This window comes from Nicotiana sylvestris, chromosome 9 (assembly GCF_000393655.2).
Source record: "Nicotiana sylvestris chromosome 9, ASM39365v2, whole genome shotgun sequence".
NCBI lineage: Eukaryota > Viridiplantae > Streptophyta > Magnoliopsida > Solanales > Solanaceae > Nicotiana > Nicotiana sylvestris.
This window is the reverse complement of record NC_091065.1, coordinates 151,288,441-151,360,529: the sequence shown is the minus strand read 5'-3', so window position 1 is coordinate 151,360,529 and position 72,089 is coordinate 151,288,441. Positions and strand designations below refer to the sequence as shown.

Here is a 72,089-nt window from a genome sequence, read left to right as displayed (position 1 = left end):
TCCGCTTTGGCCAAAACTAGTACTGGAGTATCTCTGCTAAATGAAGACCCTTAACAGAAAATGAAATGCAACGATTTTTGGAATTAAGGATAAGAAGAAACCAAAACCGGATGACTGTTTTTAGGAAGAGAAGGAAAAGAAACTTATCTGAGCGAGACAGCTGGTACCCATGGTCATGACATGCATTTTGGATTAATCGGCCTAATCTGTCCAAATAACCAACTTTCAATTGCCATACTTTGTTGCCCAGAACTTCCATCAATTGTTTAAATTACCCAGACCTTTCCCTAGTTTTCCTTCGGTACCTCGAAACATTCTTCCACCCACAAACCTTTTGCCTTTTAACTATCTTCCAACTCACTTTCGCCTCAAGGTGCCCGCGAGGGTTTTCTCCCATAAGACTCTCTCGTTTGTTTTTCTCTCAGCTCCCGTCGCCTTACGGTGCCCGTGAGGGTTTTCACCGATAAGACTCTCTCATTTTGCTTTCGTTCTTTCTTGTTTGAACCAGAGTGTTGCCACTGATACAAATTACCACTATCTATTCGACCCGACATTTCTTAGAGATTGATCAAAAGGTCTTTCTTTGGACCGTAATGTGGGCTTTTGGATGGGGTTAGAAAACGAGGTATAAAAGGCTCAAAACAATTCGAATGGGTTCAAATTACAACTTTCGGAATCCAACTTTCATAGCAATCACAATTTCTGCCCTAGTTTCTTGCTTGGGGATTTTAGGATTTTTATTTGATATGACTGAACCTCGGAGTAAGGCTGCCTACGTACCCTTTCGGGATCAAGTCAAACGTAGTTTACTGATTTTAACTTGGTCGTTGTGATTTTCTTTCTTTCCTTTTCTTTCGCTTTCTTTCTTTCTTTTCCTTTTCTTCTTTTCTTATTTTTTCTTCTTTCTTTTTTTCTTCTTCTTCTTCTTTTTTTTTATTATATATTTTTTCTTTTCCTTCTTTTCTCTCCTTTCTTTTCTTTTCTTTATTTTCCTTTTGTTTTTCTCTTCTTTCCTTTGTGTTTGGCACATGTGTTCTCTGATAGTGTCGCTGATTCCGAAAGAGGGGTATAAAAAAAATAAGTAAGGTTCGAAGGGGGATAACAAGGGATAAGAGTGTTTGGATAGCGGGACAAAATGCTTTCATCATTTCAATCTTTAAGATATGCCAAATACAGACAGACACATTCGGAAAAATAAAGAAATCATACATAATATCTTTTGACCGCGTCGGAATTGATGGCCATTTCTACACATTTTCCTTCCACATCGGTCAAATACAATGCTCCGTTAGACAATACTCTAGTTACTACAAATGGTCCCAGCCAGTTTGGGGCGAATTTTCCTTTTGCCTCAGCCCAATGAGGCAAGATCCGCCTCAGTACTAATTGCCCGACTTCAAATTTCCTTGGATGTACCTTCTTGTTGTAGGCTCTCGCCATTCTTCGCTGGTACAGTTGGCCATGACATACTGATGCCAATCTTTTCTCGTCGATCAAACTCAACTGCTCAAGATGGCTTTTCACCCATTCATCATCATCGATCTCAGCCTCTACAATGATTCGCAAAGATGGGATTTCCACTTCTGCGGGTATTACTGCCTCGGTACCGTATACCAATGAATAAGGAGTCGCCCCTACCGAGGTACGCACGGTGGTGCGATATCCTAACAATGCAAAAGGCAATTTCTCGTGCCACTATCTAGATCCTTCAACCATCTTCCGGAGTATTTTCTTTATGTTTTTATTAGCCGCTTCAACTGCACCATTTGCCTTGGGACGATACGGAGTAGAGTGCCTGTGAGCAATATTAAACTGCTCACATGTCTCCTTCATCAAATGACTATTAATATTAGCCCCATTATCTGTGATGATTACCTTCGGGATCCCAAACCGACAGATAATATTTGAATGCACGAAGTCGACTACAGCCTTCTTAGTCACAGACTTGAATGTCTTGGCTTCCACCCATTTAGTAAAGTAATCTATAGCTACCAAGATAAACCTGTGCCCATTTGATGCTGCTGGGTCAATTGGCCCAATAACATCCATGCCCCATGCAACAAAAGGCCATGGTGCGGACATCGTATGCAATTCTGATGGTGGAGAATGAATCAAATCTCCATGTACTTGGCATTGATGACACTTACGCACAAAACTGATACAGTCCCGCTCCATCGTGAGCCAATAATAACCCGCTCGGAGAATCTTTTTTGCTAGAACATACCCACTTATATGCGGTCCACAAACTCCGGAATGCACCTCAGTCATGATAGTTGTGGCCTTCCATGTATCTATACATCTCAAAGAACCGAGAACTGGCATTCTTTTGTACAGTACCCCTCCACTAAGGAAAACCCCACTTGCCAACCGTCGAATTGTTCTTTTCTGATCACCGGTGGCCTGCGTTGGATATATTCCCGCTTTGATGTACTCTTTGATGTCATGGAACCACGGCTCTCCATCGATTTCCTCTTCTATCACATTACAGTAAGCATGCTGATCGCGGACCTGAATCTGCAACGGATCAACGTAAGCCTTATCTGGATGGTGCAACATTGACGCCAAAGTAGCCAAAGCGTCAGCAACCTCATTATGAATCCTCGGGATATGCTTGAATTCTATGGCCTGAAAACGCTGGCAAAGCTCATGCAAACACTACCGATACGGTATAAGCTTCAAGTCCCGTGTTTCACACTCTCCTTGAATCTGGTGTACCAGTAGGTCCGAGTCACCCATGACCAAGACTTCCCATACACCCATATCCACAGCTAATCTCAATCCCAATATACACGCCTCAAATTCTGCCATGTTGTTTGTACAGTAGAAACGAAGCCGAGCTGTAACGGGGTAATGCTGACCTGTTTCCGAAATCAGTACTGCTCATATTCCTACACCCTTCATATTTACAGCCCCATCAAAGAAAAGTTTCCATCACGACTTCTCAGCTTGTTCCAATTCGTCAATGTGCATCACCTCTTCGTCAGGGAAATAAGTTTTCAAAGGCTCATAATCTTCATCGACGGGGTTCTCCGCCAAGTGATCGGCTAATGCCTGTGCTTTCACGGTAGTCCGTGTCACATAGACAATGTCGAACTCTGTAAGTAAGATCTGCCACTTGGCAAGCCTTCCTGTGGGCATGGGTTTCTGAAAAATATACTTCAGCGGGTCCAGGCGAGATATAAGGTAAGTGGTGTAGGATGACAAGTAATGTTTCAATTTCTGTGCTACCCAAGTTAGGGCACAACATGTCCTTTCCAGATGAGTATACTTGACCTCGTAAGATGTGAACTTCTTACTGAGGTAGTAGATAACCTGCTCCTTTTTGCCCGTAACATCATGCTGCCCCAGTACACAGCCGAATGAACTGTCCACAACTGTCAGATATAAAATCAAAGGTCTCCTTGGTTCTGGCGGAACTAACACAGGTGGGTTTGACAAATACCCCTTTATCTTATCAAAAGCCTCCTGACATTCATCCGTCCATTTGACCGTGGCATCTTTCTTCAACAACTTGAAAATTGGTTCACAAGTTGCCGTGAGTTGAGCAATGAACCTGCTGATATAGTTCAATCGTCCCAACAAACTCATCACCTCGGTTTTGTTTCTTGGAGGTGGCAACTCCTGAATAGCTTTGATCTTTGACAGGTCTAATTCAATACCCCTCCGGCTGACTATAAATTCCAACAACTTCCCAGATGGCACCCCGAAAGCACATTTCGCAGGATTGAGCTTAAGATTGTACCTGCGAAGCCTTTGAAAGAATTTTCTCAAATCTCTGACATGGTCGGATTGCTGTCTAGACTTCACGATCACATCATCCACGTATACCTCGATTTCCTTATGTATCATATCATGGAAGATGGTTGTCATGGACCTCATATAAGTTGCCCCAGCGTTTTTCAAACCAAAGGGCATGACTCGATAACAATATGTTCCCCACGACGTGATGAATGCCGTCTTTTCTGCATCTTCCTTGTCCATTAGAATCTGATGATAATCCGCATAACAATCCACAAAAGAGCCAATATTATGTTTGGCACAATTGTCGATCAGTATATGGATGTTGGGCAATGGGAAATTATCTTTTGAACTTGCCTTGTTAAGGTCTCGATAATCGACGCACACCCTGGTCTTGCCATCTTTCTTTGGCACAGGCACGACATTAACTAACCAGGTGGGGTACCGTGTCACCTGAATGACTTTTGCCTCAAACTGCTTGGTAATCTCTTCTTTGATCTTCACACTTATATCCGTTTTGAACTTTCTCAACTTCTGCTTGACAAGGAGGAGTGCTGGATCAGTGGGCAACTTATGAACCACCAAATCGGTGCTTAGACCCGGCATATCATCATATGACCATGCAAAAATATCTTTGTACTCATGCAACACTTTAATTATCTCCTCCTTGAGTTGTGGCTCCAAATGAACACTTATTTTAGTTTCTCGTACATTGTCTTGGTCCCCTAGATTAACCGCTTCTGTGTCATTTAGGTTAAGTTTGGGTTTTTCTTCAAAATGACTTAATTCTTTACTAATTTCCTCGTAAGCTTCATCATTGTTACAATCCACCCCATCATCATACTCGATCTCTTGTATTATTACTTCTGCACTAGATTGGCTTTTAAAACTGGGCCGAAGATTCCTCATGCATGTCATGTCATTGATATCATCATAAAAAGAACTGTACAAAGAAAGAAAAGAAAAGAAAATGGAAAGAGAATTAGGGACGAAGAAAATTGCATTTCATTAAACATAAAGACAACAAGGTTTTAACTCATCCAAACGGACGGAACATAGCAACTGGATTACACATCCTGGAATAATCCAAGTGACAAAAAGGAAAACAAAACCCACTACCACGACTCCCTCCGAACTGGAAGAGAAGTAGCTTCCCAATTGTTGATGTTAGCACGTGGTCCGATGTACTGTATGTCTGCTCTGCTTGACCCTTCCCCGGTCTCAACCATGTTTACTTCAGCAAAGACTTTCTCGAACGCCTTATCCAAATTCCCCTCCGCCTCGATTAACTAACTTGATATTTTTGCCAATGACTATTTCTTGATACCCGGCCTGACGAAGGACCTGGACAATCGAGGAATTGGTTTAGGGAGCACTCATGCTTTCTTCTTCAACTTACGGGCCTTTCTGACATCTGCCGCTGTTGGTCTGAACCCTAACCCGAAGGTGTCCAGATTTTTAGGCAAAGACACCGGTTGAGTAATGCCCTGAAGTTCGACCCCCAAACCCTTCCCGGGCACGAACCCGTTATTCAGCATTTCTGATACTACCATGACGGTCGCAGCTGACACCCTGGGACGTGGCACGCTCTTACCCTCAGGCACCCTGCTCACCGGAACCGTGTTGAGGATCTGATACACCCATGGACCCTTATCATCTTCGGTCTCTATAAAGGGTACAATGGCGTCATTCATGGCGCATGTGGGATCTTCCCCATGTAACACAATTTCTTGTCTGTCCCACTCAAATTTGATCATTTGGGGCAGTGTGGAGGGTACGGCTTTTGCTGCATGAATCCATGGTCGACCCAGCAACATATTATATGATACTGCAGCATCCAGCACCTGAAATTCCGTCATAAATTCGACTGGGCCAATAGTCAATTCGAGTACAATATCCCCTACCGTGTTTGTTCCTCCTCCGTCGAACCCTCGAACACAAATGCTATTTTTTCGGATTCGATCCTCATCAATCTTTAACTTGTTCAATGTGGATAACGTGCAAATATTAGCGCTTGACCCATTATCGATTAGTGCCCGAGTAACCATTGAACCTTCACATTTGACCGTCAAATAGAGAGCCTTGTTGTGTTCTGTGCCTTCCATAGGCAATTCATCGTCAGAAAATGTTACCCTATTCACTTCAAAGATCTTGTTGGCAATTGTCTCCAAATGGTTCACTGAAATTTTGTCAAGCACATGAGCCTCATTCAATATCTTCATTAAAGCTCGGCAGTGCTCCTCAGAGTGAATTAATAACGACAACAGCGAGATTTGGGCCGGTGTTTTTCTCAGTTGTTTAACAATGGAATAATCTTGCCCTTTCATCTTTTTCAGAAACTCTTCTGCCTCTTCTTCCGTTACAGCCTTTTTAACTGGCACTGGATTGTCTTTTGCGCCCTTAGCCTTTCTCAACTCCTCGGGAGCGAAACAACGTCCCGACCGGGTTAGTCCTTGTGCTTCACAACTCTCTTCCTCAATTTCCTTTCCTTTGTATGTCACCACTACCTTGTCATATTTCCACGGTATGGCTTTGCTAGCAACCACGGGTAACTGGACTACCGGTTTTATGACAACCGGTTCTACATAAGCTCCCTTCACAACTACCACGGGCACTGATACTGACCCTGGCACCACTATCTTGACTGGCTCCTGCTTTTTCTCAGACACAAACGGTCCCTTCCCCATTACTAACACTGGCTTGTCTTTTATTGCTTTTAACTGAACCTCTGGCCTTGCACTCACTGTCTTTTCTTTGGTTTCCGTAGAACGAATCATCATAACCACCTGCGAAGGTTTCTTAGACACCGCCCCCTTATGTATCAGTTCAATCATGTTGGCCTCATAATGCGCTGGTAACGGATTTTGATTGATGTTTGGGGCCTCTGGAGCCTGCACCTCAATACGGCGATTATCAATGAGCTCTTGGATTGCGTTTTTCAATTTCTAGCACTTTTCAGTGTCATGCCCCGGCATCCCTGAGCAATACTCGCAACTAACAGAGTGGTCCAGGTTTTTGGGAAGAGGATTTGGTGCTTTGGATTCAACTGGGGTCAGCATCCCCAACTGTTTCAATCTGTGGAAAAGAGAAGTGTAAGATTCTCCCAGCGGAGTAAATGTTTTTCGGCTTGGGCCTTCTCATTTCTAAAAGCTTGGTTTGGGCGGAAGTTGGTTCCTGGTCTGTTAGCCCTGGGAGGTGGATAGGTGTTTTGTGGGGGTGGATGTGTGTTTTGGGGGTTCGGTACACGCCATTGCGAGTGCACTGGGGCTGAGTGTAGGTCTGGGCGTGGTGAATAGAAAAGTGTGGTTCTGGTGGTGGATAATAGTGTTGTGGTAGGCCATATGGGGTATATTGATAGTTTGGGTGGTGGGGTCTGGGTTGGTTGTAGTAGGGTGGGTGGTTATTGTGCCTGGACCAAACATTAGCTTCAACTGCAGCAACTTCTTCTTTCTTCTTCTTCCCCAGCACATCACCAGTGCCGCTTTGGATGGCCTGGGTGCTGGCTTTCAACGCCGAGTAGCTCAAATTTTGTTAGATTTCAACCCTTCTTCAATCATGGCTCCCATCTTTACCACTTCATTAAACGACTTTCTGACAGATGTCACTAGATGACCAAAATAGGTAGGTTCCAATATTTGCAAGAAATAATCTACCATCTCACTCTCCCTCATGGGAGGGTCAACCCTTGCAGCTTGTTCCCTCCAGCGGAAACCAAATTCTCTAAAACTTTCCCCAGGCTTCTTCTCTAGTTTCAACAATGACATACGATCCGAGACTATCTCGAGGTTATATTGAAAATGGCCAATGAATGCCTGGGCCAAATCATCCCATGTATACCATCGGCCAGGATCTTTCCTTGTGTACCATTCTAGTGCTGACCCGCTCAGGCTTTGACCGAAATATGCTATCAACAACTCATCCTTTCCCCCGGCACCCCTCATTTTGCTACAGAAACCACGCAGATGGGCTACTGGGTCACCGTGCCCCTCATACAAGTCAAACTTCGGCATTTTAAACCCCACAGGCAACTGTACATCAGGAAAAGGGCACAAATCTTTGTATGCGACACTAACTTGATTTCCTAAACCATGCATGTTCCTAAAGGATTGCTCCAGGCTTTTGACTTTACGGATCACCTCTTCTTGTTCTACATTCTTAACTGGTTTCTCAACTTCTCCCGGGATTTCAAAATGGAGAGAGTAGGTATATGGTTCAGGCGCTTTGAAGGTGGATTCGGGAGGGTAATACTGGGTGTCGTGAGCTTGGAATAGCGGCTCACTAGATGATCTATGTAGTGGAGCTGGGGGAGGTGCCACAAAGACGGGAACCATGGGTGGTGGAGGGTTCTGTTTAGAGGATGGAGCTGGGGGAGCGTATGATGTAGTACCATAACCCTGGGCCTGATAAGGGAAAGCTGAAGATGCGTGGGGCGGGGTAGGCTCCTGAGCTTGAGCCAGGGGTGGGATGTAAGATGGGTTAGCAGGATATAGTGGTGCCGGATGTCCTTGAGACCATGCCCGATGCATTTCAGCCATTTGTGCCTTTAATTTCCTCATCTCTTCTTTCATAGCACCCACATCTGTTACCTCAACCTCGTTCGAAGGGTCTACAATGCTGATTTCCGAATCCTGCCCTGTCATTCTTACTTGATCTTTCGACCGGGTGTTGTATGGATGAGTTGCCAGAATTGCCAATCAACTAACCACCTGCCTGGAACTCACACATTTAGACAACCACTTTGTTAGCGATTATGTCTTAACAGATTTAGTAACCACACGTTGGCATGAATGCACTTATACAGTTAATCCTTTCTATTATGCGTTTGCTCGATTGCATGCGTCATCCTGGTCATTTTATTTCTTGTTTCGTTTTTTTCTCTTCGCCTTATCCCTCTCTCGTGCTTTTCCTTTTCTCTCTCTTGTTTTTCCGCTCTTTTCTTTCTTCCCCTTTTTGTTTTTCCGCTCTTTTCTTTCCTCCTCTTTTGTTTTTCCACTCTTTTTTTCTCTCTCTCTTTTTCGGTTTTCTTTCTATTTTCCTTTCATTCTTTTGTTTTTCTTTTGGTTATGGTTGAATCCTATGGAGATTGCCTACGTATCGTAACCCCGCACGAATCAGACCAAGCGTAGTTCGTGAAGATAAATGTAAAAACAAGGGTGGAGATAAAATGCTCAACTTTCATTAATAAACAGACTCTTACAAACTTGACATATTTTGTTTTGGAAAGAAACTAACAAATGCAATCTGTCATCAAACCAAAAACTCTAAACCTGCAAACATACTCAACTCAGAGAGGTAACGGACGTGCAAAAGACTGACTCGAAATGGTAAACACTTACAGACACGGACTATGCATATTCTAGTGCTTCAAACTTAGGTATCCGCGGGGCGTCATTCGGCCTCGCCGCGGGTCTAGGATCCAAATCCCTTTCAAGCTGCTCTAACTCATTCATGGTTCGCTTCACATAGATCATTACTGCTGAAATAAAAGTGGTACGGGTCATGTCTTCACAAACTCGGCATCTCCGGACAATAGCATGAGCAATGGCTCTAATCCTGTCTTTTGTTTGCTTCTTTTCTATGAGCAAGCGTCTTATTTGATCGCTGCATGTCTTTAAAGCTCAGGAGTCTTGTAAGTGCTGGTCTTGCAGCTGTTGCACTTCTGCCTCCATTTGGGCTAACAAGTTGTAACAATGTCCGCTTTCAGTTTCGAAGTCTCTAGCCTGCCTAACCGCTTTACCCTCAAGGGCAACCACTTTTCTCTTTAAATTGGCAACAATTTTCTCATGGTCCCTTTTCAACTGATTCAAGTATTGGTGGCGCTCCTCGGTTCTTGTCTCCCACTAGGCCTTAAGTTCTGCCATGGCCCCTTCAGATTTCCCTAACTCATCTCGCCGTTCTCTAACTTCGCTTTCCAATCTTTTTACCAATTGTTCATCGGACCGGCTCCTGGGTTGCTTATTAATGGTTATCTTCAACTGTCGGATCTGGGCCCTAAGCGCTTCATTTTCTTTGGCTAGTCTATTCTTTTCACCTTGATCCGCGGCGACCTGTACATTGTTCTCGAATTTCAGACTCTCGACTTGTTGCTTTAATTTACTAATCTCAACTCGATAGCTTTGTTCCTTTGCTAACCAATCCCACTGCTCTTGGGATGACTTAACAAAATCTTCGAGATGAGGTCTTTTAGCCGGTCTCCCATATGCCACATCACCTTTGAACCATTCGTGATACCCTGGAGCAATTTCCCCTTTGACCCTATCAGACACACAAGTGTTTGCCATCAGATATTGACACTCACTCCAAATTTGACGAACCTCTTCCTCGGGAAATCGACCTTCAGGACTAATTTCGACCACTTGGGTACTCAAATCTTCATCTCTCGGTATTACTTGATATCTACCGAGTTGCCTCAGAACCCGATATGGTGCATAAGGTTGTATGCTTTTGAGTCCCATTAACAAAAAATGCGGTCGGGCTACTGGCATATATATGACTTCCTCGACAGACAACCATCCAAGCACCCACTGTATCTGGCTAGCTTTGAGGTTCCGAAATAATAATGCCCAAGCCGTGACTCCTTCAGGTAGACTAGCCCCTTTGATTCTCGTACAAAATTCCCCTATACAAGTTTTCTCAGCCGAACCATAACTCAATATCTGAGAGCGCGGGCACAAATGCTCAATCATCCACATCTGTAACAATAAGTTACATCCCTCAAAAAAATTGCCCCCAGATTTGCACGCAGTGAGAGCTCTGAAGATATCAACCACAATCATAGGTGCTAAAGTGCTTTTCCCCATGGTTTGCAAGGTACTGACGATGCCTGCTATTTTCAAATCAATATTGCCATCTTTCCTTGAGAATATTACGAGACCCAAAAAAAGCTATCATAAATGTCACTCGTCTGTGGTCCTCCCATTTTTGTCGGCTATTTCTGCTGCACAGCTTAAAGTCTGGATTATTGAGCCCGCCCACATGGACATATCTATCATACATGAAGCGGAAGCTGCAGAAACCCTTTGCAAAATCTGGATGATGAACTGTTCGGGGTATTTTCAAGGAATCTAGGAATCGGTGTATGGTAATGGCCCTAGGAGCAATCAAGTATTTGAATCTCAATGGAGCTTGGTCACTTCCAATGTACCCCGCTATTTCTTCCAATGTCGGGGTGAGTTTGAAGTCTGAAAAATGAAACACATTATGTGCCGCATCCCAATGGGCGACTAGTGCCCTGATGATATCCCCCCGAGGCTGAATGTTTAATAAATCCGGAAGGTCTTTCAAATATTTTCTCACTTCGTCTTGCCCTTCGTTACCCAAATCATTCCACCACAATTGCAGCTCAAAAGGAATTTTGGTCATTATTGAAAAAGGTTCATTTATCATCGTGCTCATCCTGCACATTTATTAAAGCGTTTAAGCAAGAAAAGAAAAACTTTTATTTAACTCCGAAAAAACTATCTATATTATTGACTCAAAATTACCCCTATATTTCACATGAAGAACTCAACTCTCAATTCTAAAATTTTCTTTTTTTTTTAGATAGAAGACCCGATATTGCGACACGGCCTTTCAATGCCTCGAGGGCGAAAATTTTAAGGCTGTGAGGGTCAAAAATCAAAATACGACCAAAGGTGGTTGTTTATGCAAAGTCAGCCTTCCGGCGTCCCGTTTGGGAACATTTGGCTATTTTTGACCAAAACGCACCACCTGGTTTATTTGTGACAAAAATTAAAATTGATATTTTTGGTTATTTTTGCAAAGGGGAGGTTGGACCTGATGAGGGTTGCCTACGTATCTCACACCCTATGAGAATCAAACCATGCGTAGTTCGGGTAAATTATCCGAACCATTTCAAAACATGACTCTTTTGATTTTTATTCATGAATAAAAACTATTTTTAGAAACAAGACAATCACTTTTTCTTTTCAACAAATAAAACAACCCATTTTCAAGCTGACAATAACAGACTTTTTTTTTCTTTTTCATTTTTTCCCTTTCAACAACCTATTTTTCCAAACTAAGAATAAAAGATTTTTTTCGCCAGACACTTTTCAAAATAAACGACCGTCTTTTTCTTTGCTGCTTTTTTTTAGTAAAACAAAATAACACATTTTCCTTTTTTTCAAAATTTCGGCAAAGTTTCGCCAGTAATTGGTCATTGATTTTTCTAAAATAATCAATTAACTCCCTAACTGATATTTTATTTTGCTCTCTTTTCTTTTTTTTTTCTTCAATTTTCCAACATTCCCGAGATTCAGAAACCGGTCAACATGCAAGTTCGAAACAAATATATGTACAGAGCAAGTAGGATGCATCAGAATGGTCTTTTCATTTCAGGTTGCTAGTCCTAGACGGACCCAACCCCTGTGTTGAGTCCCCTAAGTCAAATGCAACGTGATGCAAATAAGCGTTCCTACTAGGGATCCGGCATGAAGTCACGTTATTCTATATTCAAAACCTGGGTCAGTGTACTAGACTGTGTACCCGAGCGGACAACTCGAGTCGAGGAGGGGGCAACTTACCGGGAACCAAAAGGCCATCCGGCTTCGTAACTTGTCCGACCTCTTTCTTATTTCAGGGTATAACACTAACAGAATAGGGAGTCTCAACCAGTAAGCACATCCCCGGAGGTGAAGAGAGAAGGGTTCGGCACAGTTTATATATACAGTCAAATAATATCAAAGCGGTAAAAGCAGCATTTAGCACATTAGGCTCAAACATGTAAAAATCAGATAAAGCCAAATATAACAATTTATCTAAGCTCGAATTTCTAACCCTGAACCAGTGGTTCTGGGTTTGATCCCCAGCAGAGTCGCTAGAGCTGTCACACCTCCTTTTTGTACCTACCTACACCCCCGGAAGGGCGTAAAGGAGTTTTTCCAATTAAAGGACAATCGGAACAGGATTTAATTATTAATTATTCAGAGTCGCCACTTGGGAGATTAATGGTGTCCCAAGTCACTGGTTTAATCCCGAACCGAGGAAAAATATGACTCTATTACAGTCCGCGAACCAGAAATTCGGGTAAGGAATTCTGTTAACCCGGGAGAAGGTGTTAGGCATTCCCGGATTCCGTGGTTCTAGCACGGTCGCTTAACTGTTGTATTTGATTTTATCTGATTTTAATACATGTTAACTTATGTGCTTTTTATTTGTAAACCGCTTCTATTGTTATTTATTTTAGCAGAATTGCGACATTGTGAAAACGTATTTCAAGCTACGTCGCAATCAATGCACCCGTAGTTATCAACACGTTTCGACTTCACCGAGATTTGGATTTGAGTCGCATCAATGCGCACCCAAATTTTAAGAGGGTTATTTAATTAAATCGTACCTAAAGATACTAACATAGAGTTACTTTGGGGAAAACCCGTGAAGTTCGCTAAACGGTCATCCCAATTCTAATCATGTCGATAATTACTTACTAAGGGCCCCACATTTATTCATTTTGTGCGGTAAGGCCCACATCAATTTGTAAAGCTCTTTTCTATCATTAATTATTTTTTATAAGAATTACGATGTCGCGAAAACATGTTTCGAACCACGTCGCAATCAATGCACCCGCGGTTGTCGACACATCTTGGCTTCATCGAGATTTGGATTTGGGTCGCATCAATGCGCACCCGAGTTTAAGAAGGTAACTTTATTAAGAGCGTGCTTAAAGATTCTAACGTATTGTTATTTTGGGAAAGGCAGTGAAATTCGCTAAACACCATTTCCTAGCCTACACAATAGAATAATTGTGTTATTAACTACTTGAGGATTCTAATTGATTAAGCCTACAATTTGTTGAATTTGAAGTTGAAAATCTGCACAAAAATACCAAACGAATGGGCCCTGAGCTCACAAAGCCCCACCAGGCCAAGGCTGCGGACACATCCCCTTAAAGCGTATCGGCGTTAGGCAAAAACAGGCCCAAAACTGGGCTTGCATTCGCATAGCCCAGGGATTGAATCCTTGGGTCTTATTTCAATTTCTTGTCTAGCCACAATCTGGGCCGACTGCAAATTAGCCAGGCCCAAAATTGGCCCAGCATGAAGCTGTGCTCAATTCATCTTAGACCCAAAATTAAGACAACCAAGCGCGTTGAACTCTAAATTAATTGCAACTTTTGCAGATTTGATTTCAGCATACCGTGAAACTTAACCAAACAGAAAATGATAATGGTATAAACATGAAATGCTTAATTTCAACGAACTCCACCCCGGACTATACACAAGAATCTGAATACCCAAATGTCCAATTAAACAGTTCTAAACCATGTAACATTCAACATGTAATCTACCCTAATGAACAAGTTTAATTATACACATTCTGCCAATTACATAACAGGTGAGTACACTACTACTATCATCAAAGACACAGGCTACTTTCAATTGTATAACAAGCCTTGGAACACTTCATTTCAACTTCAACATACATCATTGAGATTCAGGGAAATGTACCTGGAAATTGGAATATGAAATAGAGAAAAGGTGAGGATTCAAGTATTTTGAACAACATCAGCAACAACCCAGCAATGTGATACCACAGAAACACAGACAGATTACTTCGAAAATCAGAAATACAAGCCAATTTCCACAGATCAGTCTAACATACCCCTGTCCCTCAAAGCTGAAACCCAACACTAATAATGAAACTCTGAAACTGTTTCAGATTTCCATATTTGATGTTTTATTTTTTGAATAACTTAGAATTGAAATGCCAACTAAAATAAAGAAGGAATGAATGCTCAAATTAAAACTTAAGGCTCAAGGCAGAAAATCTGGGAGCCCCCTTTTCCAAGGCATCTAATGCCCTTTTATAGGCAAACCCCAAAGAATAAACTAAGTTCTGATTTTTCTAGTTAGTCCCTCTCTATTTTCACTTTGGTCCCTCCATTCTTATCTTGATAAACAAGTAACTGCAGTGTACTTATTAAAATTTACACTTGAAACCCATTCTAGAAGGTCCTAGAGCATTCCTCTACCCATACTGTCCTTCCCTATGCCTTGATATTACTATTCCTATCAGAACTACCCTTTTCCATACCCAGATTATCCCTGAAAGCCTCTCAGAATCACTGACCTTACCCTTATCCTTAATAACTAAACCCAATACCTTAACCCAGTCTGAAACTAACTAAATCAATTAACTAACAATCAGAAACCAACTAAAATTAATCACTTAACAATCAGAAACCAGCTAATCAGACTGACTAACCCAATTATGTCCAACTAACCAACTCAAATAAGCTAAACGAAAATAAACTGTGCTTAAGCTACCATGATTAACATTAAAAGAACTTAAACTAATTATTAATCTATAAAATTATAATCATTCAACCAACTAACAAACTCAGAATCAACAAAAATTAACAGAACCTAAACTAACACAGTTAAACCAAAAATTAACAGGACAATAATGAAACAATGACTACAAGTAATATTTTAATCACGCGAGTAAAAGAAGCAGTAAAAGAAAGAACAGAAAAACTCACAAATGCAGAAAAGGGCTCCGGCCAGTCATGAATATACGAATCCTTTCAGATTTTTGACGCGTAACATCCCTAACCATGTGTTCTTGCACGAGAACACATGGTTAAGGGTGCTACGGTTCGAAACCAAAAGGATTTGATTTTAGGGTTTGGGCCGTGATTCTTAGATCTAATATTTGGGTCGTTTCAGGGTGATTTGAAAGGAAACAACCACAGATTGGTGTTGAGGAAGGGTTGGGGGTTGTAGGGTGTGAATTTGGACCGAGTTGAACAAACTATCAACTGGCCGGAAAACTTCAAATCAAGATTCGAAGAGTTCCGGCCTTATTCGAGGCAAACCACCGAGTGTAGTAGCAAGAGGAGGGTGAGGGGAACCCATGGTGTTAATTTCAGGGTGAACGGTGTAGTTCACGTTCATCGCCGGCAAGGATTTTTAGGGCGGCGCGGATTAGGGTTAGGGGAGAAGGGGTAGGGTGAAGAAGACGATGGAAATGGGGGGTGGGGGGACGGTTTGGACGTTTATATACTGGGAACCTCGTTAGTTCCGGACCATTGGATTGATGAGATCCAACGGTCCTGATCCAAAGGCCTTGAAACGACACCGTTTCATTTAACAGGGGGGCGGACCGGGTTGGGGGTTTGGGCTGGACTGATTGCAACGGGTTAAGGCGTTTGGGCCTGAAATATTTCTTTGATTTGGCCCAAACTTGGCCAGCCCCTTGCTTCTCACTTTAATTTCCTTTCTTGTTTTTTTTTTTTATTTCATTTTATCTAATTATTTTCCATTTTGCAATTTTGTAATTATTTTCTGATTTTATAGAATTGCAACAATTGAAGTAAAGTCCTAATATACTTCAAAAACTAAAACTGACTAATGCCTAGAATTGTTTAAAAACTATTTCACGACAAATTCATAATAAAAATCATTAAAATGCGAAAGTGAACTAATTTTTGTGATTTTCATGTTTTATTTTAAAACAAATTAACCCTTAATTGATACTAAAACCTAAATGTAAAAATTCATATTTTCGTACTTCATAGAATTAAAATGCGCAAATAGAATGCCACAATTATCGGAAAATGACACAAAAATGCACAAAAATTGTAAAGAAAATAAAGAAAAATTATTTTGTTTGGAATTTTGGGAATAATCATATTTAGGGCAAAAATCGCATGCTCACAGATACTATTAATCTAGTGCACCTTCAATTACCTAAGATAAACATGTGGTTGAATAAATAAAAAATCAAAGGGTTCAATTGTATCCAAACGTAGCCAAGAATTTGTTCTACAAATGATTTTGTCAAATCCTAGAATAAAAAAATTAGCTAGTCATAATAGTATACGAAAGTACACTACTAAAATTCATAACCAATCATGAAAAATATGAAGAAAGAGTAAAAACTCGTTTTCGAAGTTTTCATCTTGCGTCCCTTGCCTCCGAAAGTATTGTCTAACCCTTTCAAGGATGTTTCTTTGGATTTATATATGATCTAGGCAGGTAGGATGTCATCCGAACCAATCCAACTTCGGCAGAAATTATTGGACGCGCGTTTGGCTCTCGAGCGACGCGAGACCCTTGGACGAGGCCATAATTTCCTTTTCCTCTTCTTTTCTCACACTCGTCTGTGTGACAGGCTTCAAGTTACTGTGTGCCAAAGTTGATTCCCCTGGCTCGTGCACCTCTCCCGTGACACCCGACCTCCTGATTAGCCTCAACTTCTGTTATTTTCTTGCTTCTTCACTTTTATTCGCGCCAAATTATCCTCCTTTAATCAAATTCCATTAACACATTCCTACACAATAAAAACACGTAATGACATATTTTTTATCTCATAATCATGCAAATCTTTCGCAAATTACATCAGATATGAGACGTAAATATAGTCAAAACATGCACCTTTTGCTAATTATCATATTTACAAACTAATATCACTTAGGCAACATACTCTAATTAAGATTCATCATTATAATATACATGTGAGAAATTACATATGTAAGATAGAAAGTTAATAAAAATTAGTTATATTTTGTAAATGTAACTTAATTTCACTCCATTTAGAAATCAAACTTAAATTGTTCACTTATACGCAATTTAGTATATTTTCTGATGATATTAGCTTTGGTATATTCTTTTATATCAATCATATTAAAAAAAAAATGGTAACTATCATATTTTATTACCAAGTACGAAAATTACAGCTCAAAAATAAATACTAATTCTGGACATCTTCCCAGAATTAGTTTCTCCTATACTTCTATTCTACCTACTAACTATGAATTAACAAATCAAAATTCATTATGGGTAGAAATTAACTCTTCTAATGTTCTTCTTAATCTTGACAGCATATAGCCCCTTCCACAAACCATTTGTATAATCTGCTTCATCAGTGCTCCTGTTGGCCTCAGTTGAGCTCCGAAGATTCTATGATTACTCTCCTGCCATATATAATAGACACAGCTTGCTAATACTATTCTGTAAATTTCTGCATTTGCTGATCTGCCTCGAACGTTGTTGCATGCCCATTCTATTTCTTGACTCCATTCCATCGGTTGTCTCTTAACATTCATCCACTGTAGTAGCTTCTCCCATATTGTTGTTGTATATGTACACTTGAAAAATAAGTGTTCCATGCTTTCCTCTTCTACATTGCACATAGGGCATAGTAGCTCATTTGTTATTCCCCATCTTACTAATCTATCTCTTGTAGCCAACTTGCCCAGTATAGCCACATACAGAATAAAGATCCACTTTGGCATACCTCCATTGTTACATACCAGCTTCCTCCAAGGCATCTTCTGGTGATCCTGCTTTAGCTTCTTGTATATATAGTTGATGGTTATGTGCTCCTTTTCAAGTACCTCATCCAAGTTGACCCCAACTTCTATCATGTATTGTTTAGCCTTCAAGATCTTCTGCACCAACCATGAAGCTTGCTTAGCTTCTATGTATTCTACAGTTCTTCCTTTTCCATAATAAGTATGAATCCATACCACCCAGAGTTTATCATTTTTTGAGCTAAGTTCCATAGTAGCTTACATATTACAGTTTTATTCCACAATTCAACATCTAGCAGATTCTAGCCCCCACTTGCTTTTGGTTGACATAGTTTATCCCATGCCACTAGATTTTTTTTGTCACCTCAACTCCCCCAGACCATAGAAACTTCCTGCATATAGCTTCTATGAGATGGATTACCTTCTTTGGGAATACAAATATTTGAGACCAATATATTTGGATTGATAGCAGCACACTTTTGATTAACTGTATTCTGCCAGCATATGAGAGGAATTTGGCAGCCCAATATGTTATTCTACCAAGCATCATGTCTAGCAATGGTTGAAATTGAATAACTGGCATCGTTTTTGTGCTCAATGGAACTCCCAGATACCTTATAGGCATCTCTCCTTTTGAAAACCCCAGTTCATCCATGACATTTTGCTGCACTGATAGATTTTCACCACCAAAATATATGAAACTATTACTCTTATTTGCATTCAGACCTGACACCCTTGAGAATTCCATGAAGCAGTTATATAACATGTGGATAGATACTTCATCACCCCTACAGAATAACAATAGATCATCAGCAAATCCCAACTGAATAATTTGCAACCTTTCATATCTTGGTTGGTAGTTAAAATCTGGCTGGTTCTTCAGAGTTTTGAGTAATCTACTGAGATAGTCCATCGCTAGAACAAACAAGTAAGGAGACAGTGGATCCCCTTGTCTGAATCCTTTGATATCTGGAAAAGGATAAGTAGGAGTGCCATTAATCAGAATAGAAGATAAGATAGTACACAGACAATTCATGATCCATTCCACAAATCTTGCAGGAAAGTTCATTGCTATCAATATCTACTTTAAGAAACCCCATTCTAATGAATCATAGGGCTTTTGCATATCTAATTTGATCATGCACCTTGGAGTAATACCCTTCCTTCCATAGCCCTTCACCAATTCATGGCTTAGGATGATATTATCAGAAATAACTCTGCCTGGTACAAAAGTAGCTTGACTTATACCAATGAGATTATCCATAAACTTTTGCAACCTTGTAGTGATCACCTTTGATATTATCTTGTATAGAACGGTACAACAAGATATAGGCATATACTCTTTGATTGAACTTGTATTTTTAACTTTTGGGATCAGTGCAATTTATAGGCTTATAACTCTCACCAGAATCAAAGAACTGTTTTGTTGCTTTGATTATTTCTTCTCCTACAATTGGCTATGCTTTCTTAAAGAAACAAGCATTAAAACCATCACAACCCGGGGCTTTATTATCATCTATATTTTGCACAATATTACATATCTCCTCTGTGGTGATTGGTTCTATTAACTTCAGTTGTTGTTCTTTTGTCAATATTGCTCCATTCTTCATTATTGTTGGATTAATCACTAGCATTTGTTCTGCTGCATCCCCTAATAATTTCTTGTAGAACCCCACAATTTCCTGCTGCACCTCTTGATCATTCTGCAATAGCTTACCATCCTGAGCTACAAGGAATTTGATATGATTCATAGAGGTCCTATTTTTCAAGCATGCATAGAAGCAGGCACTATTTGAGTCCCCCAGTTTCAACCATTTTGATCTTGACTTTTGCCTCATTATGCTCTCCTCTATCATTGCCCATTTCTCCGGTTTGCCTCATAGTTCCTTCTCTATATCAGCCAAACTTGTTTGATGACTTGGATCATGCATTTGCTCTTGTGTCTCCTGAAATTGTCTCCTTATTAATTGGACTGACTCTCTAACTTTTTTGAACTCTTTTGTGTGCATCTTTTTCATTTCTTGCTTTACTGCTTTAAGTTTCTGCCACACTCCTTTCATTCTTTGCCCTTTAGTAGTTGTATTCCATGTTCGTTTCACCATTATTAGAAATTTCGGCAGCTCAGCAACATAGTTATAGAATCTATATGGCTTAGGACCTTCCTTTCCTGCTTCCTCAAGATGAAGGAACAAGAGTATGTGATCAGATATAAATGGTTCCATCACAAGTACTTCCAATTACTTCATTGTTGTCATCCATTCTGCATTGACAATAGCTCTATCAATTTTACTCCACACATGATTATTTGTCCATGTGAACTTCTTTCCTGTGTATTTTAGTTCATTCATGTCATTATTAAGCATGGACTCCCTAAAATTCCTTATTTCTACTTCTTGCACTAGGTTATCATTTTTCCTATCTTCAATTCCCAGTACTGCAATATAATCCCCCATTGCTATCCAAGCCCCATCAACTCTATTTTTGACACCTTCTAGCTCCTGCCATAATGCTTTCTTATCCTCAAGTGTGAAGCCCATACACTGCTGTGAAATAGAATTGTATTTTGCCTGCACCAACAGTCACCTTCCCATGTATCAACTGACTACTTTTCCACAATTCACTGAACTGAATGTTGTTTGGATCCCACATTACTCATATCCTACCTTTTCCATTCTCATCATAGTTTGTGACATATTTTCAGCCTGCTGCAACTTTCTTCATAATCTGCTTCCCTTTTTCTTCATTTGTTCTATGTTCAAATATAGCCATAATGCTAATTTTATTTATACTAATAAATCTACATAACTCCTTTTGCTTGAAGATCTTATTAAGACCCCTTATATTCCAGGCTACTAACTTCATTGTTGTTTGAATAGATTCTGCACAATCCCTGCATTCTCGCCCCTACTAATTTGACCTCTCTCAACTACTCTACCTTGATCATATTGATGGTCAAGCTCATTCTGCTTATTAAGCACATTAAAACTATTTGTTATGCTCATCCTACTTTCATCTGACACATGTATTGACTTTGCTGCTGATTTTTCTTTAACTGCCTTCCATCCTTCATTGTTTTTTGCTACTACATGGATTTCAGCATTTGTTGAAATCTCTTGGTCTTTCACTTTTTTTCTGTTTTTGCCCTGCTGCCTCTTTTACTTGCCATACTTTCTTCTGCACATTTATCTTCATTGCTTTAACATTTTCCTGCTGACTTGTCTCATTGCAACAATGACCAATCATCAAACATTTACCACAATACTCTGGCTTCCATATATACTCCACTTTTTGACTGAATTTTCTGCCGTTTGGGCCATGCACCTTAATAGGTTTAGGTAATGGGACTGTTACATCCATTTCAATAAGAATTCTAGCATATGATATTCTTTACATTTTAGTCGTGCACTCATCATCATACAATGGAACCCCTAGTCCACTCCCAATTTTACTCAATGAATCTGCACTCCAGCAATTTAAAGGGAGATTTGGCAAAGTGACCCATATTGGAATAGTTTTCAGGATCTCATCTTTGAAATTAAATTCTGGCGTCCAAATTTTTGTGATTATAGGTTTGTTTCCAATTGTATGAGGTCCAGAATACAGAATAGCATCTCCACCCTCCATATTATTGAATTTTATCACAAAATACCCCTCATTATGGTAAAATATCATTGCTTAGCTACAAAATTCCATTGGATTGCAACGAATCTCTCCAGAGCTCCAATCATAGGTGTATTACCTACAACATACAGTATCAAAGCATTCCGCCATTTCTCTGTTTCCTTTTCCACTTCATTTTTTGCTAATTCCACAATTGTTTCCCCATTTTGAATAATTGGAGCTACAAAGCTGAGATTCATACCTCGTAGTCCAAATCGATTATTTTCCACTAGATTAGCCCATGTCGTGTTCTCCGGCCTTTTAGCTTGTGGTTCCTCCTCTATCTGTTGCACTTCCTTCTCCTTGTCATCTCCTTATTCTATCAGTTCCTTTTGAAGCTGATTTTCACATGCATGTACATGCACCATGGATTGGGGAGTTCCTTTTGTCTGGTTGTTACTTATCTACATAATTCCGCTCGTAATTGCACCGGAAAGTGGTGTGTTAGGTCCACTTCTCCGATTTGGTAAAATTGGCCATTCTGTCACCTCTTCTAAAGCTTCACCGTCGCTGCATGTTGCTCTTACTCCAATCCTTTTAGCAATGGCTTCAATGACCACCGATGCCTTGTTGTTTTGCTTCTTCGCCGGCCTTCCTCTGGCCATTCCGATGGCTGAGCACGGTAATTCACTAATGTGCTCTAGAGAGAGAAAGTAGAGAGAAGCGTTTATTAAGCTCTTTAATCATATTAAATTTTTAATTCTTATATAACTAGATTAATGATAATTATTTTTTTCAAAAAGAATAATAGCTACATTATGCTCAATGACTTGTCATATTCATTCCAACATATATTACATCATTAAGTTTTATATAGGATCAATATTTTGACTATATTTACCTATAAGTAAATAGACAAAATAAAATAGATACAATTAATACTGAAAGATACTTTTTACATATCAAGATTTTATAACTTTTAGAAAAAATATAACTTTTATATTTAAAATTACTTCATAATTATGTTGTTAGTACACGAATTTAAATTTTTAAAGTTCCTCAACCTGAAATTATAAATTTGTGTTCACTTTATTTGATAGCTATAAGGGATTATACCAGCCATTTAGTTTTAGTGTTTGAAAACAAAAGAACTTTGGAAACTATAACATCCAACTATGAAATATCCAACAATCAAGGGATGTGAATCGACGAATATGATTTCTTTTTTAACTAAATATATAGAATAACTCTTGAAAGGAAACCACTACCCTCTAATGAATCATGCTGACGTGAATCTGAACTAAAGCTATTGAGTTCCGAATATCAAATAATTATATTAGAATAAAACTAAGAAATATCCTGAGAGGGTCCTCACAATCATTTTAGACTAATACGACTGCTGATAGTGATAATAGAAACAACATGATCCATCAAATTCTCTATGAAATGCCCCAATCAAAGGTGTACTTGTACGGATCAAAATCATAATGGATCAAATTATTCTAATCAAGACTACTACACCCATTTAACGACAAAGGGATAATCATGGCAGGGACACATAACAATTTCACAAAGATGCAAAACAGACACCACTAGCCAAATGGTGGAGCATATAGAGGCTATAGAAGCCTTTTTACTAACAAATCGGGGGCGGATGCAGAATTTAAATATTATTGGATTCCAATCTAAAATGTTACACTTAGAATTCGGACTCAAAACTTAATATATTTTTTAACTCCTTCTAACACTACACTTTCACCTAAATAAATATCTAGCAAAGGGGATGCAACTGATTATCCTTAGACAAATGTGCCTCCGCCACTAAGTGTTGTATCCCTAGAGTGGTTTTGTATACTTACAGCTTGAAAATACAAATAGTCTCTTATGCTATCATTTTAAGGTTAATCTACAACAATATGTAATTATTCGTAACAAATCTTAATATGATAACGATTAACGTAGCCTACTATACCTAATTAAATTACACGAATAGTATTATTAAAATTCTCGCGCCGTGATTGCATATAAGTTAAATCCTAAAAGTAAACAACATGAATTTGATAGATTTATCTGTCATTGCCATCTTCTTAATAGCATAGGGGAAGTTTTATTGTGTGTTTCACACAACTTACATTTGTTGTGTGAGGCTTCTTTTTGTCCCACAAATTTGTGGACTCCAATCTTACACTTTTGGGTCTACAAAAATCTGGATCCATAAAACTGTGAGATAAAAAAAAAATACCGCATACAACTATTTGTATAAGAAACAAAATAAAATTGTCCATTGCAGAGGGTAATGAAGTCAAATTTGGCAGAGGTGAAGTGAGACTGAAAGGACTTTATAGATTCCTGGGCAAGCATTGTCATAGTATATTCACTATATGTATATTGTATATGCATTTTCTTAATATCTACCTGACAAACTCCACATGCATACATGAATTACTAGTAGTGAGGTGACATATATATGTCCACACCTAAGACTCTTCTCCCACTCATTATTTTTGTCCATATGGAAAGTGTATAATATATCACCCACTTGTCCTATCCCTACACATAAACAGTCTGATCTAATCCTTTCTTTTTCTTTTCCCAACACATTCTCCCAAAATTTTTTCTTAAACTCTATGGATAATGAGCTCGTCCTTAAAGTCTTCTTTGTTTAAAGTAAAATACATAATTTATCTATCAACCTTGCAGCGAAATTTTTGTTATATATTTTTTTTTTACGGAATTATTTTTATATACTTAACCTTTTAAAAGGATGTCTAAGACACACTACTTTTGACTAGATAGCACTTGCGTGTTTACACACAAAAAAAGTACGAAAAATCCGAAAAAAATCCCATTTTTGGTCTCCCATCCCTACACCAACCCCTCACCCTCCCTCTATCCTTCTTCCTCACCACGCCCCCCCCCCCTCATTTTCTTTCCCAAATAGAATTTTTGAAAGAACATATCAATTTTAGATCTAAAATTGAGCGGATATTATTGGTTTATTCTCCAAATATTGTAAAAACGATTTATTTGTGATAGATTTAAAAGCTTGAACAGTAGTATTGAAGGTTTGTTGAAAAAATCTATAATCCATCATTATTGGGGTATCGAAAAAAGCTTGAAAATTCAATTGAGTCTTGTTGATTATTGGGTTATTGAATTCAATTTGTTGCTCGATTATTTTTGGTAGTGTGGTTGAATTTTGGTGTTGTTGGAAACTTTCTTACAAACAACCATAGTGGTAGCAATAATGGTGCTTAAGATAGAAAATGAAAAGATGAAAAAGATGGGTTTTAATTTTAATTTTCTAATATATTTTTTTCCTTTTTAAAGTCAATGACACATGTCACGACCTTATTAGGGTGTGACTTTCACGTTATATGAAAAATTGGTCAAGCACAAAAGTGGTGTGTCTTAGACACACTTTTAAAAGATTGAGTGTGTAAAAGATTTCCCGTGAAAGAGAGATGTGTAACAGGGATTTCGCTTCGATGTTAATGGATAAACTATTTATTTTGCCTTGCTTAAATATCAAGTTTTGGTCCGTGCTCTTCGAACTCGTACACTTGACTCACATATTATGCGTTGTACTCTTACCATACAAACCAAAGTTAATTAAGGATACATGCCCAAAAAATCGGATAAATTATGTGCAACCAATTTATTCACTTGTAAGGCTTGTGCCTTAGGCCGCCAATTAGGGAAGGTCCTATTTTTTAGAAATAATCTATATTTTATAAGTACTCATATAGGTATTTAAAAAATAGTATTTTAATATTTTCAGTACAAAAATAGAATTTTTCATAAAAAAGAAAAGAAACCTTTTAGATATGTACATAAAGTAAAGATTTGGCTAACAAAATAACCTTACATCTCAAAAAGCTGAGAGAATATGTTTTCAATAAAAACATATATTATAACTTTCTTGTAAAAATTTAGGATTGATATTAAACTTTGGCTTTAGGTTACACATGTCCTTGAGCCGCCCCTAGTTATGTGTTTAGCTGAACCGGGTACTTTTGCTCAAAATTTGTATGTGTTAAAAAATTTACGTAAATATGAACAATATTAAGTTTTGAATCTAGGAACTCAAAGAGTCAATAAGTTCAATAGCATCCCGAACTCATAAAGTCTAAATTTACTCTGCCTCTCTTTTCTCTCATTTAAACTCATTTAATTTATTCCTCTTTTTTGTGTGTACATATATATATATATATTGCAAGTGCAAGCAAGAATTTCCCACTCCCTCTCTCTCTCTGGCTACTCTCTTCTCTAAAAACAGCTTTTCGCAGGTAGAATAAACATTCTACTCTTTTGTGGATCGGAAAAACAGTTAAAACATCTTTTCTTGGGTCAGGAGATTTGCCTCCTAACTTACAGACTGTGGCTGCAATTTTTTTTCCATTCTTATAAATTCACATAATCCTTATACCACTTCAACCCCTGTTCACTCCTTGTACCAAATCACTGTGCCTTAATCTTTCTTGTTGCCCTCATTTCTCTAGCTGATCACTTGTGGTGAGTTTCCTCAACTTCGTCATGCTGTTACGGATTCAACCATGATTTTGCGGTACAGAATCTAGAGTTTAAATGCACAAATTTGAATCTCCAGTATAGCATTTTTGCATTTTTTTGAATCCCTTATTGGAATTAAAATTCTTGGCTTCGCTACTTCAACTACCACAACAATCTAAATTAATTCTGTATCCGCCACTAGCTACCTCTTGGGACATGCAACTAATAAATGAATGCATGCAATGAGTTTTCACCAAACGGAAGTTGCAGTGTCTAACACTAATGTCGTTTCGTTAATTTGCAGGCTTTGAGAAATGTCTGGAAGAATAGTATCTTCCGAAAATAGTCAAGTGCAGAAGCAGATTGGTTGTATTAATGGCTTTTTTCAGCTATTTGACAGACACCATTTCCGAAATCACAAAAGGCTACTATTCTCAGGTTCTTTTCCCTCACCACTGATATATAAGTAGCATATATATTCACTGTTCTTGCAAATGCAGGTGAATAAAACAATGCCAAAATGCCTCTTAAATATATACTAATTAAGTCATTTTGACGTTTCTCTCCTTTTGCAAGAACAGAGTGCCATTTTCGTGAATAAGTAGAGAAAGACCCATGTTTCTTAGTTGTTTCCGGAGGAATTCAATCTGGGCAGCTAAAAAAGGAGAGGGGCAGTTCTCTTAAGAAACAAAAGGAAACAAGTTAAAGAACGTGGATAATTGTTACCCGTAATAATCGACAGCACAATAGATCATTTAGAGGGGATTCAAAATCTAAACACATATAATTTTAATCTTTAAAAACTCTTAACATTGAACCTATTGTAATAAAACAATAAAAGTAGAAGAACAATAGTGCAGAGAAAGAGAGAGAATTCTTATTGAATTTTGGGATGATTTACAATGGGGTAAGACCCCTCTATTTATAGGGAAAAAATGACTTAGCCACAAAATAAAACTCTCTACAAGATAGATATTCACTCTAAATAGAATTATATTCATAACACTCCCCCTTGAATGTCTACTTAATAAGTAATGTGCCTCGTTAAAACCTTAACTAAAATAAAACCCAATAAGAAAAAAAAAATTCTAGAAAAGGAAAAAGAGTACACATATCTAACAATACGCCTTTTGGTTGCCTCGTTAAAAAACCTTGCAAGGAAACCCAGTGGGACAAAACCTTGTAAGGGAAAAAGAGTACAACGCGCATTAACTTCCCCTGATGAGAGCACCAATTCACATTTTTGAGCCTTCGCATCCCGATCTTGTACACTAGCTTCTTGAAGGTTGACGTTGGTAAAGATTTTGTGAACAAATCAGCCATATTATCACTTGAACGAATCTGTTGCACATTGATATCACCATTCTTTTGAAGATCATGTGTGAAAAATAACTTTGGTGAAATGTGCTTTGTTCTATCTCCTTTTATGAATCCTCCCTTCAATTGAGCTATGCATGCTGCATTATCTTCATACAAAATTGTGGGTAACTTGTCACATTTCAAACCACATTTGTCTCGAATAAGATGTATTATAGACCTCAATCACACACACTCTCGACTTGCTTCATGAATAGCAATTATCTCAGCATGATTAGATGAAGTAGTCACAATTGATTGCTTAGTCGATCGCCATGATATGGCAGTGCCTCCACAGGTAAATACATAACCTGTTTGAGACCGAGCCTTGTGTGAGTCAGATAAATACCCAGCATCAGCATAACCAACAAGATCGGAATTGCAATTATTGCCATAAAATAAGCCCATATCGGTAGTCCCTTTTAGATACCGCAATATGTGTTTGATTCCATTCCAATGTCTCCTTGTAAGAGCAGAGCTATATCTTGCTAAGACATTAACTGAAAAAGTTATGTCAGGCCTTGTAGTATTAGCAAGATACATTAGTGCAAATTGCACTAAGATATGGTACTTCAGGACCAAGTAGCTCTCCATTCTCTTCTTGAGGTCGGAATAGATCCTTATTCACATCAAGTGATCGAACAACCATCGGAGTACTTAATGGATGTGCTCCATCTATGTAAAACCGTTTCAATACCTTTTCTATGTAGGCAGATTGATGAACAAAATTCCGTTTGCCAAATGTTCAATTTGCAAACCAAGACATAATTTTGTCTTTCCGAGATCTTTCATCTCGAATTCCTTCTTTAAATAATCAATTGCCTTTTGGAGTTCTATAGGAGTTCCAATAAGGTTTATGTCATCAACATATACGGCAAGTACAACAAATTCCGATGTTGTTTTCTTTATAAAAATACATGGGCAAATGGCATCATTTATATAGCCTTCCTTTAATAAATACTCACTAAGACGATTATACCATATTCGTCCTGATTGCTTTAGACCATACAAAGATCTTTGCAATTTAATTAAAAATATTTCCCGAGACTTTGAATTATGTGCGTTTGGCATTTTAAATCCATCGGAAATTTTCATGTATATCTCATTATCAAGTGAGCCATAAAGCTAGGCGGTAACCACATTCATTAAATGCATGTCAAGCTTTTCATGCACAGCAAAACTAATGAGATAACGGAAAGTTATAGCATCCATAACGAGTGAATATGTCTCTTCATAATCGACACCAGGCCTTTGTGAAAATCCTTGTGCAACAAGACGTGCCTTATATCTTTGTACCTCATTTTTCTCATTTCTCTTGCGTACAAAGACCCATTTATAACCAACAGGCTTAACACCATTAGGTGTTTGGACTACAGGCCCAAAAACTTTACGTTTTGCAAGTGAATTCAACTCTGATTGGATTGCTTCTTGCCATTTTGGCCAATCAAGTCTTTTTCGACATTCTCCAACAGATTGAGGATTCAAGATCCTCACTTTCTTGCATAATAGTAGATGCAACATTATATGCAAAGACATAATCCACCACTATATCCACTCGATTCAAATTTGTCTCAATATCGATTGGTTTTATTGATAGTTCCTTATTTTCTTGAGCCTCGGGCTTAGTGGATTCCTCATGAATCTTAGAATTTATTAAATCGTGGATTTCTTCATGAGGTTCTTTCGTAGTGTCATTTTGATCATTTGTTTTTCTTTTTCTAGGATTTCGATCTTTGGAACCTAATGGTCTGCCACGTTTTAGGTGTGCGTTTGACTCATTAGCTATGATACTAGAAGATTGTCCAACAGGGACATCAATACTGATTGGAACATTCTCTGCAGGGATATGTGATTTTGTTATCCTTTTCAAATCCGTAAATGCGTCTGGCATTTGATTTGCGATTCTTTGCAAATGGATAATCTTTTGCACCTCTTTTTCACAAATAGAGGCACGTGGATCAAGATGAAATAATGATGGATTTTTCCACAAAATTTCCTGTTTGGTTTCACCAACTTCTCCCCCTAATTTTGGGAAAAGTGTCTCATCGAATCGACAATCTGCAAATCGTGCAATAAACAAATCCCCCGTCAATGCTTCTAGGTAGTGAATGATGGAGGGCGATTCAAATCCAACATATATTCCTAACCTTCTTTGCAGACCCATTTTGGTGCGATATGGCGGTGCTACAGGCACATATACTGCGCATCCAAAAATTCTTAAATGGGATATATTAGGTTCATGACCCAAAACTAGTTGCAACGGGGAATATTTATGATAATTTGTCGGTCTGAGACAAACTAGCATTGCTGCATGCAAAATGGCATGACCCCAAACAGAAGTGGGCAGCCTCATTTTCATGAGTAACGGTCTTGCTATCAATTGCAAACGTTTAATTAAAGACTCTGCAAGACCATTTTGAGTGTGAACATGAGCTACAGGATGTTCCACTTTTATCCCAATTGATAAGCAATAATCATTAAATGCTTAGGATGAAAACTCTGGATTATCGGGAAATTGTGCCCGTAATCGAATTATTTGTGCCATTAATTTTGCAAACGCGAGGTTGTGAGATGACAATAGGCACACATGGTACCATCTAGAAGATGCATCTATTAAAACCATAAAATATCTAAACGACCCACTGTGGGTGAATAGGTCCATAAATGTCCCCTTGTATACGTTCCAAAAACGTAGGGGACTCAATTCCAACCTTTGTTGGTGATGGTCTAATAATTAACTTGCCTTGATGACAAGAAGTGCAAGAAAATTCATCATTTAAAAGAATCTTTAAATTCTTTAATGGATGCCCATTTAAGTTTTCTATAATTTGTCTCATCATAATCGATTCAGGGTGTCCCAATCGATCATGCCAAAGTACAAAAGTATTGGAATCAGTAACCATTTGGTTTACAATAGAATGTGCCTCAATTGTACTAATTCTTGTCCAATACAGGCCACAAGATAAAGATGGGAACTTCTCAATAACCCTCTTTTGGCCAGAGACATTCTTGGTAATGATGAGATATTCAAGATTATTCTCATCTATTGTCTCAATATGATATACATTTCGACGGATATCTTTAAAACTCGACAAGTTCCTCTTGGACTTGGAGGAGAACATTGCATTCTCTATGATAAGTATTGTTCCCTTAGGCAGAGTTATAGTAGCTCTTCCAACAACAACAACATCCCAGTATAATCCCACCAATGGGGTCTGGGGAGGGTAGTATGTACGCAGACCTTACCCCTACCCCGAAGGGCAGAGAGGCTGTTTCCAGGAGACCCTCGGCTCAAGAGAGCAACAAAGAGACAATATATTAGTACTATTAATAGAGTCACAATAAATAACATAAAATACATAATATAAAATAACAGAATAACAACAATATAAGAAATATAGGAAATACAAAAAAGGATGGAGAAAAGGATGTAAGGTATACTAATATCCAACCGACACAAGCCCTACATCCGTAGCCGATCAGTAGCCTCCTAAGACTAACTCCTAAATGGATAATGTTACTCTAGTGCGTTGTAGTAATACTCACAGACTTCCCCCTAACCTACAACCTTAATGCTCGACCTCCACAATTCCCTGTCAAGGGCCATGTCCTCAGAAATCCTAAGTCGTGTTAGGTCCTGCCTAATCACCTCCCCCAATACTTCTTAGGTCTCCCTCTACCTCTCCTCATGCCCACCACAGCCAGTCGCTCACACCTCCTCACTAGCGCATCAGTGCTCCTCCTCCGAATGTGTCCGAACCATCTGAGTCTTGCTTCCCGCATCTTGTCCTCCATGGGGGCCACGCCCACCTTATCTCGAATAACTTCATTCCTAATATTGTCCATCCTTGTATGCCCGCACATCCACCTCATCATCCTCATCTTTGTTACTTTCATCTTCTGGATGTGTGAATTTTTAACCGGCCAACACTCGGTCCCATATAACATAGCAGGCCTAACCACTGCTCTGTAAAACTTACCTTTTAGTAACTGTGGCACTTTCTTGTCACACAAGACTCCCGTTGCTAACCTCCACTTCATCCACCCTACCCCTATACGATGTGTGACATCCTTGTCGATCTTCCCGATCCCCTGAATAACTGACCCAAGGTACTTGAAACTACCCCTCTTAGGGATGACTTGAGAGTCGAGCCTCACTTCCACTCCTGCTTCTGTCGGCTCGGCCCCAAATTTGCACTCGAGGTATTCCGTCTTCGTCCTGCTCAGCCTGAAACCTTTAGACTCAAGGGTATGTCTCCAAACTTCTAGCCTCTCGTTGACGCTACGTCGTGTATCGTCAATTAGGACTATGTCATCAGTAAATAACATGCATCATCACACCTCCCCTTGAATATGATGTGTTATGGCATCCATCACCAGGGCAATAGGAAAGGGCTGAACGCAGACCCTTGATGCAATCCCGTAACAACCGGAAAATGGTCGGAGTCGCCTCCTACTGTCCTAATTCGAGTCTTAGCTCCATCATACATATCTTTAATCACCCTAATGTAGTCAACTGGGACCTCTTTAACCTCTAGGCATCTCCATAGGACCTCCCTAGGAACCCTGTCGTACGTTTTCTCTATATCAATAAACACCATGTGGAGATCCTTCTTATTATCCCTATATTGTTCCATCATCCTCCTAATAAGGTGGATAGCTTATGTGGTAGATCGCCCTGGCATGAACCCGAACTGGTTATCTGAAATAGACATCGTCCTTCACACTCTTATTTCTACTACTCTCTCCCAGACTTTCATGGTGTGACTCAGTAATTTGATACCCCTATAGTTGTTACAGCTCTGAACATCACCTTTGTTCTTATACAGCGGAACCATTGTACTCCACCTCCACTCTTCAGGCATCTTATTAGTCTTGAATATAATATTAAACAACCCAGTAAGCCATTCCAAGCCTGCTCTACCCATACACCTCCAAAGTTCAACCGGAATTTCGTCTGGCCCAGTAGCTCTGCCCCTCCTCATCTTACGAATTGCCTCCATGACCTCATCTACCTCAATGTCCCCACCATAACTTAGTTCATGTGGGCTGTTGGCACTCCTCAATTCACCTAGCACAATATCTTGATCCCCTTCTTCATTTAGAAGTTTATGAAAGTAGGTCTGCCATCTCCTCTTAATCTGGTCATCCCCCATCAAAACTTTGCCATCATCATCTTTTATGCACCTCACTTGGTCCAGATCCTGAGCCGACCTCTCTCTCACCTTAGCTAGTCGGAATAACTTCTTTTCCCCTTCTTTGTTCCCTAGTTCCTCATACAGACGAGCATAAGCTGCCGTCTTAGCCTCCATTACTGCCATCTTCGCCTCCCTCCTAGCTACCTTATATCTCTCACTGTTCGCTCTCCTCTCCTCCTCTCCAGAGCTCCCTACGAACTGCAGGTAAGCCGCCTTCTTCGCTTCCACTTTATCTTGGACAACTATATTCCACCACCAGTCTCCTTTGTGGCCACCGGTGCGGCCCGAAGATATCCCTGACACCTCTCTCGCCGCCTTCCTTATACAATCAGCCGTCGTCGATCATATAGTATTTGCGTCCCCACTACTTCTCCAAGCCGCCATTGCTGATAACCTTTCTTCCAACTCCTGAGCTTTATCCTTAGTCAAGGCGCCCCACCTAATCCTAGTACGGCCTCGTACTGACCTCTTCTTCCTCTTTATCCTAATACCAATGTCCATCACCAAAAGCTTGTGTTGCGTTGCTAGGGTCTCACCTAGGATAACTTTGCAATCCTCACACAACCTTCTGTCGCATCTCCTGAGGAGGAGATAGTCAATCTGAGTCTTCGCCGCCGAACTTCTATAAGTAACCAAATACTCATCCCACTTCGAAAAACTTGAGTTCGCAATCACTAGATCGAATGCCTCTGGCAAAGTCCAACAGCGAAGTGCCCCTCCGTTCTGCTCCTCGACACCATAGCCGCCATGCACCTCAGTATAACCAACTGCCGACGACCCAATATGACCATTGAAATCTCCTCCTACGAATAATCTCTCCGAAGGCGGAATACTACGAACGATGTCATCCAACCCCTCCCAAAAACTCCTTTTAATCTCCTCATCCAGGCCTACTTGCGGTGCGTACGCGCTAACGACATTTAAAGTGCACTTACCCACCACCAATTTAATAGTCATTAGTCTATCATTCATCCGCCTGACCTCTACCACCGACTCTCTAAGATGGTTATCTACCAGGATACCCACTCCATTCTTACCCCTCAGGACTCCAGAGTACCATAACTTATACACATCCACGTTTTTCGCCCTCGATCCAACCCACCTAGTCTCCTGGACACACGCTATATTAATCTTCCTCTTCTGAAGTATCTTCGCCAACTCTATAGACTTACTCGTTAGCGAACCTATGTTCCATGACCCGATTTTCAACCTATAGGCTCCCTTGCCACCCCTACCTCCCCTACCTCCCGTACCACACCCTGACCTCGGCCCCACACTCTGTCCCACCCGAGGGCATGCCCTTAATCTATCATCCTAGATTGCAGCCACTACACCTACGACAAATCTCAAGAAGACTCACTAGTGCACAACGAATCAAAGTAGAAGGAAACAAGTGACTACAAGTACAATAGTAGAATGATTGAACTATTGCGAACCAAAGTAACATCAATTTAGCTAACACCAAAAGGGAAACAGTAAAAAAGGAGGTACCAACTCCCGAGAACCAAACCTGTATTGATTTGTTGTACTTGATGTAGTTGTACACTCACGCACCGCTTCCCACCGCCCGTTGCGGACGCTCGTCCTGGTTGCTCTCCTTTGCTAGTGCTCGTGCTTCCAACTTGTCTCCACAACTTCGAGAATTTCCCTTAAAACACAGAAAATACCACGACCCGAAAACCAAAAAGGGCTGTCATCGCTACCACTGGTGACACCCAAATGAAAAAAATTGAACTTTTCAAGACCCAATATGGCAAAGATTTGAACTTTGGAGCAAAACCAAGAAATGGGAAATTCCTACCCAGATTGGCTAAAAGATTCAAGACCCAAAATGAAAAAGAACAATAACCCAATATTGGGAAAAAATCTGAACTTTCAAGACCCAATATGGAAAAACTTCTGGACTTTGGATAAAAATCAAGAAATGGGAAAATGGGAAATATATGAATGAAGCAAAAGAGGAGAAGCGTTGATGAAATTAAGTAGATTTAAGTTTTTAAGAATACAGCAGAAGAAAAAGGTGTAGTGGGGACAAGAGTCAATTCCTTGCTTACTATATGGAATGAGTAATACCTTAAAAATCGGAGTGAAACATAGAAAGACTAACAATAACAATAAGCACTAGTCCTGAACGGCTCAATCATTTCAGATTCAAAGCAATCAGGTGGTCAAAGTTTTCAAATCTGTACTTTAAAAGACAAATATGAAGAACGGAAAATCTAAACAAAACGGCAGATCTAGTTCAGCATAATGATACCCAAATCGATAAATTAAGCCTAATAAATACAAAATATGCATAAAACCCACAGATTAAACCTAAAACTTTACCTGAAAAAAACAAATATGAATAAAACCCAGAAATAAATTGAAAATTTACCTGAAAAAATCGATAAAACAAGATCTTTTGAGGTGAAGGGTTTCTAGAGTGTGTGTGTTGAGTAATTGTTGTGGCAGTGTGAAAACACAGTGGGCGGTGCTAATTTGCCCCCAGAAAGCTGAGTCTGTGCAGTTGGCAATTGGGTGTTATTATAGTAGCTCTTTCAGAGCCTTCAATTAATTTACTACTACCAGAAATTATAGCAACCTCTGCCTTACACATATTTAAATGAGAGAAATATTTCTTCTCTTTGAATATTGTATGTGTCGTACATGAATCAATTAAACAAATATTTTTACAATTGAACTTTGATCCAAGTTTGCGATGTTAGATATCCATATTTGCTTCCCAAATAATCAATGCAATTAGTGTATGCCAAAGTTATAATGTAAAGGATATTGATATAAGAAAATTGACTTTTACAGTTGAACTATTATTTATCTTATTAAGTTTCTGTAACTTATTATTCCTTAATACTCAAATTATAACTTGAGTATTAAATAAGCCACTAATTAATGTATTATGGGTTTTGCCCATAAAGAAACGTATGTATGACAAATTCTTTTGAAATCACTCCAGTATATTGATAGCTCTAAAGAAAACGTACTAATCTCTGCTATACTCTCAACAGTGCCAATTGGATCCATTTAGAAATTTTCTTTCATCAGCTTTTCTTAAGTAGGACATATTTGTAGACGGGTGGAACTCAGTTGATTAGAGTTCGTGCTGATAACGTGTAATAAAACAATAAAAGTAGAAGAACAATATTGCAGAGAAAGAGAGAGAATTCTTATTGAATTTTGGGATGATTTACAATGGGGTAATACCCCTCTATTTATAGGGGAAAAATGACTTAGCCACAAAGTAAAACTCTCTGCAAGATAGACATTCACTCTAAATAGAATTCTATTCATAACACTTATTATATTTTTAAATTATGGGTGCAGAACTATTATTTATTACTATAATTTTAATGAATTTTACTATCGAAAGTATTGAATTCGGATGAATCCGGTATTATAAGGCTGCATCCCCCTCTAAAATTATTAATATTTTATCTAATTTTAAGTCAATGAGTGCAAATTACACGACTAATAATTTTCCTGGCAAGCAAGTAATATAGGTACATATTTCTGAAAATTCGTCGAGTACAGTTATACGTAGCTTCGTAAAAAGCAAAAGATTTAAGTTATATACATGGCAGTGTAAATATCTTTCTACGCTAGCATATTCTATTATAACATGTTAGTTTTCACTTTTATAAGCTTACAAATTATTATTTTTAATATAAATAGTTACCTTATAATTTTTGAACGGTTATAAATATTTTTTATACTGTTAGAAGTCGTTTGGTACGAGGTATAAGAAGGTATAGGCAGGGGCGGAGGTAGAGTGCAGGATGCGGGTTCGGCCGAACCCAGTAGTTTTTGTTCAAACCATGTATTTGTCTTAAGAAATCCATTGAATATGTACAACTTATTAATTTAGAACCCACTAACTTAAAATGATTACAATTTTGAATCCATAAGGTTTAAATCCTAGCTCCGCCTCTGGGTATAGGGATGGTATAAAAATTTAATATGACCTTAATATTATGTTTGGTTAGCAAACCAGATATAAGTTATCCCGATGTTAAATAGAGGGTGGGGTAATCAGCACCAGTATAACTTATACTTTCTTCTTAGAAATTATGCAATTGTCATTCTTAATACAACATATCAAACAGTGAATAAACAACAATCCCAGCATAACTTATACCGGCATAATCCGTATTCCAACCAAACGACCCCTTAGTACATAGAACTCAAAGCTATTCCTTCTCTCGTGGCCCTCTCGTGCAGTTTTTCTCTCTATTGGGTTTGCACCCTGTGGTATCATTTTAATACCTGCGGTTCAACTTATTTTCACGCAGTACATCTTCATGAAATTCACTCAAATTAACTAGACCCTTTACTTGAATAGAGTTCAACTTCTGTGCACCGACAATATATAACTCTATTACAACATCAGACTAAAATGACTTACAACAAGTAACTCTGTACAGTAAACCCAACACTAAACAGTAAGGTATGTAACATGTCAAAATAAACTGATAGTGTCAAAAGTTGAATCTTTTCTGCATTACATGAAGAGGATCTCACTGTTGGTTATTCTATCTTGAAGGTGCGATGAACGATATGGCAGCCAAATATGCAACAGAAATTGAAATAGTAAGACTTTGAACTAATCATTTATCCAAGCATCTCTAAATCAACCTATAAAGACTTAATGATGTGATCGGAAACTGCAGGAAGCGATCACAGCAAGAGAGTTGCCCTCGAACGAAACATCGAAAGCCTCCTGCTCTTTTTTAAGTCCATCTACTTCTTCAACACTGCAAGACAACAAAAAAGTACAACAAGCGCCACTTTCTCGTACTCAAAGTAACTTATCAGGATCTCCTTCACAAGTCCTACTAGCCAAGCAATCAAGTTCTTCTCATTCAGGTCGACACTCTCCTGATCTCCGCGATGTAGTTAAGGACTCGATGTACAGGGACGCCTGCAATTTATCTGTAAAAACTGTCGCTAAAGTAGAAGGTAGAGTCCACGTGATTAAGCACATAGATTCTCCGAGGCCTCTTCAGCACTCGAATTATGGGAAGGCATCCAGTGTAACAGCACGCGGTCCTGCAAAGCTTTGTGAAGCACATTGGAATGCAGGGGAAGATAAAGTTGGTTTCTTACAGCGTGCACCAAAGGATCGTCCTCGTTTCTCATGTGACGGAAGAGAATCAACAGAAACAATGCAGTCTATGATGAAGCTAAAAGATCTTCCTAGATTGTCATTGGACAGTAGACAACAATCCTTGAGGAGATCAGTCTTTGAATCCATATCAAATTCTCTTTTAGGGGATCAAGAACTGCAATGTCATAATCGATCTTCCAGCGTTGTAGCAAAGCTAATGGGGTTGGAACCTTTTCCAAATCCCGTTCCCTCAACGGATACTGAGATTGTGACACCTAACACTTCCCCGGCTAAAGATTCTATTTTTATATCAACAAGATCAGCTCGAAAGAGCAAGACAAATCAAGTTACCATGTCACCACGGATTTTGGAATGGAATTTTGCCTCTCCACGGATGAAATCCACCAACTCAATCATGAGACCTGCCTCATCTTCAGGGCTTCCACAAGAATCTGCTCGCTGGAGGCAACAAGAGGCCAGTCGAGCCTCCCAAAAATCTGTCAGATACAAGGGCATGGAAGCTTCACCACAGAGTCCACACCTTTCTTCCTCTGCTTATTGCGAAATTGAGAAAAGGACAATAGAACTAGAGTTCAGAAGGGCTGGGACTGATCTCAGCACTCTGAAACAGACACTTCAAGCAATGCAGAAGACAAGAGAAAGGTTAGAAGGCCAAAGAGCTCCGCAGGTATCTGATGCTGAGTTGCAGCCAGTGCAGCAGAGGAAGCAACGTAGCCCGCCATCACTGACTAAAAAGGTGACCAACCCCTCAAAAAGATCAGAATCATCAAATTTGACACCAAAACCAGCCAAACAAAAGGATAAAATCAGACTCGCAAGTTCCGCTGCCCCAACTGCAAATGTCTCCAAATTTCAAGAAGTTTACACTCAAGGGCTTGCACATAACAAAGATGGCACAGTTGACAAGCAAACATCCAAAGGTATGACACCTGGAACGTACAATGTCACGTGCTCTGGCCGTTATCTTCCTTCCCCAGATAAGAAGGCTAAAGGAAGAACATTAAAGGCAGTGCAAACAACCTCTTGTCAACAAAGGAAAGGAACTTCCAGTCCTGTACTAGGAAAGAATTATGGAACTTTAAGTCCAAAACTACAGCAGAAGCAACAGTGCATGGACAAACAAGCTTGTCAGACCATTCAATCATCAGAAACCAGCAAGGTTAAAAGGCAATCAATTAAGCAAATTAAGGAACCGGGGTCTTCAAAAAGGAATCAGAAAGCAAAACCTAGCAATATGCAACAAACTGATGATCTAACTGAAATCAGCAGTTACAAAAAAAAATTAAGTGAGCATGCTCGTGCAGTTTCTGTTCTATCGGAAATCAACAACAGTTTGGAAAGCACAAATTGTTCCTTCCAGATTGATGCTAAGAGGCAAGAGGACAATAAAGAGAGAGTAAGCAACTTCCCATTTTTACATCTGTTTTTCTATGTATGAACACTTACTGTCGTTGACTTTGACACGGTCCAGGGTGACACATTGAGGCTTACTGAAGACACACCAACAAATGAACTTGCAATAGCAACAGTTGAACAACTAAGTCCTGTCTCAGTGCTTAATGCTATATTCTATGTTGAAGATTCACCATCTTCAGTCAAGAAGAATATTGTGACTGCTTTTAGAGGTATTATTCTATTTCTCTAAATCATCTGTTTTAGATGCAAACTAGAGATAATCATAGTGTCCAGGAAAAAGCACTATATGGAGGAACATAAAGCACAATAGCAGAGTTCAATACATCACTTGAAACAAAAGGAAAAGGAAATTATAAGAAAATGGCTTAGTTCAAAGATGACAACTTGGATACTGCACTCTGGAAAGTAAGGCTTGTTTCGTTCTATTTCTTTCTCTAAACTGCATGTCTCGGCTCCACCTTTACTTGAAAGAACATCATTATGTAATTCTTGGTGACCGTCATCATTTTATTAGGGCTTATTAAACTAAACTTAGAAAATAGCACCTAAAAGAGTTATGCATATGTTCACATGCCAAGAGATAATCAATACCACATAGAATACTAATAATCTTAACCACAAATTGGAGGCCACTTATGTGACTGAGGCACATAACTTGGACGAGAAAAAGTCCCTATGATTACACTTGAACATGTTTAGATTCCCTTATTCATATTATCAGAAAATTTAAAAGAAAACAGGGCAAGAAATATTTATTATTATTAAGAAAATAAACAGATGGAAGAACGTCACCTGCAGAAAGTGTTTAGCTAGAATTGAATTTGGTGTTGAAGCATGACTTGACTACTAATAATCTTCTCTGTCCATTTCCACCTTAACAGATGATGGGTTTGCAGGTCCTGATGTTTGGTGTCCAGATGACCTAGATCATTCACCTTACAGGACCAGACTTGACCTTGACATCGAGTCCAACCATAAGATATTAGAAAGCAAGGATGACTTGGTTCATGAGCTCAGAACACCAAACTCCACCATCCACGAAGCAAACATGGATCAACTTGCATCCTTATGCCAGAACCACAATCCAGACCACAGATACATTACCAAGATACTACTGGCATCTGGCCTTCTAAAAGATGTGGCCTCCATGTCCACAACCATTCAGCTTCACTCACCCAGCCATTTGATCAACCCAAAATTGTTCGACATCGTAGAGCAGACTGAGGAAAGCAGTTTGCTAGCAACTGAAAAACACAGTGAAGAGATTGCTCAGATAAAATTTGATCATAAGACAAGAAGGAAGATCACATTTGACACCGTCAATGAGATTCTTGTCCGCAAACTAGGTTCAGATAACAATATAATGCAGAATAAGTGTTGGAATGCGACGCAGCTTCTGAAAGAACTGAAGTCGGAGATAGACCATTTCAATTCTAAAAGAGACGTTAGCATGGATTCTAAAGATGATGAATTGATCAGCATTCTAAATAAAGATATGATGCATCAATCAGAAGATTGGACAAATCATCACAATGAGATCCCACTGTTGGTATTGGATGTTGAGCGCTTAATATTTAAAGACCTGATTAGAGAAATCATTAGTGATGAGACTACCGAACAGCATAAAACACCAAGACAGCATTGTAGATAACTATATACTAAGTAAATTCTCAAGCTTCCGTGCTTTTTTTCTTACTCTTCATAAGATCATGTGCATCCTTATCAGGTTATGTACGAGGAAATATTTGAGGCATGAACTGTATTGAATGTAAAGGATACTATACTGGGGTTACAGACATCCTAACAGTGTTCGGTTCAGACCTGGTTTTTCCCTTTCACAGTCCGATTATCCCTTTTAACTTTTCAAAAGTAACCAATCAAAATATTAATCAATTAATTCAGTTAGGTAAAAGCTAAGTTGCTCGGACTTAGGTGTGTCGGATATGATTGCGGATCTAGATGTCAAATCCTTCATGATCTAACTATAAAGATTCCGGGGCATGGATCCAGATACAGATACGGATGCGGCAATTCGGCTAAAGATAATTCAAATATCTAAAAAAGAGTTCAAAAAATTTCTAAATTGTGAGACATTATGTGGAAAATTTACAAGGTATTCCGAGAAAGAGAATATTTGATCAAGAGGAGAATTTGATAAGGAGATAAAAGCAAAAGGACTGGCATAGAAATTTCTATATACAAGGTATTGTATTTTCTTCAATTTCACCCTAGCTTTTGTTCTGTTTGAGAAATAATTGTATCTGTCATGAATTTCTCCGTCGATTTTGGTCAAAGTACCCAAAATTGGTTGAGCAGATCGGGTACGGATCTCACACCCACACCCACGTCATGCCGACACGGGTGCAGCATCGAAACTGAAGAGTCCGAGCAACTTAGGGTAAAAGAAAACAACAGAACATCCGCCATGATTTTGGATGAGTAGCGCTACTTCACACTGGCTCAGATTTAGCATATGCAAAAACATAATAATTCAAGCTTGAGTAAGGATGCAGAAACATAATACGTAAATTAGCTTGAGTAAGGATCCCAACATCTCTAAAACTGTCCAATAATGTAAGGGCATGTTTAGTAACAAGTACCCCGTGGAATTAATCGAGGTACACTACAGCTATCAAAAAAAAAAAATTAAGGGCATGCTGAGATGGAGGAAGTTGGCTCTATAGTAATTTCAAATACACAATCCCAATTTTTGTACCCGTTGGGATATACTTGTGTTGGATTTCAAAATATAAACCCAAGAGCCGTTATTTTGGATTTATTTCAAATGCTTGACTATGTTTCACCGAAAAGCTAAAGGATTTGAAACATACCGCAAAATAAAATTCTAGGAACACTTGGACACAGTTATTCCCACTCACACTCTCGAGCAGAATCACGCGCTGACGTCATAGAGTTAGCCCAAACTCGCTGGGCCTCTTGTTGAAGTTACCTTTTAGTGCTAACATATCTTGATGCATGACAGCTTTAATCTCCCACGAAAACAATCATTTTTTTCTTGAAAATATAGATCCAAAAGATGTTATATGGATTATTTCAAATGCTTGCCAGTGTATCATCTACAATCTCCAGAATTTGAAGCATATAACCCTAAGTAAAATACTAGCAACTCTTGGGACAGTTTGAGACAGGCCCCCATCATTTGAGAGTTTCAAAATAGATAAATGAAACTCAAAGCAGAAGGATTTCACATTTTATAAGCACAAAATTTTGAACTAGGAACTTTGCTTGCGAAGGTAGGGATAAGGCTGCGTACGCACTAACCCCTCAAGACCCTACTTGTGGGATTATACTGGGCATGTTGTTGTTGTAAAATCCTGAACTAGGAAACCAATCAGCAGGAGAAAACTGGCAAGTGGAGAGAGGCCAGCCAACACAGAAAGGTTTCACATTTAAGAAAACAAGTTCAATCAGCACCAGAAAAGATAGCTGAATCCGATTATCAGTGAGGCCTCTATAAGGAATGTGGCATCCCCATCAAAGTCTCCGAGAAAAAGTTGGCCCTTGGATATATAACCAGAACCAGAAAGGGTCAATTAGGTCTCTTACTGTTTCTACTATCGCTGTCTTTCTTCTCTGCTGAATTCAAATTTGAGTAGCTCTCTTAGTACATGGGTAACCAACCAAGCAGGCACATGCGCTGGGAAGCTAAACATGAGATACAAATCATTCATGCTTTGGTAAGTCCCCACATTTGAGAGTTCCAAAATAGATAAACACACCTCTAAGTAGAAGGTCTTCAAAATTTTAACCAGGATACAATCAGCCGGAAAAGCCAGCAAGTCAATGGAGAGAGGCCAGCAAACACAGACAGGTCTTACATTTAAGAAAACAAACACGTTCGATTAGCACCACAATAAACAGCTGAGTCCGACTATGAGTGAGGTCTCAATAATGAGTGTGCTATTCCCATCAACATCTCTAGAAAACAGTGTTCCTTGAATAAATAGCCAGAACCAGAAAAGGTTAAATAGGTCAGGTCTTTTATGTGGAGGATAACCTTTTCTTTTCCAAGTCCTAAAGGTGCTTGATCTACCTACCTCTGCAGTTCAACAGTCAACATACGACGTTAAACAGAGAGGAAAACCTCATCCCCAGGTCATTTGCAACCTACAATCCCTAACTTTGTGTACAAAAGATGCCAATCAAGGGGACAGAAATGTGGAAGAAATTTCAGACGACAGAAAAAATAAAACTATAGGCATTACTGGCAATAGTAAACAACTAAACACAAAGACATCATTTGTTGGGTCAAAGGCAAAAACATAAAGTAGGCCATACGGTATAGTGGACTTCAAACCAAGATGGCTCAGTGACATTAGATGCATAACCGATCTTATAACACGAATGAGCAATCGAGACTTGTATACAGTTGCAATACATCATCTCTCTCTCTCCATCCTCTCTTTACATAGAAATAACTGTGAGTGGCCAACAAAACTTCGCAGACATTATTGCACGCACGAGAGAAGACAGATGGTTTATGACAATCCACCAAAGTATAAAGGGAATAAGGTAACGTGAGAAAAGGCAGAGGTGCCATGTAAGCAGTAAGCCACATGCATAATGCTTCTCATCATACAAAGCAAAAGTTTCAACTTCATATCTCACTTACAAAGTCTTATATTAGAGGTATCAAATCCTTAATTTAAACCAAAAACTTTACACAATTGCCAAATAATTTAAAAGAGCCTACTCAAAGACAAGTGCTTGGCACCTATTGAGTGAAAGAGAGTAAACATCTGTTTAACTAATATAATATGCTTTTTTTGAGAATGGTAACAAATATTACATATAAACAGCACAAAGCTTGCGCTGAAATCCAATTCTACTAAGGAGAGCAATTACATCCTTGTTCTTCTTACAAGGATTCCATGACACCTATCAGTGTTTAACATATTCTTGTTTAACATTGCACACATATTGTATTAATTTAAACTTGTACAACAAGTGTGCAATGTTAAACAACAATAGCAAGTACTATGTCCGAAAAGTTTATCACGTTTAATTGTTGCTTACATAATGTTGTCTTGTTTATAAGTGTACTGTAGTCACTGTTACAGCTCATTGACAGAAGGGAGGGAAGAAAGAAGTACTTTGATCTGCACATAACATGTACATCAAGTGAAACACCAGCATCAAACTATGCAATAAAACCTACAAATCAGAATAGCCAGAGGAATAAAGATGATATTATATTCCAAGACTTTTAATTGCCCACTGGCAACATAATTCACAAAGTTCAAACTTATTTGGTCTTCTAGATAGCTGTACACAATCAGGGATCAACGCCAATTACACAATTTATCTTACTATATGCAACAGCCTGCAATTCCCCAAAAAAGGAAGAACACGCCTAAAATACAACAACAACAACAACAAGCCCAGTGAAATCCCACAAGTGCGGTTGGGGAGGGTAAAGTGTACGCAGACCTTACCCCTACCTAATGAAGGTAGAGCGGAAACACGCCTAAAATGCTGCAGAAATTTTGAAATAAGCAAGCCTTTCTATTATATTTTCTTTTTCCTCTCCCATCTGACAAACCCAGTGAAATCCCACAAGTGGGGTCTGGGGAGGGTAAAGCGTACGCAGACCTTACCCCTAGAGAGGCTGTTTCCGAAGAACACGCCTAAAATGCTGCAGAAATTTTGAAATAAGCAAGCCTTTCTATTATATTTTATTTTTCCTCTCCCATCTGAGTATTTCATCTTTTTCTTTTAGTTTGGAGATCCAGATTTGTATTGCAAACTGTAAGTGGAAAATTTTTTTCCCAAGGAGGACACAGCAAGGGAAAAAAAATATAGTGCACCAGAAGTGAGGCAGGGGGGGGGGTGATTTAATGGCCATTTAACACACAATAGACTGTTGAACGGCAACAAGACCACACCAGAAAAGAAAAATGAAAACTTCAATAGTGCTACAAAAGTGCAAAATATTACTGACACTACATACCTCAAAAAAGTGTGAAAATTACCACTCTAGCAGTCTGTATGATCCATGCACAGACAATTCTAGGCCCCTAACTTTGATAATCTAGGAACCAGCAACTGCCACCAGTTTGCTAAACTAGTATACAAGTTCTAAGTAATGATTCCTAATTTACAAGTGAGGCAAATCCTGCATATCGGATTCAGATTCTTTAAGAATCTGCTCCGCCCTCCTCTTCTTATCATCTTTTCCATTTTCAGCACAAAGAGGAGATGCAAAGTCCTCATGGTCCTTATCCAGAAGACCAACTGCCTTACCTAATGGTTTTCCGCTCCTTCTCAATCTAAATTGTACAGGGGATTTGGTGTTTAATAGAATCTTATTCCCGCCATCTTCAAGGTCCACTGGTGCAGTCTTGACTGCTTCATTGGCTGGTGCAAATGTCTCTAACATACAAGCTTGGTTCTCCATTGCTGCATGATTTTGAGGCTGAACTGAGGCCTCATCGGAAAGTCTAACAGGAACAGAAACTTGAGACACTTCCTTCTCCCCGAAGTGCAGAGGTGGGGCAAGAAACGGATTACATTGGATTACTCTTTTAGCCTTGGAAGGATTTTCCTGACTAATAGCTACAGAATCTCCTAAGCCACTCCTTGGCACCAAAGGCTTGTCCGCATTTCTCAGCTCTTCAACTATCTCAACCTTACTGTTTCTACAATCACTGTCTTTCTTCTCTGCTGAATTCAAATTTGAGTAGCTTTCTGAGTCTGGGAACACTGGTAACCAAGAAGGCACGTGCTCTGGGGGGCTTTCTCCAGCTTGTACAAAGCTAGGGTTTCGTTTCACATCCTTGACAACTGGAAAACCGGGAATAGAATAAGCAAAGGGGTTCTCCTCAGCCTCATTAACATGTCTAATTAGTTCTCTGATTGTCCCGGAACTAAAAAGGCAGCGATTGACATCTGAAGCACCAGAAAAACCCTGGACGGAACCCAAATCTTCCAACCCTTGAATCACATCAAACACATTTCCCTGACTCCTGCCAGCTAAATTCGCATACAAATCAGCTGTTTTCCCTACTTCTCGAACGTACCGGACCGCCACATCTGAGAGCGCATCCAATGCAGAATGCTGAAAACCCTGAAACCCTACACTCTCACATATCTGTGCAATGGCAATTCTAGCAATAGCCTGGGAAAATGCATTGACCCCTGAATTATTCTTTTTGCCACTGTCTTCCACATTCTCCCCGCCTCCATCGTTCATATTCAAAACCTCATATCACTTAACTCGAACTCAACTTTCCAAAATTATCACCAAGTTCCCAAAATCTTCTAGAAATGTATTTTTCAGCAGAAACCCACCTTCAATCTTCGATCTTCTAACAGTATAAAGAAGCTACAGACAGTATACAAAATCCAAGACTCTCTCACATAACTCAGAACTCAAAATTCCCAAAATATCACCACTTCCCAAATACATTCCAGAAATGTACTCTTCAGTAGAAAACACCTTCAGTCTTCAATCTTTAACAGTATAATAAGGTTTCGAACAGGATATAAAACCTAGTCTCTCTCGCATAACTCAGAACTCAAATTTCCCAAATATATCACCACTGCCCCAACACTTCCCGAAGATGTATGTTTCAGTAGAACTCCCTTCAATCTTTAACAGTAAAAAGAAGATTCAAACAGTATACAATACCCTAGTCTCTTTCACATAACTCAGAACTCAAAATTCCCTAAAATATCACAATTTCCCCAAAATTTCTAGAAATGCATTTTTCAGCAATCTTCAATTTTTAACAGATACAAAACCCCTAGTCCCTCAATTTCTCAAAAATATAATTCCCCCAAAAGTTTCAAGAAATGTAAGTTTTTCACTTTTTTCAGTAGAACCCCGTCTTCAATCTTGCATCTTTAACGGTATGAAGAAGGTTTAAACACAGTGCACAAAGAACTGAATCAAAACGAGATGTGTGAATCAAATTGTACAAATTTTGAGGGCTTACCCGTAATAAAGTATAGGGTTTTGTAGCCAGAAAGAGCTTCAGCTCAACTCGGACTGAAGAAAATCAAATTTGGGATTTTTTTAAAACCTAGCAAAAACCCTAGAAAGAAGAAAGCGTGAAATCGAGAGGGGAGCGGTTCGGTGAAGCAAAAGGGAATACAAGTAGTTGGTCATTGACCCGCTTTAATAAACTCGGGTTTATGTTAACTCCGTTGAGAGCCGGTGAACCTACTCCCTGTATCTGACACGTGTATTAGTTTTTTATGTGAATTCGCACATTAATTTTTAAACAAAATTTTGCACATTTAAAAATACGTAGTTAGTTTTAATGCACGTATATGCCTCGTCAAACAATTAAAATATATTGTATCTGAAAAAAATAAATTAAGTAAAATAGCAATTGATGTCAACATATGCAATACTATATTCATTTAGTTCAATGACTGTAATTATATATATGGATGCAATGGTTGGTTCAAATACTTAATATTTTATGAACCTGCAAATAAGCTAGTTTATTAGTTAGTATATCATATTTATAATTATTGATGAGCTTCTTGGTGTATGTTTCTGTTCATACCTTTGGTAGCTCTGACAGAAATTCTTGTTGCCCAACCTACAACAAATAGAATGTACATTGATATGAAAAAAGAAAAACCTAACATCAAAAATAAAAACTTAGGGTCATTTTTTTTTCTTTTGTTTCATAATTTTTTAAAAGTATTTTTGTTATAAATTCTACAATTTTATAAGAAAACATATTAGGTCATAAAGACTTACTTGGTAGTTATATTTAAACTTTAGATAGAACGTAAAAACACATATAAAAGAGTTCATCTCACAAAGATAATAAGTCTCGTTATCTTATAGCACCACACATTTAAATTAATGATCCCTATTAAAGAGTTTTTTATAAAGAATGTAAAATTGTGATCATCTATAAGTATTGAACTCCTCCTTGTTCTAAATTTATTTAGTTTTATAGTTCTATTTTCATATCCAATAGGAAATCCACCAACAAACAGTTAGGTTGATGAAGGGATTAACTAACCAAGTGGTATTATTTTAAAAAAGATTAAGGAGCAAAATAAGAGTATCATTTATTCTACCAACAAATTTATCTAAATCCTAAAAGATGAGTTCTACTACATAGATGAGTGCAAAATAATTGGATATTTTTGGCACTTGAATTAATGAAAATTTTAGTTTATGTTCCTTCGTACAAAGTCCTAAACTTTTATACCCTAGAAAAAAGTAACATAGATCAGCCAAAAGGAAATTCTATGCCTGCAGGGCATGCACGCACATTCTAGGTCCACATTGGGCCTTTTCTTCTTCAATATTGTTGAAGATAAAGCTAAAAAAATTATTTACTATCTTATTGTGAATTTTTTGTCATCTACCTACCATGTAAATAAAGGAAGCGGCCATTATTAATAAACAACAGCTTAGAATAGTTCGTTCATCCTAAATCGCAAGGGAATAAAGAGTGAATACTTGCAAGTAAGAATTCATTATCTTGAAATTCGAAAAGAACTACTAACAAATAACTCATATAAAAAGAGTATTTAAAAGAAAAGTAAGATGCAAACAACTACTTAATAGGAGCATTAAAGAGTTATTTATGTCAAATATCCCCAAGAATATGCATGGGACGTGGTGATGCGGTACACCAAATTTTTTTTACTTAGCTCAGTGTATAAAATTACCATAACAAAAATTAAAAGGAAGTTCCAACTAATGAACTATCGTAACAGTTAATATTTCTCAAGTCAATCAAATCAGTGAAAAAAATAGAAAAAGTATATTGCCTTTGGTTGTATTGATAGCAAAATTAAAAGACAACCCGTTGTTTTATTATAGAGTCCTAGTTGCCCATACACATATGGACCAATGCGCGGAAACAGATTCCTTGATCCTAGCTCCTTGCTTGGTCCTTCTCTCTTGAATCATAGAACTCTCTTTACTCCTTGTATCCCTAAGGCTTAAACTGCTTGAAATCTTTCTTACAAAATCTAGAAAAAAGCAAATAGAAAATTTGATCATAACAAGTAACAATCGAATCCGTTTCAGTTCTAAATTCTCGGTACCCCTCCTCTTGGTTTTCAAAATCAATTGTAATATCTGAGGCATGAGCAACAAAACTCGGATAACCAGACACCTTGTATACCGTTGAGATTGAACCGGCAAAGTAAAACCTACTTGAATTACATTGAAAAATTAAGTTTAAGTACCATGGACAAAGCAGAAAAGAAGCCTTGGAAGAAAAGATATTTCTAAGAACTTCTGTAAAAAATCTATTGTAAAATTGTGAAGAAGATTTAAATGACAAAATACAAATCTCAAACCCAAAACTCAAAATACATGAGATTCCTTGTAGCCTGCGATACTGAAAATTGCTTTTATAACTTCTACCTCTTGGCCTCTTGGATTTCTGAATCTTCAATATCATTGTTCATCCACCAAAAAGACTAATGATCCTATGTAAAAAAAGAATCTGGTGAGTATGAAGCAGATTAAAGTTATTTTTACATACACCTTTTAATGACATCAATGGATGACTTTCACATATTAATGTTCAGAGTCAAAACAATTGAATTAGTTACTGTAAGAAGTAGAAGGGACATGTATACTCATTGGATCCTTGTCGTAAACTTGTGATAATCTAATCCCCTGTCTTACGACTATTACGAAGGGTAAAGAAATTGGAGTGATTCTTTAATTCTGATGCATGGAGAATAAAATCACAAGTTTAGCATCTTTCTGGATGAAAACATCCTTCCAGCTTCCGCATATGTGGGTGGAAAAAAAACTGAAAGTATGCTAAAAGTTATGGGAGGCACAAGGATGAATCCATCTCTATAAAGAATCTTTAGTAAGAAACGTGTTCGTATTTCCTCCCTTTAATATAACAACTTAAATTAAATCATTCCTAGTCAAATAAGGTATTTAAATAAGTTAATTTTAGAGTTCTAAATATTATGACTTTCTATACTATAACAATTCAAATAAGGAAAGATATACGTAGTAAAAGGAATATAATTGATTTCAAATCTTAAATGTTCGTAAAATAGTTAAATTACAATTTTGTCTATTGTAAAATTAATTTTTAGAGGGTAAAAAAGGCAAACAACATTTCGCTAAGGGCCTTCGTGCTTTTAATATAACTAGTCTTATGATACGCACGTTGCGCGTGTACCCCATCTTGAGAACTTAAAATATTAAAAAATACATAAATATTATTAAAAAATTATGTTTAAATTATAAAATAAAAGTTAAAAAAATGTAAGTTCTTGAAAATAATAATAGTTAATCCTATTTAGCTAATTCGATAAATAAAGAACTATGCCCCATATAAGCTCTCAAATAGGGGCGGCCCGACGAGTGTTGTGGCCTAAAGTCAAACTTTATGATGGACCTTAATTTTTTTATAAAAATTTATTTATTTATTTATTTATTTATTTATTTGAAGTCTATTTTTCTAGCGTTTCTTAGACACAAAGTTATTAATAATTTTCTAATAATCAATAACTCCTAATAAGTCTTTCTTAATTGACAATATAGCTAAACCATTTAATCTTTATTGAGACATTGTTGATCTTAGGTGAGATTTTATCAATTTTAATTTTGAAATTTTTTTTCCGCTCAAACGACGGAAACAAGAGTTATTAATATTATTCCATAAGTAATATAGGCATTGGAAAAACAATCAATTTTTTTATTTGACCGAGTGTATCAATTAAACTGTTATCTTCTAATTGTACTATTTTTCTTGATATTTTTAATTCCCAAAATAAATTTAAACCATCAATATCGAATTGATTATTATGCTTTAAGGAACATTTAACATTAAGGCAATATTTTTTCAAGTTTTCATCATCTAGTGATCTTAGTTTTTACCGCTAAATAGAAAATCAAAAATACTTTCACATGCTTCGAATTGTCCAAATCTATTTTGAAGTGAAAAAAATAGCCTTGTCTACTATGTATAAAGTAATCAACTCCAAAGGACTCCTCGAAAGATAGATTTTATTATCAACATTCTCATCAAATTGTTACTTCCTAATTATCATACGTTTCTTATGAAATTCGGGTTTGATATTCATTTCAAGTGCAATTTTCATAGCAATTGCAAATCCTTCTAATAAAAAATAGGGCCCTATAAATATGGGGCCTAAAGCAGTTGTTTTACTTTCTTTATAGAAGGACTGGCCCTGCTCTCAAACATTAGTCAATATATCAGCTTAAAATTCATTTTTAAATTGGCCCTCTTTGAAAGTAAGTTCGATTTGAATTGAAAATGAATACTTTAATCATTTATATTCTCTAGGAAAAAAATTTACAAGCATACTTTGCTTTTTTGTTTTTGAAAATATATGTTTTATAATATTATTATTTTTGTTGATATGAGCTAGAATTTCTAACTAATATTTTTATAGAATGCAGTCATCCAAAAATCTTGTACGAAATTTGTAAATAAGTCAATTTGAACTAATACTTGTACAAGAAAAATAAAAAGTATAATTCACACCCTTTTAATTTGCAATTCTCTATGAAAATTCACATTATTAGTTTCACTTGTACTTTGTTTTAGCATAGTGTCACAATCCAAAATTCCCACCTTTGGGTTCATGATGGCGCCTAAAATTTCACTTGCTAGGCAAGCCAACGTTAGAATAATATTAATATTTTTAACAAATTTAAAATCAATTTAATATCAAAGAAACAATGCAGAAGTAATTATGATATAAAACAATTAATCCATAATACTAGTGATGTCAAAAAAAACATCCCAGAACTGGTGTCACAAGTGCACGAGCTACTAAAATAATACAAATAAAGGTCTGAATGAAAATAAAGCTGGCTGAAAGAAATACACAACTATGATAAAGTGGAAGGGGACTTCAGAACTGCGAATGCCTTGCAGCTATACCTCAAGTCTCCTGTAAATAGCTGAATCCGAGCAAGTCTAACGTGCGTCGCTAGGATCAACTCCAGTATCTGCACAAAAGAGTACAGTGTATAGTATCAATACAATCACCCCATGTACTGAGTAAGTGCCGAGCCTAACCTCGACGAAGTAGTGACGAGGCTAAGGTGAGGCAATGTAACTTAACCTGCAACATTATATATAATAAAGCAATAAAACAATTCTACACCAACAAGAAAGATAAACTGTAACATTAAATAAAATAGCTCAGCCGCCTATTCCAAGCCTCAGCTGTAACCAAGATCTCACACAAATCTCCAAATTTTCAAACTTCACATTAAAATAACCATATGTGCAGAGTATGAGAAACAGTAGAGTAAAACAGTGAATTTTCCAAATCTTGTATTAAAAATCAGTAAAACATAAATGTCCTCCCTTATCACTGTCTTGTTGCGGCGTGCAACCCGATCCCACCTGTCCACCCTCATCGCTATCATTTATTTCACCTGTGCACCCTTATCGCTACATTTACTTCACATGTCCACCCTTATCACTATAATTTATTTCACATGTCCACCCTTATCACTATCATTTATTTCATTTATTAAAAACTTTCACAATTCAGGTCAAGCCTTTCACAACACTTTTATCTCAACAAATGTAAACAGAAAATCGTACTTCTCATAAACATATATCTCAATCATCATTGTACATAAAGATTGAGGGGGTTGACGTTGTTTTACGATATATATATATATATATATATATATATATATATATATATATATCGTAAAACAACGTCAACCCCCTCAATCTTTATGTACAATGATGAAACCAAGGAAAACAACTAATACTTTCTCAAAAAAATAAATAATTCCAACAAGGCTTATCAACAAATTAACAAACCAAGTAATCATAGAAACAACAATGAACATGAAACAATTAAAACGTGAAGCGATTATATTGGAAACGGGGAAAGGATCATGTAAGCAGAAAATTTGGTGGTGCATAGATACTCGTCACCTCACCTATACACCACACATGAAATTTTACATAGTAATTAAGTTGGGGATTCCTATTCCCTCAAGTCAAGGTTAAACCGAGCACTTACCTCGCTTTACAATTTCAATCAATTACTCGACCACAACTTTCCCTTTTGATTTTGTCTCCAAAAGCTTCAAATCTATTCACAAACAACTCGAAATACTCAACACGGATCGTAGGAATGAATTCCATAAGAATTTACTAATTTTCCGAATAAAAATCCGAAATTCATTTTAATATTAAGTAGTGGGACCCATATTTCGAATCCCGAAAAAACTTACTAAATCCGAACACCGATTCCGATACGAGTTCAACCGTACCAATTTTATCCAATTCCGATAACAACTCGACCTCCAAATCTAAAATTTTCATTTTTGGAAGATTTTTTCTTCCATTTAAATCCGAATTAAACGATGAAAATAACCATGTATTTATGTAATATAAACACTTTAGAGTATAAGACACTTACTTGAGTTGAAATCGTGAAGAACACTTTGAAATCGCCCAAGAACCGAGCTCCAAAAATCCCAAAACGAAAATGAAGAAAATGAGCATTTTTGGTCCTTAAGTTTCTGCCCATCCGTCACTAAAAGTCCATTTTCGTCACTAAAAGTCCACCAGCAACAGCTTTACCTGCCATATTCGATCGATCATAACTTTATGTACAAATTTCCAAATAATGAATGGTTTAACTTTCTGTAAACTAGAATCAAAGAGCTACAACTTTCATGTTTTGCAAATGTTCAAATTCCTTATAGATTGCGAGATATAAGCTTCCAAAGTAGGCTCTTCGCATCAGAAATTTCTAGGGAACTTCATTCAGTCGGTCGTAACTTTCTGTTCAATTATCCAAATAATGAATAGTTTACTTTTCTGGAAACTAGAATGCAAGGCTACAACTTTCTCTTTGTGTTTCCCGTTGGCATAAACACATATCATGAAGAAACTGCAGTTGTTCTCTGTAGCATTCTTGATAACATGGTTCATCAATCCATTCCTCAAAATCACAAATAGGTTCGCCGGAAACCTTGTATAACTGGTTCATACAGCACCAGTAGCGGCGTCCAACTTCACCACCGTCCCAACAATTTTGCATTGAGCATTCTTTTCCACAGTTGCACTTTGGTGGACGAAGAGGTTGAGCCATTTAATGAAATATTTGCTTTTAGTAAAAAAAAAACCTTACTTTTAATAAAATATTTGCTTTTACTAATTTTTGAGCACACAAAATAACTACAATGATGCCGTTATTTATAGGAGAAAAATTTAATACATAAAGCGTGGTATAGTACTGCGTTTTATGGAGTTGTCTTGTCGTTCTGAAAAGATGAAAACCATGTGAAAAGAGCTGGTTTATTGCAGAAAAATTTAATACATAAAGCGTGGCATAGTACTGCGTTTTATGGAGTTGTCTTGTCATTCTGAAAAAGATGAAAACCATGTGAAAAAAGCTGGTTTATTGCAGAAAAATTTAATACATAAAGCGTGGTATAGTACTGCATTTTATGGAGTTGTCTTGTCGTTCTGAAAAAGATTGAAAAAGATGAAAACCATGTGAAAAAGCTGATTTATTGCAGAAAAAGTTAATACATAAAGCGTGGTATAGTACTGCGTTTTATGGAGTTGTCTTGTCGTTTTGAAAAAGATGAAAACCATATGAAAAAAGCTGGTTTTAGTTATCCTTTATGCAGTGATGGTTTTAGTTCTATTGTTTGTTTTTGTGTTACGTTTGCAATGTTTGTATTTTTTGTGTACTGCTTAAGTAAAACTGCTGTTCAAGCGCAACTAAAATAAAAATGTTGTTAAAAGATAATTGTTATTATTATTTACATAATGCACTATTTACACAAACTAAAAATCTAAGTAAATCAGTGAGTCCCGCAGCCTGTGTGCTTCAGTGTTGCTGCTGGCCTGAGTCGCATCCCCTGTCGCCCTTGTACACTATCTGGATCATCATCATCAAGCCGCCTCTTTATGTGAGGATGTGCAGCATCATCGACACCACAACTGGCAGGATCAGAAGAATAGGCCGCCGGGCCGTCAGCAACCTACAAAACAAGTACTAAACTTAGCAGGTGACAAAGTATATTTGTATTGTACACCGTGGTCTCGTCGGCCTCCTGAATATATGCATCCGTGGTGTCCTCATCAAAGCATGTAGTGGCCTCAAAGATGGGCTGGGACGAAGCCTTCATAAAAACCTTAAAAACTAATTAATGGCAGCTCATTAAGGAAAAGAAAACAAATTGAAATTTTAAAGTAATACAAACATACCTGCGCCTGTGGTAGATCCGCATCAACCGTCGGGGATGAGGCATAACTCAACCTGCGCCCTCCATCCACGTCCCGGGTGGGCCGATCCTCAGCTACGGTAGATGGGCATGTAAAGTACGGGTATACATCCTCGTCGAATGTACCCGTGATCGACAATGCTCCTAACGGGGTGACCTGCGATGCTGGCAAAGATAGCTGAAGGCTGTACGAAGGCATGCTGCTGGAAGGCTCATCTTCCTGAGGTATATAACCCGGCTGATCATCTCCAAGCGCCAAAACTCCAAAGTCCTCATCATGTCCCTCAACAGGTGGGTCGACAGGTGCCTCAACTCCCCCTTGCTGGGGACCACCTCCTCGCCGTCCCCCGCGACCCCGTGGGGCACCCCTACCTCGTGGGGCACCCCTCCCTCGTGCCCTACCCCTGCCTCGTGGGACACCCCTACCCCGATGGTAGTCCTCTGGCGCCGCATACTGAGCCTCGTGGTCCAACCTCGCGGCATCTCTCGCCTGAAACAAGGTCCGACGAGCCAACTATGCCACCCGCCGGCCATAGTCAACGACTGTAGGGATGTCGGTATGCTGCTGCATCTCCTGTCCCAACTAGTAGAGGTGATGATGGCCAATAGCCTGTGAAATATTTAAAATATTAATTAAATAACGCTATATCACAATTATACGATATTAATAAGCCAAAAAACATACCAGTGCCTCGTGTCTCCCGGCGTATGGTCTGTAGCGCTCGTCAAGTACATGAATGGGGTTCCCGATAATCAGTCGGGTGTGACGGCGGTACCATGATGCATACATATGAATAGTGGCCTCCTAGGTAAATGTAGGTGCTGGCGGAATACGGTCAGCTCGGTGCTCCTCCCAAATAAGGACCTGCTGCTCTAGCCATCCCATATATATATCGTCCAGCCTGGCACGGTCATCCCGCTGATAGTGTATAGCCACCCATCCAGGATCCCTCGGTATAGGCTGGGGACGGTGAAACTAGCGAAGAGCACGCTCTGTGGCATAATACTCAACCATATCGAAGAAGATCATCGGGACGGAGGTGCTCCAAAGCATTCGATCGACTGAGCAATAAAAGGGCAGCTGAGCTACCAACTCGTCGTTGTATGGCGTCCAAATGAACTACCAAATAATAACATAAAAGTGAGTATGCGCAACACAACTCAATTTAAACAAGTAAGGGTAGGTACATATCTACCTGTCCGTCCACCAGCATATCTAGCACATCCCTGATAAGGGGGAGATTATGATGAGCATCGGTCCCTCGGTAGTTCCCACGCCGGAGAATCCACCTAGAAGTTAGAGGGAGAAACGGATAAGCCTCACCAGGCGCAAGTGCTGGTAGAGGTGGCTGCAATGGCATGATCCGCTGCCAGGCCCAAACCTAAGATAAAAGGTTGATGTAAAATTTATGAGTCATTTCGACCATATAGAATTCGGAGAAATGAACAGAATATTCGAAAATGTTGTCACCTGTAGGAGGAGCAGAAAACCACATGTGCCCACTGTTGGGCCCATGCTCGCCCGGCACATGCTCCTATACAGGTATGCGAGAACAGCAGCACCCCAACTGTACTGGGGTAAACCATCCAACTCCTGAAGATGATGGAGAAAGCGCATACTCACTTTACTCCCCGAAGTGTTCGGGAACAAGACACACCCGAAAAGCAGGAGCAGCGCCAACCGCGTGTACCTCTCAATATGGAGATCCTCCGTCTCGTCGGTAATGTCTGGGTGCAAAAACGCCATATGATCTCTGATGGCTGACAAAGCAACGCGACTGCCCCCAGCGTCACCCTAAGGTCTATAACCAGTAAAATGCATCATCATATCCAAAAATTGTGCATGCGTCATGGATCTAATGTACTGGGGCAGTGCTACGGCCTGTCCATCTACGCGCAGCCCGTACAAAACCTGAACATCCTCCAGCGTGACGGTGGCCTCTCCAGTGGGTAAGTGAAAAATGTGCGTCTCCAGTCGCCACCGCTCTACCAAGGCCGTGATGAGAGACCAATCAAGCTATCCGTCCAAGCTCAAAAATCGTATAGAAGCCAGTAGCCTGTAGACGCGCGACTACGTGGGCATGGAAAGGATGCTCCCCGATGAACTCCCACAAATCGTCAGGTCTCCTGGGGCGGAGAGGCTGCATCGATAGATGTCCCTCCCATACAAATGAGGACCTATGGTCGCCCTGCAACACTAGTAGCTGATCCTCGGCAGGTCCGGGATGTGCAGGCGGAGGAAAGTCCATGTCGTCTACTATAATTTAAACAAAATTAATTGTGTGTGTTAGCTTAATAAATTAAATAATTAATTATGTTTAAAATTGGACTGAATAATTATGTATGGGTTCCAGGCTCGATATTTGAGGCCCGGTAGCACCGAGTTATCCTTAATTATTATGCGTGTTAATTTCAACATTTTTAGAATTGTGTGTGTTAGCTTAATAAATTAAATAATTAATTATGTTTAAAATTGGACTGAATAATTATGTACAAGTTCCAGGCTCGATATTTGAGGCCCGGTAGCACCGAGTTATCCTTAATTATTATGCGTGTTAATTTCAATATTTTTAGAATTGTGCCTGTTAGCTTAATAAATTAAATAATTAATTATGTTTAAAATTGGACTGAATATTTATGTATGGGTTCCAGGCTCGATATTTGAGGCCCGGTAGCACCGAGTTATCCTTAATTATTATGCGTGTTAATTTCAATATTTTTAGAATTGTGTCTATTGGCTTAATAAATTAAATAATTAATTATGTTTAAAATTGGACTGATTAATTATATATGGGTTCTAGGCTCGATATTTGAGTTAATTTTACAACATATATTAATTTGTTACTTTTGTAAGTTTATTGTTATAAATTAAATAATTAATTTTGTAAAGTGTAATTGGAGTTACTACATACTTAAACTACATAGACTCTACGCTAAAAGGCTCTACATTTTACTACGCTAAAAGGCTCTATATTTTACAACACTAAAAGGCTCTATATTTTACTACGCTAAAAGGCTATTTATTTTACTACGCTAAAAGGTCACTATTACATATAAAAACAACTAACATAAAATACAAATATGAACAACAAACAAAATAAATAATATTAATTTTTTAACAATACAAATAATTTATCAAATTTTAACAATTTTTTGTACCAAAGCTAATAAATCAATCCGGGTATAAATAAGATACAAATTTAAACACAAACATAACACAAATTAACATGGAAACACATTAAACAATACAAATATGCATGTACTATACGAGTTTCGACATAAACAAAATCGAAATACCTTGATTTAAGTTTTTTGAATTTGATTGAAATCGAATTTTTGCACCCGAAAGAAGGAATCCAAAGCTTGTCTTGTATGTGGGACCTACACTCCTTGCTCTTTAGGTGACGGGTGGGGCCGAATTTTTTTTTTTTTTTAAGTTTGTCGCGGGGTGGGGCAGGGGGGACCAGAACAATCGAAATTTTTAAAGGAGAAGGGGCTGCGTTCAGTGATCCAAGGAAGAAGAAGGGGCTAAAACGCAGTATAATACTGCGAACAGCTTTATAAAATGCAGTATAAAGTGCTTCTCTCATGTCTGTATTTCATCTCACATATCTATATTTACTGATAGGTGTTTCGGGTATAACAAGAGCAGCAACTGAGATGGGCACTGTATTCTCGAAAGGGAATGATGGGTTAAATGTGCTTGTGCTGAAAATACAAATTTTCTATATTCTTGTGGCTATTACATCAATAGTATTTAGTTGTAATCATTACCAATGGTTATCCGGATAGCAGTAGCGTTATAGAGTGTTTTACGTCCTCTTTTGCAGATATTGTACTATCATACATACTATTTATATGATGGATGAAAAGCCTACTGGTTATGATAGTCCAATTTCATAGTTAGAGATGAGCACTATTTTGGTGACGCCGGAACACTTGAAGAAATCAAGCACACTGCTTAACCTGTTGGGCCCGTGGGCAACCTTTATCTAGTAGTATAATAAAAAGGAGGATGATTCATATAGTGACTTGTTTGGGACCGGTTGTTGTTGTGGTCGGAAGAAAGCTGAAAATTATACATTAACCACACACTATTCATCTCCCCATTTACTATTTCTCATTAAATATTATTATTTTTATTATTTAAACTTTTAATTTATCTTTTTATATATACTTAATTATGTTTATATAATATATTTACCTAATTAATTTTTCATCTTAACTTTGACGTATAATTTTGAAAAATTAATTATCGTGCATCTATTTTTTTTAATGTAAAATTGGTAGTTAATTATATTATGAGTTATAATTATATGAAAAAGATATAACCATCACAAAAAATGAAAGGTGCAAATATAAAATATTTGATGTTGCTAAAATTGAAATACATTAAAATTAAAAATACATTAAATTAAAACACATTAAAATTGAAACTACGTTAAATAACATAATAATTTAGTAGCGAGACATGTCGTTTTCAGGTACGCCAAAATTATTATAGTACTGAGTGAATGGGGCAGACGATTGTTGTGGTTGTGACTGTTGTGGTTGTTAACTTTTTTTATACATTATTTGTTGTTGTTCTTGCTGCAAATATTCACGACGAACTGGATCCAAAGCAGAATCCACATCCATGGACATAATTTTACGATCATATTTCAATTCTTTTAGTCTTATTTTTTCTCTTTCAATGTCATTTGTTTCTTTTTGTCTCTCAATTGCACTATTCATCGCCTCAACAATTCGATTATTTTGTTATTCGACTATCTTCATATAACCATCGTCGATTTTTCTCTTTATTTTTGCTTTCTTCACCCCACTTGGTCGTTGTGATGGTGTAGAAATTACCTGCAACATCCTCATTTAAATTTACTGAAAATGATAAGTTAGGAGATGATACACAGGGTGAATTAGGGGCACGAGCCTCAGAGTACGATGATATATTAGCATACAATGAGTGTGATCTTAATGCACCAATTCGGGATGATTTGGAAGGTCCACCTCCAACAAGAGAAATGGCAGTAGATGAAAATCAACGATTTCAAGAATTTTTAGCTCGACATAGAAGAATTAAGAACAAAGATGCTCATTTTGTACTTCGTAATGCATTAATAGATCATTTATGGGAGAATACTAGAGGTTGAAGTTGAATATTTATGTAGTATTTCGAATGAATTTTATCGTTATGTAATATGTATTTAGTTAATCTTGTATCGCAATAATTTCACTTTTATATGAATTATTAGTTAATCTTTAATAATTGCTTACAAATTTTAGTATTTAAAATTTTATGGAATTATTTTAATGAAAATTACAAATTAATGAAAATAAAAGATGGAATTTGTTTAATGAAAATTAAAAAATAAAATTGAACTAATTTTTTCCCTTGTATAAATCAAAGTCCAAATATTTAGCCCCAACTATAAGAACTAATTTGCCGTTGAAATACCTTTTAGATATTCAAATTTCAATGGCATAGAAAACTACAAGTGATTAAAGGAAAGAATTGAACAACCCCTACTTTTTTTTATTGAACGAAAATAAGTACTACCACTGATTCTTCTAAAAGTGAAGCTACATGAAGAATCTGCAATTTATTGTTTATGTTATGAATTTCGGAGTTGAAAACAATTTGATTCTATCTTGAAATCTCTTTTATTTACATTATATTTTAAGAATTTATATAATTTGATCTCGACTACCTAAATAAATAAGCATTCATCAAGAATCTATACTTTCTTTTTTAGTTTTTATTATACAACTCAAATATATTATTTAATAATATTTTTATATTTTTTAAAAATTATATACTCATGGACATGAATACACGCTTGCGCGTAGCTTGAGACTAGTATAATATAGAAGAGAGATGAATATAAAAAAAGAATATTCTCCTTTGGGAGAAAAAATGGGGATAGTAAGAGAAATAGCCTATTTGGTCAAGCTACTTTTTCGCCAAAAGTGTTTTTTTTATTATTTTTAAAATCGAGGTGTTTGGCCAAACTTTTGGAAGAAAAAAAAGTACTTTTGAGGAGAAGTAGAAGCAGTTTTGGAGAAGTAGAAAAAAATAGCTTTTCTCCAAAAGCACTTTTTTGAGAAGCACTTTTCAGAAAAATACACTTAGAAGCAGCTTTTTAAAGTTTGGCCAAACACTAATTGCTGCTCAGAAGTGCTTTTCAAACTAATTAGCCAAACACCAAAAGTACTTTTGAGAAAACACTTTTGAAAAAAAAAACACTTATCAAAATAAGCTGATTTTTGCAGCTTGGCCAAACGGGCTATAAGTTGTAAATAGGGGTGGCAATTTGAGCCCAAACTCATCTAATCCGCCCAACTCGCCTAGAGATTAATGGGTTGGGTTACAAATATTTTAGCTCATGGGTCAATTTGGGCCGAGCCCAAGTTAACCCATTATATTTTATAGCTCATTCTGACCCATTAAGCAACTCAAATATAACCCATAAAACTCACCCAAAACAAAAGGTATCTCAACGTAAAAATTGCACGGGGCGCCCTATTTGGGCGCCCCTTTTTAACCTGTAGCCGCTTTGTCTTTCTGTTTGTACCCGTACCCGTTTTTTTGTTAAAATCCATTTGAAAGACTATTTTGCCCTTCTTTATTAAAAGATTACTTTCTCTCCAAGTATACGCTAGTTCTCTACTGTCTCTGTCTCTCTCTCCCGCTATTTCGCGTTTTTTTGATTTGCTCTTCTCTAAAATCAAAGGGTTTTCGTCGTTGTTTCGAATTTTCAATTGCTAGTCGTCGTTGTTCCCACATTACGATTTAATCACAGGTACATTGCATTAACTTTCTGGGTTTTATTTTACGATTTAATTTCTGATTTTGGGTTTGATAGTCATATATTTATGATAGGGTTTAGTTTGATAAGTTCATTAGTTTTACTTTTACGTTTGTATTTTTAGGTTTTTTGAATGAGTGTTTATGTTGTTAATGAAAATTCTATAAATTCTTATGTGATTAGATGTTCAAATTTTTAAAAATTTTCAGAGTTAAACAGATGATAATGATACCTTAGATAGGAGTTGAAGTTTTTTTCATGTTTTGGCATTATTTTTGATTTTGAATTTGTGTTTGTTTTTTTGCTGAATGTTGTGTGCTTGTATGGAGAACCAGAATTAAGTTTTTGTGTTTGTAACTGGTGAATTCCATCTTTAGGAGCTGAAGTTTTTTGTGTTTGTAACTGGTGAAGTCCAGCTTTAGGAGATGAAGTTTTTGTGTTTGTTACTGGAGAACTTCAGCTATACAGCTGAAGTTTTTGTTTTATACCTTTTGAACTTCAGGTCTAGAGCTGAAGTTTTTTTTTGTAACTGTCGAACATCAGCTCTAGAGCTGAAGTTTTTGTTTTATACCTGTCGAACTTCAGCTCTAGAACTGAAGTTTTTGTTTTATACTTGTCAAACTTAAGCCTTCTTAGGTGTTGAAGTTTTAAATGATCTTTTTTATAATGTCCTGATGTTATTATTTGTATCTTTTACTTTTTTGGACAAATGGCTCCTAAAGCACCTAAAGATCCTAAAGTAGCTAAAGAAGGCAAAGCACCTAAAAAACCTAGACTACCTGTAATAGCACCAGGTCCTTATGTCCCTGAGCCTCCACCTACAGTACTAGGACAAAAATATTTTGAGTTTAATTGCAAATTTTTTGACTCCTGCACAAAGGGATAAGCTTAATAATGGTGCATTTAGATACATTATTGCTATGGAGAATTTCAAATGCAGCATGAAGTTGGTTTATTGTCTGTGTCTTTCTCGAATATTCACGAATGATCGAGACTCCATTAGTTTCAAGATTTTTGGGTATGATGTTTCCTTCACCCTTGAAGACTTTCACATTATGTGTGGTTTGCGGATCACAGCACATAATATTGAAAAACCATTTAATCGAGAGAGCACTATTCTGAAGCGCTATTTTGGTAAGTCCAAGGGTGTGAGTTTGAAGGATATTCGAAGTTTTATGACTCGCAATGTAATTCCAAAGAATGCTGTGAATCATGCACACGTATGCGAGAGTGATGATGATGCAGTTAAGCTTATGGAAATTCTTATTGTAGAGTCTATTCTGTTTGGGAAAAATACCGAGTCATGTGTGATTGAGGAGTATGCATCTATCGTTGAAGACGAGAAACTTTGTGCTGAATATCCTTGGGGTAATGTGGCTTTTGAGAAGCTCATTTATTCACTGAAACATGCATTGGACAAGCAGAACAAACATCATGCAACTGAGTATAAACTTACTGGATTTCCATATCCGTTATGTGTTTGGTTCTATGAGCGCTTCCCAGATGTTCGGAAGAAGTATGTAGTAGAGGATGACTACCTTGATATGCCTCAGGTCCCCAGGATGTTACGTTATGTATGCGTGGGTGTGATAACCCAAAGGGGCATCACCGTAGTTCTTCCTTGTTCCGCGCTTCCGAGGCCTTGAAAACCTCGCTTTTAGTTGCCTCGATTTGCGTGCGCAGTTCGGGCGCATAGCCGAAAAGTTTTTATGTTAGAATATGTGAATTTTGTGAAAATAATTTGATGGATTTTGATATTAATATGCATAATATTGACTTCGGTCAACATTTTGGGTAAACGGACCCGGACCTGTGATTCGACGGTCCCGGAGGGTCCGTAGAAAAATATGGGACTTGGGCGTGTGCCCGGAATCAAATTTCGAGGTCCCAAGCCCGAGAAATGAATTTTTGAAAGAAATTGTTTTCTGAAATTTGATATGAAAATTTGAAATGAAAAGGAGTTAGAAAATATAGGTATCGGGCTCGTATTTTGGTTCCGACACCCGGTACAAGTCTTAAATATGTGTTAAGCACTATTTGTAAAGTTTGGCTAAAAACGGATGTCATATGACGTGTTTTGGACTAGAAATGGAGAATTTGAGTTATGAAAGTTGAAGAAAGAAAATCATGTGTTTGAGGCTTGATCCTATGTATATGATGTTATTTTGGCGATTTGATCGCCCGAGTAAGTCCGTAAGATGTTTTAAGGTTGTGTGCATATTTGGTTTGGAGCCCCGAGGGCTCGGGTGAGTTTTGAATGGGGCCCGGGAGGTCTTGGACTTAAGAAAATGCAGGTTCAGGTGTTGCAGACACCAGCGCGGCCGCGGTCATTTCCGTGCGGTCCGCGCTGGAGCCGCGCGGCCGCAATGCCTTTCTATGTGGTCCGCGTGGCTGAGTCTGAGGGCTAGGGTTTCAGGTTAACCAGCGCGGCCGCGCACCAAAACAGTGCAGTCCATGCTGGAAGGGTTCAGAGAAGCCCCAATATTTCTCCCACTCGGCGCGGCCGCAACACATTTTTGTGCGCCGCAACACATTTTTGTGCGGTCCGCGCCAGGTCCTCAGAAAGGTATACAAGTTCGGAAAATCTCAGTCATTTTTCACTTTTCAAAAACCCAAAACCTAAGAGGCGATTTTCCAAACAACTTTTCTTCTCCAAAACCATTGGTAAGTGATTTCTAACTTAATTTCTTCACTTCTTAACATCTTTTAACATGATTTCAACTTCAAATCAAAGATTTTCATGGGAAAATTGGGTGTTTTGGGTAGAACCTAGGTTTTCTACAAATTGAGAAGTTGGACCTCAATTTGGGGTCCGATTTCAAAACAAAACATATATTTGGATTTGTGGGAGAATGGGTAACAGGGTTTTGGTCCGAACCTCGAGTTTCGACCATGTGGGTCCGGGGGTATTTTTGACCTTTTTGGGAAAAACCTTGTAAAAACTATTTTTGTGCATTGGGGTTAGTTCCAATAGTAATTATTAATTCATTCAAGTAATTTGTGACTAGATTCGAGCGGTTGGGTGGTGAATTCGAGAGGTAAAGCTATAATCGAGACTTGAGTTGGAGCATTCGAGGTAAGTGGCTTGTCTAACCTTGTGTGGGGGACCTTTCCTCTTAGGATGTGCTATATTTGATAATTGAAATGCCCTGTACGTGAGGTGACGAGCGCGTACTTGAGCTAATTGTTGAAAATCCGGTTTTTCCTTAAGTATTTCAATTGAGTTCTTTTCTTGTTTTATTCTACTTGTGAATTTAGCATGTTGCTAGTCTAGAAAGGCATGTTTAGTTGACTAAATTGCCTATTTGCTTAAATTGCCTAAATTGCATTACGGGAAGCATGTTAGGCTAGAAGTAAATGTTTACTTAGTACGAAATTAGCGTTTAATTTAATATTCTTGTGTTGCTACTCTGTGTTTTAAATTGGGACTACGGGTTAGATTCCCAGGAGATTCCCCCTGCACATTTAAATTGGGACTACGGGTTAGATTCCCGGGAGATTCCCCCTGCACATTTAAATTGGGACTACGGGTTAGATTCTCGGGAGATTCCCCCTGCACATTTACTTTGGTACTACGGGTTAGATTCCCAGGAGATTCCCCCTGCACATTTAAATTGGGACTACGGGTTAGATTCCCGGGAGATTCCCCCTGCACATTTACTTTGGGACTACGGGTTAGATTCCCGGGAGATTCCCCCTGCACATTTACTTTGGGAGTACGGGTTAGATTCCCGGGAGATCCCCCGCACATATATTGAGGATACCAAGAGATCCTCGGGATACCAAGAGATCCCTGACTTATATTGAGGATACCGAGAGATCCTCGGGATACCAAGAGATCCCTAGTACATATTGAGGATACCAAGAGTTCCCTGGCTTATATTGAGGATACCGAGAGATCCTCGGGATACCAAGAGATCCCTAGTACATATTGAGGATACCGAGAGATCCTCGGGATACCAAGAGATCCCTAGTACATATTGAGGATACCAAGAGATCCTCGGGATACCAAGAGATCCTTGGCTTATATTGAGGATACCGAGAGATCCTCGGGATACCAAGAGATCCCTAGTATATGTCGAGGATACTAAGAGATCCTCAGGATACTTAGAGATCCCCGGTTACTTTCCTTATGGTTTGCTTTCATCATTGTTTCCGTTATTGTACTCTTATTATCCTGCATAGATTCTTACTGTAGGTTCTCAATTGAACTGCTTATTTTATCCTGACATCTTTATATTTTATATAACCTCAGTAGGGCCCTGACCTTCCTCGTCACTACCCAACCGAGGTTAGGCTTGGCACTTACTGAGTACCGCTGTGGTGTACTCATGCTACTCTTCTGCACACTTTTGTTGTGCAGATCTAGGTACATCTGAGCAGGCATACCGCCAGTAGCTGTCAGGGAGCATTATTGGAGACTTGAGGTATACATCTGCTACGTCCGCAGATCCGCAAAGTCTCCTTCTCATTCCATCCCTAGTTGTTAGCTGTTATTTCGATTCCTCTCTTTGTATTAGACAAATTCTGGTGACTAGAGCAGTGTTAGACTTCTTGTAACCTGTGTTGCCCGTGGGATTCCGGGATTTGGGATGTTACTTTCAAGAGTTGTGTATTCAGTGTATGTGCAAAGCGGCATCGTTATACACTTCCTTTTCTATTTAGTGTTTGTTTACTGTTTTTATTTCAAATTGTTAAATTCCGCAATGTGTTAGGCTTACCTAGTCGCGAAGACTGGGTGCCGTCATGACAGGCTCACAATTGGTGAACCAGGGTCGTGACAAGTTGGTATCAGAGCTCTAGGTTCATAGGAGTCACGGGACACAGGCCGATTTATTAGAGTCTCGATGATCGGTACGGAGACGTCTGTACTTATCTACGAGAGGCTATGTAACCGTTAGGAAAATTCCACTTTATTTCATTTCTTATCGTGTGTCATTTATTCAGTTTGGAGCTTATATCATATGTTTTCTCGTGTATTGAAATTGCGCACTCGGTATCAATTTTGCGTCGATGGTTCGTGATGGTACAAAAGGATTATAAGGGAGCCAAGAATTTGCTCAACCGTTGTTACCGCGTGTCATCCATATCAATAATGCAGAATTATTGAGAGATCATTCAATTGTGCACATAGGGGTGCAATAGGTTCTGACATCTGGTTGATAAGTACGATCTTAAGAAGGTTTACTTAATTGCCTAATCGTCGCAGTAATGGTAGAGTCACGAGGTGGATGTAGATCTGAAGATAGTTGGTGGTAATAGGGACTATGTGGTACGTATGAGATGTCTATCTAGCGAAGGGTACAACTAGCAACCGAGATGCTGGAGGAAGTGAGTTTAACTGTCCTAAGAAGGACATATGCCAAACGAATGGCTTGAGGTGTCTCATGATGGTGGCATACGAGCGATAAAAGTTAGTATTGTGGAGTATCAAGATGTATCTTATGGCCTTGCACCAAGTGAAGAGAGTTCACTATCAACGATCAAATTGTGGGTCATGTGTCATATCAGATTTGGCATGAGGTGTATTTATGTGGTATCCAAAAGTTCTCTGAAACTTGTATATGAGTAGGAGCTGAGATTTGTATGGGATGATGTGGGGACTTTCGATGTTCCTATGTCCATAATGATTCTACATTCAATATCAGCAGGGAAATGAAAACAATTTTAGAATACTCGTAGTGCTCCAGTTAATCAGGGCACTCTCATGGGACAATTATCTTTTAAATGCACCACTAGCATGGGGTTCCTTAAATGGTTATTCTAGTTATCCGGCACAGACTCAGTATGAGCAGCTGAACTGCAGATGGGTTATTATGAATGTAGTGATACTAGAAACATCATGAGAAATTATCCCAAACTTGGGAGAAACCTATTTCATCAGAACACACAGTCAACACACTCCATTATAGTTACTAATCTACATACGCTACAAGATAGAGATGGAGAACGAACGGACAGATGGCGCCTAAGAGGTGGATGCCCGACCCATTGATATAATTGCTATAGTGTGGCTGAGGCCACTATACCAGATGGTGTCATTACAAGTACAATTCTGATTGTTACAAAAATGATATTTTTTTCCTTAACTTGATTTGATTTTGAAAATTTAGGCGAGTCCTCTTAATATGCTCCACTCATGAGTGAGCTTCGTAATCCTGAAATCTACTTATGTGAATACTCACGTTGGGCTATTATATGGAGATAGCTATCCCTATCATTGTATGTTGTGATTTTCTTTGATGGAAATTATTGAAAAGAAGAAAGAAAGGAAATGAAAAATTTCAGTTGGCACAATGTGCAAATACTTGTGATTCAGAGTTGAGGGTGATATCCTCAAATAATTATATAATGTGAAATATTTTAAACCGAGCTACAAGCTGCGGTGGATTTTATATAAGGACAACGTCCTGGTAGTGAAAGGTTTATGTGTTTAAAATTCTCCTTTTATGAAATTAAAATTTTTGGTACTATATTTTAAATGGGAGTAATGCCTATTGGGCTTATTTGACAATTCTTGTATATTTTCTGTTCATATTCAACCATTTTTTGTGTTGTAAACGTTGAGCTCTAGCCTATGAGATGAGCGTCCATGTGGCGTTAAATGTGACTAGTTAATTTGGGTATGTAATTATGAGGTCTCAATTCCTCGTTGTGAGTAAAGTGGAGGTCTGAAATAAGATGATTGTTAACATAAGGTTAATTGGCAATGTTGTGATTTATGAACAACTATTATGGCCAGAGACATGGTTATTAGCATACAGATGATGTGTTTCATGTCCAGATATCAGCATGATAATGCGATGCTTATAATGATGAGATTAGTGTTATTGATATATACATTGTGGTGTTTCATTGGGTTGTGGATGTGTTGTTAGTAGTTGTTTTGGTGTTACTCTGGCAGGTGGATAGACCCAAATACAGGGGAGGCTCTGCCGAAATTTCAAAATAAATAAATAAATAAATAAATTTTGGAAGTTAGAAAATTTGAGACCTTAAGATGTGCGAAGAAAGAGATAAGCTACGTCGTGTATTTGAGGATGAATGACCCTAAGTGGGGGAGAATGTAACAACCCGGAGGAATAATTTCGAAGTATTTAAGCATTATTAAAAGTTTAAGTATGTTGAAATAAGACTAGTGCAGTGTGATGATGTGGAATTCGTATCCTATGACGAATGGCAGATTTTGAAGTTTGGGTCCTGTCCTAAGGTTATGGACTAAGGATGAGGTGAAACCTTCAGTTAAGTTGAAGGATCAGTTACAGGAATTTGCTTGATAAAGGTTTTATTCGGCCCAATGTATCGCCTTGGGGTGCTCCTGTTTTGTTGGTAAAGAAAAAAAAAGGTGTTTCTATGCGTATGTGTATTGATTATCGACAGTTGAACAAAGCTACAGTGAAGAACCGTTATCCTTTGCCTCGTATTGATGATTTATTTGACCAGCTTCAGGGCGCACAGATGTCTTCTAAGATTGACATGCGCTCAGGTTTCCATCAGTTGAAGATTCGGGAACCAGATATCCCGAAGACTGCTTTCAGGACTCGGTATGGCCATTACGAGTTCCTTGTTAGTCATTTGGGCTGACCAATGCCCCAACAGCCTTTATGCATTTGATGCACAGTGTGTTCCGGCCATATCTTGACTCGTTCGTCATTGTCTTTATTGATGATATTCTGGTGTATTCCCGGAGTCGGGAAGATCATGAGCAACACCTGGGAACTGTGCTTCAGACTTTGAGAGAGAAGAAGTTATATGCTAAGTTCTCGAAATGTGAGTTCTGGTTGTATTTCGTGGCATTCTTAGGCCACGTGGTATCGAGTGAGGGTATTCGGGTGGATCTAAAGAAAGTAGAAGCAGTGCAGAGAGACTTATGACAATGGATGTTCAGGCCTTAGTTAGCCAGTTTGTGAGATTGGACCTTTCGAAGCCCAGTCGAGTCCTAGCTTGTGTGGTTTCTCGGTCTTCCATGTTTGACCGTATCAGGGAGCGGATCACCATGGACTTTGTAGTTGGGCTCCCTCGGACTTTGAGAAGGTTCGATGCTATTTGGGTGATTGTGGATCGGCTGACCAAGTCCGCTCACTTTATTCCTGTGTGTACTACTTATTCCTCAGAGCGGTTGGCGGAGATCTATATCCGGGAGATTGTTCGACTGCATGGTATCCCGGTTTCCATCATTTCAGATAGAGGTACTCAGTTCACATCACGGTTCTGGAGGGCCATTCATCATGAGTTAGGTACTCGGGTAGAGTTGAGTACAATATTTCACCCTCAGACGGATGGACAGTCCGAGCGCACTATTCAGATTCTTGAGGATATGCTCCGCGCGTGTGTGATTGAGTTTGGAGGATCTTGGGATCAGTTCTTGCCATTGGCGGAGTTTGCTTACAACAACATCTATCAGTCCAGTATGCAGATGGAACCGTATGAGGCTTTATATGGGAGACGGTATAGATCTTTGGTGGGATGGTTTGAGCCGGGAGAGGCTCGATTATTGGGTACTGATTTGGTTCAGGAGGCCTTGGATAAAGTCCGGATTATTCAGGATAGACTTCGTACAGCTCAGTCCAGACAGAAGAGTTATGCAGACCGCAAGGTCAGAGATGTTGCTTTCATGGTTGGTGAGCGGGTATTGCTCCGTGTATCGCCTATGAAGGGCGTGATGAGATTTGGGAAGAAGGGCAAGCTCAGCCCTAGGTTCATCGGTCCATTTGAGATTCTTGATCGTGTGGGAGAGGTGGCTTATAGACTTGCCTTGCCACCTAGCTTGTCAGCTGTGCATCCCGTGTTTCATGTATCTATGCTCCGGAAGTATCGCGGAGATCCATCGCACGTGTTAGATTTCAGCACTGTCCAATTGGACAAGGATCTGTCATATGAGGAGGAGCCGGTGGCTATTCTAGACCGGCAGGTTCGACAGTTGAGGTCGAAGAGTTTTCTTTCGGTGCATGTTCAGTGGAGAGGTCAGCCTCCTAAGGCATCGACCTGGGAGTCCAAGTCCGATATGCGGGGCCGTTATCCCCATCTATTTCCCGACTCAGGTACTTCTTTCTTTTGTCCGTTCGAGGACGAACGGTTGTTTTAGAGGTGGAGAATGTGACAACCCAAAGGGGCATCACCGTAGTTCTTCCTTGTTCCGCGCTTCCGAGGCCTTGAAAACCTCGCTTTTAGTTGCCTCGATTTTCGCGCGCAGTTCGGACGCATAGCCGGAAAGTTTTTATGTTAGAATATGTGAATTTTGTGAAAACAATTTGATGGATTTTGATATTAATATGCATAATATTGACTTCGATCAACATTTTGGGTAAACGGACCTGGACCTGTGATTCGACGGTCCCGGAGGGTCCGTAGAAAAATATGGGACTTGGGCGTGTGCCCGGAATCAAATTCCGAGGTCCCAAGCCCGAGAAATGAATTTTTGAAAGAAATTATTTTTTGAAATTTGATATGAAAATTTGAAATGAAAAGGAGTTAGAAAATATAGGTATCGGGCTCATATTTTGGTTCCGACGCCCGGTACAAGTCTTAAATATGTGTTAAGTACTATATGTAAAGTTTGGCTAAAAATGGACGTCATATGATGTGTTTCGGACTAGAAATGGAGAATTTGAGTTATGAAAGTTGAAGAAAGAAAATCATGTGTTTGAGGCTTGATCCTATCTATATGATGTTATTTTTGGCGATTTGATCGCACGAGTAAGTCCGTAAGATGTTTTAAGGTTGTGTGCATGTTTGGTTTGGAGCCCCGAGGGCTTGGGTGAGTTTTGAATGGGGCCCGGGAGGTCTTGGATTTAAGAAAATGCAGGTTCAGGTGTTGCAGACACCAGCGCGGCCACGGTCATTTCCACGTGGTCCGCGCTGG

The 72,089-nt window shown here is 38.4% G+C and overlaps 3 protein-coding genes and 1 long non-coding RNA gene across 5 annotated transcripts; 2 read left to right on the top strand and 2 right to left on the bottom strand.

Moving 5' to 3' along the window:
- Positions 1 to 17,506: 17,506 nt before the first annotated feature.
- Positions 17,507 to 18,247, bottom strand: LOC138878419 (uncharacterized). The gene has a single exon (XM_070158096.1). The coding sequence runs from the start codon at positions 18,245 to 18,247 to the stop codon at positions 17,507 to 17,509; it is 741 nt and encodes a 246-aa protein (XP_070014197.1).
- Positions 18,248 to 25,858: 7,611 nt separating this feature from the next.
- On the top strand, positions 25,859 to 37,469 carry LOC138876885 (uncharacterized). Of its 2 annotated transcripts, none has more exons than XR_011402185.1 (4): positions 25,859 to 26,110; positions 26,412 to 26,545; positions 37,202 to 37,248; positions 37,329 to 37,469. It is a non-coding gene; the product is annotated as an uncharacterized lncRNA (long non-coding RNA). The 2 variants fall into 2 exon arrangements; XR_011402186.1 differs by having other exon boundaries at positions 25,859 to 26,162.
- Positions 37,470 to 37,565: 96 nt separating this feature from the next.
- LOC104220330 (protein LONGIFOLIA 2-like) lies at positions 37,566 to 40,853 on the top strand. Its single transcript, XM_009771207.2, has 3 exons — positions 37,566 to 39,182; positions 39,258 to 39,411; positions 40,084 to 40,853. Exons 1-3 carry the CDS (start codon positions 37,566 to 37,568, stop codon positions 40,851 to 40,853), a joined length of 2,541 nt encoding a protein of 846 aa, XP_009769509.2.
- A 4,257-nt stretch (positions 40,854 to 45,110) lies between these two features.
- LOC104220256 (transcription initiation factor TFIID subunit 8-like) lies at positions 45,111 to 47,312 on the bottom strand. The gene has a single exon (XM_009771121.2). The coding sequence runs from the start codon at positions 46,413 to 46,415 to the stop codon at positions 45,321 to 45,323; it is 1,095 nt and encodes a 364-aa protein (XP_009769423.1). The 5' UTR covers positions 46,416 to 47,312; the 3' UTR covers positions 45,111 to 45,320.
- Positions 47,313 to 72,089: the final 24,777 nt, after the last annotated feature.

Bases quoted from the DNA above. Each gene is read 5' to 3' on its own strand.
- LOC104220330 (XM_009771207.2), top strand. From the start codon at position 37,566: ATGTACAGGGACGCCTGCAATTTATCTGTAAAAACTGTCGCTAAAGTA. The intron at 39,183-39,257 runs GTAAGCAACTTC...GACACGGTCCAG, and splicing joins AAGAGGACAATAAAGAGAGA to GGTGACACATTGAGGCTTAC. The intron at 39,412-40,083 runs GTATTATTCTAT...CCACCTTAACAG, and splicing joins TATTGTGACTGCTTTTAGAG to ATGATGGGTTTGCAGGTCCT.
- LOC104220256 (XM_009771121.2), bottom strand. From the start codon at position 46,415: ATGAACGATGGAGGCGGGGAGAATGTGGAAGACAGTGGCAAAAAGAAT.
- LOC138878419 (XM_070158096.1), bottom strand. From the start codon at position 18,247: ATGGAACTTAGCTCAAAAAATGATAAACTCTGGGTGGTATGGATTCAT.